Genomic DNA, 62,095 nt, shown 5'->3' on the forward strand with positions numbered 1-62,095 from the left:
ACAGGGAATGGTAGAATTGGGAGTAAATGGTTGAAGCAATCATGATGCGACATAGTGAAGCTCTCCATTCTCCAAGGGCACAAAAACGCTACATTCAAGGAAATTGACAAGACATAGGATCTCAACGAAGTGAGAGAGTGGGTTAAAGACAACGATGAAGTTGGTGAAACACAGAATCCTGATGTTGTTGCGTTGCAAACAACGATGTGATCGCGGGAGAGGATGGAAACAGTGGTTGAGAGTGTGAGAGACGATAGTTAAGCCAAGATGGGTGTTCCAAAACTAATGTTGCTGAAAGGGTAGTGCTGCTGAAAGGATTTCTCGCTGTAGTAAGATATGTCTCGCTGTAGCAAGGAAGACCATCCAGAATTTAGGCTCTCGAGAGCCTTCTTGCTAAAATGAGGGAGTCTCGCTATAGTGAAAAGTAGATAAGATTAATCCAGCTAATACTTTCGTTGGAGCGAGAATGTCGCAAATGGAGGGATATTTAAAGTACTTCAACGTTAAAACTTTTATTATTTCTCTTCAAAACAATTTTCTCTCTCATTCTCTATGTTCTCTTATCTTCTCTTCTCAGAGAAACCTCTTCTGAACCCCAAATCTCTTCCAGATTCGAACTCAAACCTCTATTCCATTCTGATCCAAGGAACCTTAACCTTTAAGGCAATATCTTCTTTCAGAACGTTGTGCCTCTCCCTCAAATCTATAGGAAAACTCGGCTTGAAAGACCCATATTCAGATAAGGGAAGTTGATCCCAAACCTTAACTCCTATTTATAAGTTTTTGAATTAAAATTCAGATTCTCTTGCTTAGAATGATAGATCCCTAATGTTTTTTTAACAATTACAGTGTATAAATAAATTTTTGAGTATGGGAAACCTATAATATGTTTTAAGAATGAATTTTTAAGAAGATTTTTATAAAGGTGTTATTCAATATATATATATATATATATATATATATATATATATATATATATATAAAGACCGAGAGAGTGTGATCTCCGACAATGTATTTCTAAGCTGTACAATTGGGTTGAGTCTAAAGGTGTTCGATCTTCGGCACATTGTATTGATTTGTATGATGTAAAATTAATTGATGATTTAACTATACATGAATGACATAGTGTGGTAAATTTTTATTGTGAAGAGAAAGAAAAAGAGTGAAAATTGTGCTATCATGAGAAAAACGATAAAAATAAATAGATATGAGTATTTGAGAAGTGCTGAGGAAATATGTGTCATAAAAAACTGACTAAAATATGTATAGATAGTTACAGAGATACACTGGAAATATAAAATATGGAGACGATTTGGAAAATTTAGGGGAAACATAGGGTGGTAAATGACATTCGCTTATGTATACACAATCTATTGATTGATAATGCATCACATGGTCTCACACTCATTTCCTAACTAAACTCCTGACTATACTTTTGCTAAGAGGTCATTTATTGTATATGTTGTATCTGTGTGAGATGTGTGATTATAATAAGTGAGTCATAATGGATTGATTAATATGATTACAATACAAGTATTGTATTACATCGACGGGTGTAATTATAATGCATGTATCGTAATTCATTGAGTAATATGGTTATAACTCACTTATTATGACATGTTGATCTATGAATAAAGTGGTATAGAGTTAAGGATGGAATGATTGAGTTTGGTTATGTGTGAAATGTTATGTATTGAGGTGATTGTTATGATGCTTTATCTGATGTAGGTTGAGTTTGGTTATGTGTGAAATATTGTGTATTGAGGTGATTATTATAATGCTTGATTTGCTGTAGGTTTATTAATATAGTATATGAGCTAGAACTATTTTGACATGTATTCTGTATTAAATAATATTCTATGTATTACTTGATTCATTTATAAGATAAAGGATTTAGTGGGGCAAAGGATATTCTCCCTTATGAATTATTTTCCAGGAAATGAAATTGAAGAATAAATGAAGGTTGATCCATTTTAGGATCATATCCTTGATGGAATTATAGGGAAGACTGCTCTGCTAGGACTTAGATAAATTTTGAAAATTGTAACAATTCTAATTCAGTTTTCATTCAAAGTTGACAAGGATATGTAACCATTTACATATTATTTATTCTGAATTTATTTGTAATTTTGATAAGTTTTGTGGAAACAATACTTTGAAGTGTATTTGTAATTTGATAAGTTAGCTATTTTTAATTTGTAGTTTTCATCCAATTTTAGATAATTTTTACTCTGTTGAAGGATAGTGTTGATCATTTTTAACTTATATGCATGTAATACGAATTAAGAAAAATGTTAGGCTGTAAATTTTAGTTTTTACTCTATTTATAAATTTAAAATTTTGAAAACTATCTCTTGTAATATTTTGAATTCCTTTAAGTTTTTATAAACTGAATAAAAGAAATGTAAGTTCCACTTTTTCTTTAATTCTTTAAGCTATAAATATAAAGAAATTCACTTCATTTCCCTTCTTCATTATAAATTATTATTTATATGGAATAAGAAATTAAGGATGTTATGTAACACCTTAATTTTAATTTCAAAATAAATAAATTTCACAAAAATGAGAATAATAAAATTTTCATTTAAAAAGATTCCCACTACATAGTTCGATAAGGTATTTCAAAATAAGAATAAATTACAAGTTTATATCAAATGACTGCTACAGGACCAATTCAAATAATCATAATTTCAAAATAAATATTCTAAGTCTTATAACAGTATCATCCATCCCTTCACTAAGCTCGATGTTGATCGTCTTAGTCACCTGAAAAATAAATGTAAGAGTGAGTACTCTACACTATCAAATACACAAGCATAGAGACTCTGTGCATGCTTCCATACATTTCTAACCTATTCCAAATCACTTATCAATAAACACAAAACAATAGTTTCATTCTCATTTGTACAAAGGTGCGCTCACTGCACCATCAAGCAATTCATACACACACGTACGCTCACTGCACGTTAGTCACACTCATTGTGGCACTGTGATCACAGTTTCTTGATGCTCTCAACCTCAGGGACTTACTTAGTTTCACACCATGGATGATCGCCGGACAGCTCTCGCTTTATGGATATAACGTGTGTAGTATTTAGCCCCCAAACAAAGGTGGTAGTTAGAGGCTGAGTCAAGAGAAAAGTATGTGGTTTGTAGTAGACGCACACTCACTGTTAGTGTCACCACCACCTTTTTTTTTCCAAGGTATTTCTACCGCCCCCATCTTCTACACCCTAAGTGTATTGCTGAACCATTCATAGTTTTTCATCATTCCAAACATCATCACAATCACACTAAACATGTCATTCACACACATTTCCAATCATTCACATTATTCAGCATCAATCAATGGCCTGTCTAAGCATTTCAACCACATACTCAATCACATCACTATATTCAATTTCACATATGGTACGTATGCCTACATTCAATCACATCACACTTAAACATCAAATCCTCATCACAATCAATTTACTACATCACATGCATTCACTCACATTCTCAATCGAGGCATGTCAACCCATGTTCAACCACATTAGATCCAACCACCCAACTTCTACCCTAATTTTACCACAATCAAGTCAGCTTATCATGCATCATACATAACAGCTATCATATTTACATTCCACACAAGGTTCCTATTACAACCCAATCTCAATCAAACCATTCCATCACATACACATCACCCAATAACTACCATATTATACTTAAACATCAATCACACTACCTTTCACACGGAATTTCTATCACAATACAATTACAATCAAGCCATTCTCATTAGATATACATCTTCCTACATTCTACCTTAACCACATTGCATTATATATCAATATAGATGAATTCAAGACACCAAGAGATAGGGTAGAGTCCCCCTTTACCTCAAATTGAAGACCCAACACAATATAATGGTAGAAAATGGTCCCCATACGGATTTCGTCCTTAAAACACATGAAAAACTCCATGAGAACCTAAGAGATCAAGAAGAGGAACGAAAAACTGAAACTCTAACCATCAAAACTTACTTTCAAATGCCCCAAACTCGTTTTTAACCTTCAATCTTACTTCCAAATAGCTTTGGAGGAAATTTAATCCGTAAGAATAGGTTTTGAGTTAAGAGAATCGAAAGGAAAATGAAGAAAGTAAGAGTGGGAATGCGTTTCCCGAACCCTAGACCCTTCAAATATCCCTCTGGTCGTGACACTCTCGCTACAGCGAAATATTCTTGCTGCAGAGAGGCATCTCTCGCTGCAGCGACGCCCCTTGTCGCTACAGCAAAAATCTCAGAGAAAATTGCATCCTGGTTTCTGCATAATCTCGCTCCAGCGAAACTGCACCCAGAAATATACCCTCCACTGTCGCCCTCTCGCTGCAACGAGAACGCGACAATTTCACTCCTTCTCTCCTAGTGCCTTCTCGCTACAGTGAGAATCCACTCGCTACAGCGAGAATACCCTGCAACATACACTTAACCTTTTTTTTCAATCTAGTCTAGTCATATTCAACAATTTCAGTTTAACCACAAATCAATACATATGCTTATACTCGTATTCACACATTCATACAAGTCCACATCAACACACACACACACACACACACACACATATATATATATCAAACACATGGAAATCAACATATACATTTATATTAATTGGTGTGTAAAAATTGATCACTGGGCAAGTGTACCCATTGTCAGAGTAATATTGTGAAAAATAGAGTACCAAGTGTCGTATCCACAAGGACTGTTTTTAAGAATTACTTCCTTAATTACCCAATTGTTAATAAATATGAGAGAGAAATTATGTTGATAAAATTGTTGAAATAAGAGAATAATAAATTAAACGAAACAAATTTCTTATGATAATAAAATATAGAAAAGTATGACTAAGTGTATTCAAGAGAAATAAGCGAGTATCTAGATTGTAAATCCTCCTAAGTATCCAAATAACTGAAATTCTCCTTTAACTACTTAGTTCTAATCCCTTATCGCTGCAGGAAATTCTGAATTAAACCAATACCTTTCTCAAGGATAATGATTCCTAACTCTCGATTGATCAATCGGAATCTCTTCCTTAATTAATATCCCTAGGTTGCATTAAGTTTATTATGAATTTCATAATTAGGGTTATTCCTAATACAGAAAACTTACGTCTTTCTCTCTCTAGAAATACATTCAAGTCCCTTTAATTGAGTAATGTTAATTTCATGCAGGAATTTTACTCAAATTCAAACAAGAAAACAAGATGGAAGACAATTGATACTATTTAATTAAACCCAAGAGAAGAAAACATGAAATAGTATTAAGAAGAGTTCCAAAAGGTTTGGTCACATAGGATTCATTACGTCTAGATACTCAAAGGAAAATTAGAATCTAAACATGTAGAAACTATAATTACAAAAGAGAGAAATTAAAGAGTTTAATTCCATTCTCTAGTCATTACTGACTTCTTCTTTCCCTAGAACTGCCTCCTCTAGGTTTCTGTGTCAAGTGTTCCCTTTTATATGAATCGTCCTAAGGCTCATCTTCTCGCAAAAGTTTAAATTCTGACGCACGTGAAAGTACACGCTCAAGTACACGGCCATGTACTTTGGCCGTGTACATCTCTGATTTCTAGCAATTACCCTTCAAAGCTTTTTTGAAAAGTACGTGCCCATGTACACAATCATGTACTTTGACCGTGTACATTTTTGGTTTAGATGATGCCTTTCAATTAACGCGACTAGTGATATATGCGTTCATATATACAAGTGTGTACTTGCTCGTGTATATCTCTGGTTCTTTTCTTGTTCCAATTCCCAACATTTTTTAAGCTTTCACTTCTTGATCCTTTTTCCTGAAATATGAATAAAATGAACTTAATAATAGTAAATTCTCTCAATGAATAGCTAAAAAGTATCACTTATCATTCATGAATTATAATGTAGGACCAAGTATAGAAAGCATCTATCATTAATATATCAAAATATTATTACAAAAATATGGGGCGTTACATGTTACAAAAGATCTATATTGATGAAGAAGTGTTTCGTGAACTATGCCAGCCATGAGAGGATGCCTTAATAATTAAGTTGCTAGAGAAAATCATGGAATTTAATGTAATGAAGGACTATTTGGAGTGGTTGTGGAAGCTTATTGAGGACACTTACATCATAGATGTGGCCAATAGATTTTATATGGTCAAATTCAACCATTACGCTGATAAAGAGATAATGATCAATGAAGGGTCTTGGATAACTTTTTATCACTACCTCATTGTCATGAATTAGTTTCCATAGTTTATTTTCATGTTCGCCAAAGTCCCTCGTACGTTGGCATTGAATCTTTTTTTAGGTCTAAATTTGATTTTTTATGATGAAAGCTTTCTCTTGACAATGACTTTTGTGGTAGGCACACCTGTTCGTGTTGACAAGAATATGTTGAATATGGAACCCCAAAAGTTTGTTAAGATTTGTGTGGAGTTGGATTTAATTCAACTAGTGATGGACAAGGTTTGGTTAAAATGTCACTGATATCAGGTAGAATATGAGGGGCTCCACGTGATCTATTTTCAATGCGAGTGTTATGGCCACCATATAAGTAATTGCACTGACTCCATTACCCCACTAAAGATAGTGAATTAAATGGTTAATAGAACGGTACAACCAGGGGAAAACATGGAAACTGGAATGATTGCAAATAATGAAGATAATAATGATAATGAGAAAATCATAAAGAGGGACAATCATGCTATTATAATGGTTGCAAAAAATAAGGATGATAATGAGGTACATGGAGAGTGTTTTGTGGCTACCAAGCAGGAAAAAAAAACTAACCTGAAAATAGTTGGACCGAAGAAAGGTGGAATAAGTCACAAAGAGCTTGCAAAGGAAAAAAAGGAAAAAGAAAGGCTATTTTGGGGCTTCTAATGTTAGTCTCTCAAAAGAATGATGACCTACAAGTCAAAATTTTCAAATCTAGTAATAATAATAATACTAATAGAAAAAATAAAAACAAAGTAGTGATTTTTGTACCATTGGCTGTGGGAAAAAGAGGATGAAGGGGCAACAAGTACTAGGCCCTCAACAAGCCAAATTTGTAGGTCCACATTCCAAGAGTGTGATAGGATCACATGCAAAGGGCATTTGCATGCCCATGCAAAAACGACTAACCCCAACTTACTGAGTCAACTTAGTAACGGTTTAGCACTTGATGGAGGTCAAGCCATGAACATAGAACTTGACCAAAAAATTGTTTCAAATTTTTAGAGACATAATTGACAAACACCATAATTCTAAGATAGATTATAAGAAATAAAGAGGAGCTTATGATGGAAGTGGTGAGGGATACACCTCTTAATGCTTAAATCCCATTTTCTCACGACTCATCTTGTCATGATGTTAGAATTTAAAGAACTTTCAATCCTTTTCTGAAATATTGGAGGAGCTGGTAACAGGATGGAACAAATGTATGTCAAGGATCTTATTATTAGATACCAACCCTCAATACTTTTTCTTTGTGAGACTCACATTAAATTCACTAAAACTTATCAATTTTAGAGGAAAGTAAGTTATTTATCAATCTCAATAGTTGAGGCCTAAGACACTTAAGTAGTTTATGGATTCTTCCTCAAGAAAATAACCAGTTTAGCCTTATGGTCACTCATATTGACCTCATTTTATTACCATTAAAATAGGAGTAATGGACAAAGAATAACACTGTTGTGTTTATGCTAGCTTGTGGCCACCAAAAAAGAAGAGAGGTGGATAACCTTAAGGAGTGTTCATGCTAATTTTTCTACCCCATGGGTGTTGATTAGAAACTTCAATAAGGTACAATTCCCTTTTGAGCAAAAAGGTGAGATTTATTCATACAACAAGGCTCTAGCATTTAATATCAGACTTGATGAGTGTGACTTAACCAATATTCCTTCATCAGGTTGTATATTTATTTAGTATAGAAATCATAATGGTCAATGCATTCTTTCAAAAAAATTAGACAGATGTGTGACAAATCTACCTTGGTTAAGAAGTTCTTTTTAAGGAGATTCAAAAGCGGTTAAGATTGGTTGACTAAGCTTAGCTCACTCATCTCAAAAGGCAACTACAATATGAGTATAACAAAGTTCTTTTTTAGAAGGAACTCCTATGATACCCAAAGTCCAAAGAGAATTGGATTAAGCTTGGGGATTGTAACACCTTATTTTTTTCATGCCTAAACTATGATTGAAAGAAGAAAAAATATAATTCATGGTCTCATTCTTCCTAATAACATATGGTGTTTTGATAATTTTATTTTACAGGAAGAAACTTAGTTCTTTATGAATCCTTTTTGCAGTCACTCTTATGTAAAAATGCAACATTTCATCTAGATAATATCTCAACAATCACACATGAGGATGCTTTCAATTTGAAGCAGTCTATAACAACAGAAGTCTCCCTAACTTTCCATGTTATGCACCCCTACAAGGCTCCTAGGCCTGATGAGTTTCAAACAATCTTCTACAAACAATACTGACATGAAATAAGTAGTGATATAAGCAAACTAGTTAATGATCCTTTTGAGAATGACACTTTTGATAGCAAGCTCTCAAAGACTTTTATCTCTCTCATCCTAAAAGTGGATCATCCTAGTAATTTCAAGGAATTACGACCTATTAACCTTTGCAATGTCCTTTACAAAATCATTACAAAGGTACTTATTAATAGGTTGAGACATATTCTTAATGACTTTATTAGGCCTCTTCATAGTAATGTCTTCCCAAGCTGGGGCACTATGGATAATACAATTATTTTATAGGAAATCATTTATGTTATGCATAAGTTAAAGAGGAGAAAGGAGATGTTTCCTTTAAATTAGACCTAGAAAAGGCTTACGATCACATTGATTAGGGATTCTTAAGGCGTACCATCCTAAACTTTGAGTTTTCAAATAACATAGTGGCTCTTCTTATGCACTATGTTACTACCCCATCCATGAATATTTTATGGAATGGGAATAAGCTTCCTTCATTTTCTCCAAATTGTGGACTCTAAGGTGATTCACTCCCTCCATATCTCTTCCTTTTGTGTATAGAGAGATGTTAGCTCTTGCTATAAAAGATTGTGAGAAATAATTAGTGGCAACGAGTTAGGGTTAGCAAAAATGGCCTAGTTATATCCCATCTACTTTTTGCTAATGATGTCATTTTATTTACCAAAGCCAAAAGCTGTCAAATCAGAATTATAAAGAAAATTCTTGATAGGTTTAGTGTTGGGTCTAGTCTGAAAGTTAACTTGATAAAATCTTGAGCTTATGGTTAGACTAGTATCAATGGTCAGAAACAAGCCAAGTTCATCTCTATCTAAGGTATTCATTTTACTTCTTTTCTTGATATATCTAGGGCTTTCCAATGATATCAAGTAGAGTGAAAAGAAAACACTTTGACTTTATTGCGGAGAAAATTCAACATAAACTTACTAATTGAAAGTATATTTTCTTTAGTAAAATGAGACATTTACCTCTAGATAAGTTAGTTATTACGGCAATCACAACATATCACCTACAATTGTATTGACTCCCTTAGTTTGTTCACCATTCAATTGATAAGTGTATGAGTAATTTCCTTTGTATATTAGTTATAGTTTGATTAAAAGGTTATAATTGAATAATAAATTTTAAGAACATTAAAAATTAATAGAACTTTGTTGATCATAATAGTCTCACTTGAATAAGATTGTCTTCAATAAAGAATAACTATGGTCTAGACAATAATTATGTGATAAATATGTATTAATTTATAAAATAAAATAAAATTATGCATGATAAATATGCACATTTAAAATATGTTTCATATACCTATCTAAATATATGTCATGTATTTGAGAAATTATAATGGCATAATGTAATTTAATTTTTAAATATTGTACATAAATGTTAACCATTCTCGTTAAACTAACATTTTTTTATTTAAAATAAAACTTGTTTTTAATGTATAGTTATATTATAAAAAATTATATATAATTTTTATTAAAAATAATAAAATATTACAAATTAAATATATTAATATTAAACTATATATTTTTAATAAAAATATTAAAGACAAGTAATAGAAGTTAAAAGAAAGAAATAAACACACTCAAAATAGAAAGTCAAACAAGATAATTAAGAAATGAAATAATTGAGACAATATAAATTATTAGTTTTAATACTTACATTGCACATGAATTACTTGCAAGATTATTTTTTTTTAGATTTATTTCTCTTTTTTTTTGTCCTAAAATAAGGAGAATACCTTAACAAAGGTGAAAGAAAAAAGAGAAAATTAACAATAAAACTGTGTAGAAAGAAAAATTGATTAGGATCTAAGCTTTGATACCAAATGATGTAAAATTGATGGATCTATCCTTGAGTTAGTTGAATTAAGGTAAGAAACAAATTTGTGTTATAAAAAAGGTATATCTCACCCTAAAAAATTTGACATTAACAAAATGAGGTGAAAGATGACGTTTTAAAATACAATTGTGAGATAATTAGAATGAAAAATAGGATTTGAATGCAACAAATAAGAAAAATTTAAAAAGATAGAAATATGATAAGCTCAATGTAGAATTGTCACAAGAGTGTGAGAAACCTTTGATAAGATTCAAGTTGTGGTTCTTTCCAAGAACCCTAAGAGGCACAAAAGTTCTCTCAAAGAGATAACCCTCAATTCTTATTCTTATTCAAAACTAAAGTTCTCTCCTAATGAGTTTTAAATGAATATATATAATAAAAAGTGAAAACCTAAAAGGCTTTTTTAAAGAGACTTAATTAATAATGTGGCCCAATCCATTAACCTAAAACATAATAAACTATTTAATTAAAACATAAAATTTTGACTCAAAATAATACTAAAAATAAAGATTGAACTAAGCCCAATCTTCATAATTAATCTTCAATTAGAACACAAGAATTCAGCCTTTGTTTCTTCTCTTTCACAATATTAGATGCCTTGAACATAGTTGTTACCATATAATATAGGGTTTCTTTGACTTTCTTTATTTTTGTTTTTGTTTTAGGACTTTCAAATCCTTGTAAGAGATCCTTCTCTTTGTTTACTCCCTTCTTCATCTTTCTTCCTTATTAGTTCTCATCATTAGCTAAGTTTAAAGTCATGCTACATGGTTTATATATTGCTTTACTTATTCCTAAATATTTTTGGACTAACATTTCTATAGATTTTGTGCAAGATTTCTCAGTCCAAAAAAAAAAAAACTTTACTTTTATAATTATAGACAAGTTTTATACGATGACACATTTCATAATCTGCAGAAAGTGAATGATGCATACTTCATGATTGACTTTATAATCAATTTTTTTCTTTCTCCACTTTTTTATAATAGTATTTGTAGCTTTAGTTTCTTTGCTTTATATAATGTCGTTCATAAAAAAATTGGGTTCAGTAAAAGTGTAAATTTTCAATATAATTATTTTTTTATTCTGTTTGCAAATGTACTAATTTGGTATGGTTAGTCTGCTAATTTCTCAAAAGAAATATAATTCAAAAAAAAAATTAATAGAAACTTTCGAATAAATTTTTTGCAATAGAAAAAGTCCAGACAACAAAAAATTGAAATATTTTGTTAAATAATTGTAATAATTAATAATTCCTAAAAGTTCAATTTAAAGAAACGCCGGATGGTGACAATCGGAAAAGGTAATAATTTTACGGAATGAAATAGTTTAAACTCATTCTTTTTTAAGTTTGATCGCATATTATATTACTAAATTGCAGTTTTTGGTTCCAAATTCTCATCGATAAATAAATATCATCTTTTTTCTTTTGCCTAAAATTATACTTATGTGCACGTTACCTTAGTTATCCGATTAATTTGACTTGAGTTAAGAATTACTACTTCAGAATGTACTCTTGTTTTATTTTAATTTAATTGGGCAGCAAAATTCTCACACAGCTGTATTAATGGTTAAGTTAAAGATACAATTTAAGTGCAAATTTTTACTTGTTTTTATTTTTTTTTAATTAAAATTGGAGTTATATTTCATTTTTTTATTGTAATAAAAATTAATTTAAATTTAAAAAGTTTGAAAAACACATAAAAGGTGTACTTATACTTTGTCTTTAAATTAAAGAATCCTTACAAGCAGTGTTTTAAATGCACTGATTAAAAATATAATTAATATATTTTTATTTAAAATTATGTTGAAAATACATTAAAATTATAAATACTCTTGACAAAAAAAATGACTTTAATTACATAATAAATACTCATAAAGCATTAGTTACTTTTTTCAGAGTTAAATAGCTCCTATTTACTAATTTACGAGCTGGATGGTAATCTTGTGTAAAATAATTTTCAATGCACCCAACCTAACAACTATTCAGTGCATCATTATTCAAAGCCAAAATCCAACAAACGATAGTGAATTGAAATCATTGTCAAAGCTCCATTTAATTTTCTCTTTTCACACATTTTAATCATGTTAATTTGCAATTAGAGAGCTTACTTTTCATCTTGATTTGGTCACAGCATGGGCACATATACGGATATGGACAGAGGACAGTAACTATTGTAACATTTAAATGCCATACCAAAGAGGATGAAGTAAACACAAGGCAATTTAATGAGATTGAACCTTCAAGGGAAAAACTAGACTACAAGGCTATAATAGCAGGAATTCTACAAGTCCTTTTCAAGCAGGGAATCCAAAGGTGGCATCCACAAACCATTATTAATGTTTTTGTACCAACATGATATATAATGTCGTATAGGGAAATAATACAAAGTTCACGCATTGAAATTTTGTTTCTATGGAACCAAAAGACAATCAATTCCTGCAAAAATAGGGTGTTATTCCATGATGGTTAAGGCTTAGTTTGAGAATATTGTTGTCACACTCTGAATGTGCTTCCCTTGACTACCCTTGTTTGTAGGCATAATCTATTATTTCCCTATTGTTGGTATGGACCATCAGGGGTTTCTAGCAAACTGCTATAACAACATGTGTTACATATATTTATGTATGCGTGACAATTTGACAGTTGTTCCAATGTTTATTTTCCTAGTTTAATTAATGTTGTCTTTTCTCCTTCAAAATATATCTGTGGGGTTTAAGTGTTACTCATGTGACTCATGGGACAGGCTTTATTCTATTCTTCGGGAAAACATTTTTCTATTCCTTACTAATAATTATAGTAAATTTTCTCCATTTAAAAGCCTAAGCATCCATCAGTCTTCTCACTTTGTCAATTGGATTGAAATTGACTTTTGGTTTGCACAAATTGTCACATAGTAAGCTCAAGCAGTTTTCTTTTTTCTTTTTCCTTTTCTTGCTTTCTTGTCACTGAATTTATTATCCAAGATAAACTATATGATTATTTTTAATAAGATCTCGCAGCACTTCACGAGAATTATATATTATTGAGTTCTTGTTAACCAGTATTTGAGGGGTTTAGTTAAAAAATAGACAATAATTTTTTATTAGAAAATACATTAAAAATAAAAACATTTTACTTTTAATTCTTTCGTCATTATTCTCAAGACATTAACTAACATTTATCTTATAAATTCTCGACTATCCTTGCGGGAAGGGATCCTGTGCAGGCATGCTCATGTTGAGCCTTGCATTATTTGGTGATAAAGATACAAATTGAAATAAGACTTATTAGAATTAGTCAATAATTATTGAGGGTCATAAATATACCCCACGCTCCCGAGAAATATTTGCATGTGAATATGTGAGTTCCTATTTATAATTGGAGCGAGAACATGTGGTGTGTACACATCAAGTGTAAAATCTTACTTAGCAAGTGCTATTCACGAGCCTCAATTCACCCTCTTCCATTATTGAATTATAAGTACAACTAAGACCCTTATCTGAGCTTCATAAAATAGCCCAAAATTCTTGGTGCGTTTTCTATCAGTGTCAGGAGCCTAGTTTTATGCCATCCATCCCCCTTCATTATTATCTCTTCTTCTCTCACTCTCACCCTCACTGTAAGAACAATTCACAAACACCCTTCAACACTTTTTATAGCTAATTAGTTGAACAGCCACAAAAACATACAGATGGGTGGCACTGTTGGCAAGAGTGAGAGGAAGTGTGCTGAAAAATGTGTAAGGAATTTGAAGGAGAAAGTGAGAGTTTTGCAAGAGGAAATAAAGGAGATGATGTGCGAGAGGGAGAAGGAGAGTAGGAGCTATGAGAGAGACATAATGGTGTTTACTTTTAAGGAGGCAGATTGGAAGCAAGAGGGGAAGAGGCTGAGAGAGGAAGTGAAGCAGTTGAGGAAAATGGTGGAAGAGAAGGATGAGAAGATCAGAGAGATGGAAGTTGGAATGATGGAGAAGAATTGTGAGAAAGAGTGGGAATTGATGGGAACTAAACTCTTGGTTGAGCAAATGAAGGAGGAAAGAGCAAGGAGAGATGAAGCTGTTGAGAAGTGGAAGCAACTTTATCTTGCAATTAAGGCTGAGCTTGATGACCTCATTCAGAGGACATATGATGGTCTCTCTCTCTCTCTCTCTCTCTCTCTACTTTTTGTACTCATGAATAAAATCATAATTTGTAGAACAAGTATTATTGGTGTCTTGCCTTGTGCTATTTATGATCATTGAAAAGTAGTTTGTGGCTGGTGGGGTTCAATTCCTTGCCTTTCTCTAAATAAATAATCCAATTAAGATGTTAAATGGTTTGGTTATTATGTATTCCTTGTTCTTCAGAAATATTGATGATACTCGTTAATATATTCTGACAACATAAGGTTGAGTTTGAAGCAAATGTGTTTGTTGTTTTGATTTGGTTGGGCTTATTTGTTTTTGGCTATGTGTTTCACAGGGGATGGTCTGTATTGGAAAGCAGAGGAGAATGACATTCAAATGGAAAATCTGAAGAGGGAAGTTCAAGAAAAGGAAGAAACCATCAAGGTCTTAAAAGCTCAATTAGTTTCAATGGAGAAAGAAAAGTACAAAAAGGAGAGGGAGTTTGACTTGTTAAGGCAAAGCTTGAGAATCATGAATGGCAAGAAGAATTCAATTCAAACAAAAGAGAAGCTCTTGAAAACCAAATTGGGAAAATGACATGCAAATATGGTGCATAAACACTTGGTTTCACAACCAAAATTGAACAATGTGGTTGAGTATGTATTATTTATACTGGGTTGGCTTGTATCTTGCAACAGCACCTATTTATTTTCCTTTTTATTTTCCCCACTCCTCCTTTGCCTGCATAAAAATAATCAAGTCAAAAAGAAAAGAAAAAGAAAACATGAAAACATGGAGAGGAAGATTAGCAATTTTTCCTTGTGGACAAAGCTTAGTTACTGAATATGCCAGGTCTTAGGACTAGTGAAGGAAAGATAGAAAGAAATGGTTTTTATTTTTCCTTTCATTATGTAGATTCAAACAAAGTTCATTTCTAAAAGAAGTTTCTGTTCTATTCATTGTATTTGGCTTATCTCTCTCTTCAAAGGCAAAATGGTGGGGTGGCCACCTACCCAGTGAATCGTCACATTCCCTAAGTTGGTTCCCCTTTGACTCTATGCACCCTCTATCACTCGCCATGCAATGTAATTTCATTCTACCAAAAGCCTAAAACAAGTTTCAAAATAACCAGATTAAGTAAATAAACAAAATCGCAGATACAAACCAGTAGTGAATTAGCAAAATGAAAAAGAATATTCAATAATATGTACGATGAAATATTTGATTCAATTATAATGTCCATTTTCAATGAAAAAAAATATAGAAAAAATAAAACCTGATTCAAACTTAAAAAAGCTTTTAATAAATAAAAGTTAAATTTTGTTAGTATTTAATTTCTAATAGAGGTTATTTTTTTAACTCTTTTAAAAAAGTAAATATTAATTTAAAAAATAGTAACAGAGATCAAAATCTTATTTTAGCCTAAAATGAATTTCATTATTGAATTCTTAGGACAATTGTATTCTAAATGTCCTTAATATCAATTTTGGGTAATATATGATTTTTAGTTTCTATAAATACGATTAAATTTAATTTTAATTTTTACTTTTTTAATTTTAATCTTCATAAATTTTAAGATATTTAAATTATTTTATATTACTACTCATTGATAAAATAATTATATATATATATATATATATATTATCATACATATATCTTAAAATAATAGCTAATATCGTATAACTAAATACACATATCGTGTCATCGTCAAATAGTAATAAGAATTATATAAAAATTTATGAAAAATATATTATATTGTATTATATTATATAAATTTAAAATATACTTTTCACTTTTTTTTATAAACTTTTATGTAATTTATGTTTAAAAGGATAACACGGAGGGAATAAAACCTACAAAAACGAATATAAATTATAGTTATCTTCATCTCAGGTAACTTTTTCATAATTAATATAATTATATCTATTGAAAAAGGTTTTTTCATTCATCTTCATAAATATTAATTCCAGTTTATAGAAGGCATAATAACTAATAAGGAAAAAGATAGAAAGAGAGAAAGGGTAATCACAGAAAGTGTGTTTTGATTAAGATCTTAACATGTTCATGGTAACAAGCTGCTATCCCATCATTTCCTTTTCATTGTGGGGGCATAAACTCTTGTATCACAAAACAACAAACTTCCCTTGCATTCAGGTCCCATACGGGGAATCTAAACCATTATTGCAGTTACTTTATGTCAATATAAAGCAATTTTAATGCAAAAGTTGAATTTTTTCCCCCTTCTGTTCGGGTTTCAACATTTTCTATCTATCGGCTTGTTGTGACCGTTTTCTGCTAACATCCAATTAAAAAGTAAAGAAAGAATGAAAAAAGTGAAGAAAAAGTTGTATGCTTAATGATGCATCAGTGCAGTGCAAGACACTGTTTCAGATTCAATTTTTCACCCATAAAACGAAATAATACGTAGTTCATAAGTGAAATATTTAGGGGTTACATGAATGGAAGGAAAGAGATATAGAAAGCAAACAAAACAAAGTGAAAAGTAATAAGTGACTGTAAAACAAGATCACCAAACCAACAAATTAATTAGTTAGCCTTGAAGTGACCAAACAAAACTCGACTCTGCACTCATATTACTTTGGGTCTTTCCCTTGTCATTTAGCTTCTTGTTACGGAAAGGTAGACACATGATGACGTGTTAGAACAGTAAAATGGGAAATATAATTTGTAGAAAACTACTTTTTAAAAGAAAACAAAATATACTCTATCTCTAATCTTGCTGTTTCAATTTTACTCTTGATTCTTTAGATTTATCTTCAATCATAGAATTTTAGCGCTATTTCACTGCAAGAAAATCAAATATTAAAGAGTAGTTCTGCATTGTTTTAAAAAATAATTTAAATAATTTTAATAAGTATTTTTATTTAAAATTTTTAAATATCGCTTAAAATATTAAATAAGTTAAAATTAATATATAATCATTTTTTAAAATATTTAAAAAGCAGTTGCATACTAATTACTATTTAAAGTCACTTTTAAATTATTTACATATTAATCTCTCTAAAGTATTTTTAAAAACAAATATATTGTTTTGCTCTACAAATAATCATTTCAAAATATACAAAATGACATAGTGTTTGTATAATGCTCTTTCTCATTTAAATATTTTTTTTGTTATATATATATATATAAATTTCAATAAAATTTAATTAAAATGACTAAATAATATGGATAATTTAGAAAATTTTACATTTATATAAATCTAAAACTAATAGAAGTTAATAAAATTTTGAAACTTCGCACATGTCTTATCATATTAGAAATGAAGGTTGATCTTCACAATATAAATTTTTATCAAATTAAAAATTTAAATAACATTTTAAACATTTATCTGGTATATATATATATATATATTAATATTCAAAGTTTCAATGCTAATGAAATCTATATTTGAAATATAAATAGACTTTCTGAATATAATGTCATCTCTAAATTACAACACATGTCTATTGTACCCATGAGATACTTCACTAATTATAATTATAATGAAGAAACCATTGTCCATATTCTTATTGTTGGTTAGCTCAATGATTAGTGGAATAACTATCTCACTGAAACTAATAGAGAAAATATTCTCTCTACAGTTAAAATTGATAATAAAGGAAATGTCATTGTTAATAATGATGAGCAACTTCATGATGCGGTGTATACACTCCTATACACCATATCCTAACATTTTTTAAGAGATCCATCTTTATAGAGAGATAGATCAGCTGAATTATTATCCAACCTTAAGTGTAGAACCCTAGATGACTATAAGTTGTATAAAGACACCTTTATGTCTAGAGTTTATACTAGAGAAGACAGCCAACAACCATTTTGGAAAGAAAAATTCTTAGGTCGTCTTCCCAAATCTTTCAGAGATGTAGTTAGAAGGAAGCTCCAAAATCATTCTACAAATGGAGAAATTCCTTATGATATCATTACTCAATTAGCTCTGAAAACTTGTCAAGAAGAGAAACTTCAGAGACAACTAGCCAAGGAAAGAGCTATAAATAAAAAAGATTTAGGATCTTTTTGTGAACAATTTGACCTACCTTCTTGCTCAACCAAAAAGAAAAAACAAGTTCCTAAGAAAGATGTTGTAGAACCCAATAGGAAACTTTACAAAAGAAAGTACAATAGAAAATCCTATAAGAAAACTGGGGAAGATGTCATTCCCAAACATATCCTAAGAAACCCAGAATAGGTGTAACCTATTACAATTGCAGTAAACCTGGCTATATCAGTAAATATTGTAGACTCAAGAAGAAAATCAGTAACCTTAACCTTGATCCTTCCATAGAAGATCAAATTAATAACCTTCTTATTAAATCTTCTGATGATTATGTTAAAGAGTCAAGTGAGGATATCAATCAAATTCAACAAGATGATCAAGTATCTTCTTCTGATAGTGATGAAACTCCAGAAATCAATGTTTTAACAAAAGAGCAAGATCTTCTTTTCGAAGCCATTAATTCTATTCCTGATAATCAAGAAAGAAAAGACTTTCTTAGTAAGTTTAAAGATGTTTTAGAAATAAGGCAAAAACCAAAAGAACTTTTTACCACAAACAAGTTTGATATAACCAGTATTTTCAAAATATCATAAAATAATTCTAACATAAAACCAACCACTATGCAAGATCTTTATATTGAAATTAACAATCTCAAGAAGGAGACTCGCGAGATCAAAGAACAACAACAAATTCATCAAATTATTCTTTCGCAACTTGAGGAAAATAATGAATCTGAAGTTGCAGAAGATCAATTTGTTGAGAAAATTGATTTTCCAGTTTTTACTACTATGACTATTAACTGGATTAACAATTAAAATATAATCTTTTCCAGTTTTTAATGGAAGCTTAATTAAAATTATTACAATACTTAAAATAATTTAAATCTTAATAGAGTATCTCTTCCTTACAACGTAATTGAGAATATGATTCTAGGACGTATTAGTCTTGTTTTATTTTTTTTATTTCTTCATTTTTAAATAATGCAGAAAATATTATCTAATACAGTATATACTAAAACAAGATAATTCATTTATAAATTTTCATCCAATAGTAACAAAGACATAAAATTTCACACACAGCCAAATCCAATTATACAATTCTTGAATTCATGTCAATTTGATTATTTCAATTTTGATGGATCCATCATTTATCAGTACTTGCAGTACTCACGGACCCTAAATTGTTGTTAACATATTTTTCCTAGTCATAAAGGACGTACACCAGTATCAATAGTCGTCGGTTAACTACCACATACAGATACAACATGTGCGTTATATGGCCCTGTAGTAAAAGTATAGTTAGGAGTTTAGTCAGAAAATGAATGTGAGGTATGTGATGCTTTCGCTTTCATTAATTTATGTGCTAACAACATTTACTACCTTTATTTCTCCCAAATTTCCCAAATCATCTCCAAACTTTATACCCTCAATGTATTTCTATAATTATTTATACAAAAACTTAACAATGACAATTTGTGAGAGAGGATCTCACTTAGGCGAGAGTGTGACTCGCCCAGGCGAGAAGGGGTCTTGCCTAAGCAACCTCGTAGTAAAATCTTAGAACTCTTTAGAACCATTCTCGCTCAAGCAAGAATACCTCTTGCCTAGGCAAGAATATCAAAAAGAGGCTGGAAAATCATTATCTAGTTTTTTCACTGAAGCAAGAAGGAGATCACTCAGGCTAGAATGATCTCGCTCAAGCGAGAGTTCGTTTGCTCAAGCGAAAGTCCGTTTGCTCAAACGAGAATGCACGAGTTTGAAGGGTATTTAAGGGAGTTCACATTGAGAAATTTTATTTTTCTCCAAAATCATTTCTCACTCTCAATTCTCTTCGTTCTCTCCTTCTCCCTTCTTAGGGAAAGCCTCCTATAACTCAAAATCTCTCTCAAATTTGAGCTTCAAGTCTTTTTCACTCGAATCCAAGTAAGTCTTAGGAGCTTAGTTCTTGAATCTCATTTCTATTTCTCTGTTTCCTCTCTTTATAATAGTACTCTATCATGCAATTTAAGAAGAACTCTAGTTTTTGGGTAGTATTTCCAGTAAAAACATGAAAATTCTCTCCAGAGCTCACGAAGAACCTAGCCTTAGGGATCTATTTCTAAGTAAGGAGAGCTGACGTTAAACCTTAAGTTCTAACTGTATATTCAGCATGAGAAATTTGAAATATCTATTTTGAAAAGTAAATCTAAAGTTTTTTTCCTAAAAGTATAATATAAAACGAAATGGATTTATGGATAAACCTATATGTATTTTTATCTCAGTAAAGATTTATAGTAAGAATTGTAAAGAAAATCCATTTTTGAGAAGTTCCATAATTTATTCAATGATGATTATGAATGAACAGTTTCATGGTGTGAATTGGTGTTGAATATAATAAGTTTGCCAGGAAAAGATTAAATCTCAGGTTAGACAATTTTTATTAAGATCAAAAGAGTGTGATCTCCAGTAAAATACTAATGAAATGCGCAATTGGTTTGAGTTTGGAGGTATCCGACCTTCGACGTACGTATTATCCTTGTGATAATATGCTTTCTTATTTTATCATTGTATGTTTGATTAGGAAGTTGAGTGTCGGGTGAAATTGGTTGGCTATCTTTAAATGATAAAACATATTGTATTATATATATATGAACTAGATGAAGTAGGAAGGCATGTACTTTGGATATGAGGTAATGAAATGAATAAGGTAAAAGAGATAAAGGAAACTTGATGGATAATGAAAGCTATTAATGAAATCTATGTGAACATATGTAAATTGCTAAGAAAGTGTAAAGTAAAAGAAATTGAGGAAAAATGTGTTATTAGTGGAAATTGATGAAATATGATGAAAGGTGTGATATGTGAAAAATGTTGAGAAAGTGTAAGAAAAGAGAAAAAGGAACTAATTGATATATATGCCACAAAGACACTGATTGATGCAATTATAGTATATGTGTTGTAATACATCAACGAGTTAGATTATAATACATATGTTGTAATACATTGATTAGTGTAACTGTAACACATGTATTGAAATAGTATGATTGTGATATGTCATATTTGAGTTACCGCGTGGATAGTTCAGAGATACACTAGGGGTATAGAGTCCAGAGGCAATTTGGAAAAATATGGAGCATTCATAGGCCTCATACTCATTTGTTGACTGATTCTCTTGACTATAGCTTTGTTATGAATGCCTAATAAAGCACACGTTTTATCCGTGTGCGGCGGTAAACGTCGACTATCCATGCTAGCGTAAGTCCATCATAACTAGGAAGAGTATATTGGCAGCAATGTAGAGGCCCATGAGTACTTAGAGGACTCTTGTTTGATGAATACATCAGAGTTGAAATAATTAAAGTAACTTGAGTTGAGAAATTGAATGATCATATTGATTGAGGAGAAATAGATTTTATTTAAGTAAGTAATGAATAATATGTGTGAATATTCCCCGTTTGATTAGAATAATTTTGTAAATAAATTCATATTTGACGCATAATGTATTAAAAAATATTTTTTGTATTACTAAAATTTTATTATTAAAATAAGAATTTATTGGGCAAGAAAGTTCACCCCTTACAAGTTACGAACACTTTCAAATCACAATTTTTTTTTAAAGAAGATGGATCCGTTCTAGCATTATACTCACACGGGACTATAAGGAAAAGAACTACTCTGTTAGGATTAGTTATTTTAAGAAATGTAATTAAATTAATTTAGTTTTTATTTAAAACTTATTACATTTCAATGAATCTTATTGTAACGATGGTTCAAGTTTTATATATAATATTTATTGATTAAATGTTTGAATTTTTATTTTATATTCAATTTTAGTCAGAAATTTGTTTTATTGAAAAATACTTTGTTTGTACTGTAAATTCAAAATATGTATATCAAAATATAATGTGAAATTTTAGTTTAATTTTATCAATAAAATTGAGTTACGAAACATATTTTTACTTTGTTATAAATTAAATTTTACGGATAAAGTTTCTTTTAAAATTTTGCTGATATTATTAGCCTATAGTTATATATTTATATAATGTTCTAACTCTCCAAGTCTTTAACAAGTTCCATTAAATTTCCTTCAAAATAATATAAATAAAGATAAACTATGAAAATTTTATTAAGGATGTCGCAAGTGGTATTTATATTTATATTTTTTATATTTAGATATTATCAAAAAGTAATTTTATTATTGTCTTTTTATTATTTTTAAGTATTTCTTTTTATTTGTTTAAATTTTTAAATCCAAATAATTATTTATTTTAATATTTCTAAAAGAAAAAAATCACAAATAATAAAAAAAATATCACTACATTCATTATTTTAGAAAATAATTAACTGGTAATATTTTGAAAAAAATTAATAAATTCATTAAATCTTATTTTTTATAATCAAATATTTTTAAATGAAAGTAAAATTGAAAAATTATTATCTTAATTTAAAGATGATAATTAATTTTAAATAAACTAAAATTAAAAATTTATATTTAAGAATATAATACTAAATTTAAAATTTTAATATCTTTAACAATGATGACTTTATTTGTTATTTTATATTTGTCAGTTTTACTAATTATTACCTTTTAATTTTAAACTAACTTATATGATAATTTTGTTAAACATGTTTTTAAGACATTATTATTATGGGTTTTGTTAATCTGTCCTTAGGACTGAGTTTAAGTATCCACAAATAAAAATATTTTATAAAAAAAATATATAATTATTGTATTAAAGTTATAAAAATATAATAAATGTTTTTTTTAATAAAATTTTATTATTATTAGCTGCTTATCATCAGTCTTAAGGACTGATGTTAACAAAACTCTTATTTTTTTTATAGGCAAAACATATATTATTATAAAGAGTTTAAGGAGAATTCAAAACCCATATACAAAGAGAAAAAATTAATACTTACTCAAGAAAATAAAAAAGAAAAACATACTTAACAAAACCTTTATTATTATGATGGAAGAAAAAATATATTTCAAATAAAAATAATAGAGACATGTTTCAAATAAAAGCTCAAACGAATAAAAATCACAGTAAATCTGACTCTTCATGATCAGAAATCAATACCCACCATCTCGTAAAAGAGAGAATTCAATACCAAAATATAGGTCAAATAATATATTATTATCAACTATGTAGCAATAATAATAATAGAAAATATTTAAAGAGAATTATACTTAAAAGATAAAAGCTGTTTGTTATTTTCTCAAAAACATATAATTTTTTTTGTGAGTAAAAAATATATAAGCTAAAATAATAGAAAATATATTATTTTTCCAATTTTATACATACTAAATATTTGTCTGTATCGATTTGATATGAAAGAGTAATAATCAAGAATATATTACATATTTCATATACTAATGTTTTATTGATTATATAAGATTTGGACTTGAGTGAAAGGCAACTAGTTTAGTAGGTCCTCTAATGCACAAATATTTTACTTTAAAGTGTATATATATATATATATATATATATATATAATTTAATAATTAAACGACAAAATTAAATAAACATAAAATATTAAACTAAATTCTAAAATTAGAAAGCATATTCTAAAAATAACTTATAGCTACACGTTCATTTTGTTTTTTATTTTTATAACAAGAATTATTTTAGGTCACGTAGCAAGATTTTTTTAATTTTAACTTTTAGTGAAGGGGAGGGGAGCAAGGGTTGAAAAAGGGGATAGAATTGAGATTTTTGCATGTAACAAAGTTTGAACTTGCTCCTTATATTCCATGTCTCCATTAAAATTGGGAAGCCACTAATGGTCTAAGAACGGCCCAATAATGCAGCACATACTCACATTTCTACGTTAAAAGGTCCATTTATTAAAAAGCAAAGTTTTTATTAGCTAAAATAGAATAAATAAACAAAAGGAAGAGACAAAGTTTAGAATGATTGCCAATGACAACGTCGACAATGGAAAGGTCCTTTTATTCAAATTACTTTTTATTTATACATTTGTACTCTTGTTTTGAGATCAAAAAGTTTTATTTTTGCTGAGATGGACTTGTTAGCATGTTATGATGGGTATGGATAGTGTGTATGTATTTCAATAAATGCTTTGCCAAATAAACATTATGTGTAGGACAGATTCATATACGTAGAAGTTAAACTAAATATGCGCATTGAAATTGAAGAGAAAAAAATAATTACTTGGTTTTGTGTATAGTTAGGTGCTGTTCGTTTCCCCTTTTTAAATATAATTTTCAATTTTTAAAATTTAAAATTAAATTTTTTTTTGTTAATTTAAGTTTTAAAAACTATTTCTAAAATTAATTTTTTATTTTTAGTTTTAAAGCTAAAATCTAAAATAACTCTTAAGGTGTTTTTATTTTTAATTTTTATGTCTTTCCCCAAAACTTTGAAGATGTGGAGAATTTCGTTTTCATTAAATTAAATAAAAAAGGCAAATAAATGTTGGGAGGGCACAACACCATCAAATTATCTACAATTTTACAACTCCGTTAACACTCTCACAGCTCTTAAACTATCAACACGACTCTTAAATCATCGACACTCTCCTAATACCATCAAATATGTCATAAAAATGGTAAAAGAAGAACAAAGTCATTAATTTGATAAGCACTCAAATCTATTCTTTTACTTATCTTAAATTTCTTTTTCACCATTGTTGATTTAAATTTAGATTAAGATTCTTACTTACAAACATGTACTCAATTTTTTTTGTCTTATTTTTATTAATTCTTAATATTTATTTTTCTAATATGAAGTGACAAATATCTTGTATGAGCTTAGTTTATATATCTCTAGTGAAATTTTATGTCTAACTAAAAATAAATTATAGATAATATCAAGCAACACAATACTATTTATTGTGTTATTTGAGTATGGTTTACGTAAGATTGTGAATACCAAATTTTTATCTTGTTTTTAGTTATTGTTCTAATCTTGTCTTACAAAGCTAAGAACAAGTTTTCTTTTAGAAAATGGCATAGGCTGGTCTTAACAAATAAAGGGGACCTAATCTAACTTTTGAAATAGAAATTAAAGATAACAAAAATTTTAAATCAGCAACAAGTAAGAATTTAAGTACAAATTTAAATCTATATCCAAATCACAATGGTGAAAAAGAAATCTAAGATAGAAAAGTAAAAAAAAAAAAAACCTTGAGTATTTATCAAATTTATTTCATGATTTGTCTTTCTTTTACCATTCTCATGAGATACTTGATAATGTAAGGATATCAATAATTTAAGAGTAATGAGGATGTCAACAGTTTTCTAATGATGTCAATAGTTTAAGAGTCACAGGGATGTTGATGTTGTGAGCCCTAACCCAATATTTATTTTCCTTTTTTACTTAATTTACAGAAGTACCATTAATGAAAATTAAATTTTTTGCATTTTCAAACTTTTAAAGAGAGAAATCAGAAATTAAAAATAAAAACACCTTAGAGTTATTCTAGATTTTAGTTATAAAAATTAAAATTAAAATTACTTTTAAAAATAATTTTTAAAACTTGAATTAACAAACAAATTTTTAAGTTTTTTAATTTTAAAAACTGAAAACTGTATTTAAAAAGGAGAAACAAATAGCCATTAGTAATATTTTTTTTTCTTACACGTCATATCAGTTAATGCCCTAATTTCATATAATTAAATAATGCACATTTTCTTCATACCTCCATTCTTACAATTTTGTTAATATTAGACTTTAATTTTGATATATTTTTAGCGTAAAATTTTTTATATTATTAATTAATTAAAATATAGGATACGTAAGATTTTTAAAATGATTATTTTATAATAGCTTTTATTAATATAACAATTGAGGTATTATAATTTTGAATTTTATCAATATATGACAGGTAGGATATGTAATTTTTTTCTAAGACACGAATTTAGGTATTAATTTAAAATCAAGCCTGATAGTAACAATAATAATAAAACTTGGAGATGCGTGATTGTCTCAAGGTAGAGGCTCACATATATTCAATGAGAACCCAATTCAGAAGCAGAAATATGCGCCCATCGTTAATGGAGTGATCCTATTTCGAAGCATCTCTCACATTTGGGAGCATACCAAAACACTATATATATACCCTATGAACAAGATCAATAAGACCCACCAATTAACACCAATTGTACTTGTAACTCATCTTTTCAAATCCTACCAACATGTCTAGTGCCCAACAAAACTTCAATGCAGGCCAAACTCAGGTGATGAAGAACACATTTACACTTTCTATGATCTTCCAAAATTGAAGAAATATATGTTAATCAATAATCTTATATTATGATTGATTAGGCCAACGCAGAAAATATGATGCAATCTGCAAAGGATTCAGCCGCGGCAGCAGCAGACAAGGCTCATGCAGCTGCTAACACGACAGGACAAACAGCTCAACAAAACAAGGATGAAGCTGCTGGTTTTCTCCAACAGGTTGCTAATTCATTTCTCAATATTATATCACTATTTTGGGACAATTTTTTCTTTACAAAATTTTGACTGAATGAAAAGTTCTAAACAGTTACTTGATTATATAAACAAATGTAACATTTAATGGTGATTTTGTAGACTGGGGAGCAAGTGAAGAACATGGCTCAAGGTGCTGTGGAGAGTGTGAAGCACACACTTGGAATGGACAAGAAAAACTAGAGATCATGATCATGGTTCATGGTTCATTTGTCAACGTGTCTAGCTACTCCTCCAATTCCAATGGAAGGAAAGAATAAATATATATTCTTCTTTGTTTTTATTTTTAGAGGCTCTTCCTTAATCTTCTTTTCAGTGCTTTGTTTAAGAAAAGCCCAATTTCAGATGTAATAAAACAACTTCTTTCTGTTTTTAATTTCTTGCTTTTCATTTGTTTTTCTAAAGCATCCATTCAATTTTTCGGATTCCTTAATTGATTCGAAAGTCCTTCCAAGGACTGACAAAATAATAATAATAAAATAATTTTGACGCCCGTGTAAATTTACGTTCACAATTAAATCACAGTCATCATCTTAAGTATGATTATTAAAATAATCCTCATAAAATTAATAATTATTAATCACATGATAATTTATGATTAGATAATTGTAAACAAATTTATACAACGTGATACGCATTCTTATTAAATTCATAAAAGAAATAAGAGTCGCAATAATTAAATTTTTGCAATGTGATACGTATTTTCTTATACAATTTAGTTCAGTTTTTTAACATTAAAAAAAAACTCAATTAAACCAAAATTGCAAACATATTATAGTTATATTATTTTCTATTTATCTCTTTGTATTATTTTTAAAATGCATTTGTATTTAAAAAAAATAAAAAATTGACTTGTGAAATGTAATTTAAATAAGGTATGATTTATTATAAAATTTAATATTTTTAATAATTTTTATAACATGTATTTGAATTTTTATTTAATTAGTGCTACTTTTTAAATAAAACATAACTATACCAACAAAGTTTGAGATTCTAGCTGTAACATCATAACTTCATAATGAAAATATTCCATATTTATTCAAGATTTAAACAAATATTTAAAATTATAAGTACATTTTTTTTATATTAATAACTCTACCTATAAAACTCTACTAAGGATCAATGATCACTCTTTACAACCATGATCGACTCATAATTTTGTCATATGACATTCACTTACATCTATAATTCTTGTACATATCTTAGAGGAGTATTGTTTCTTTGCTGTTAGAGGGTCTTGTTTTTTCCTAGTTGGTATGCAAATCAAGCGTGTATTAATTTTGGTGCTTGGTTTAAGAAAAGCCAATTTCCGTTGTAATAAAACATAGCTTCTTTTTGTTTTCTTGCTTTAGGGCTAAGCTTTCTGCACAATTTTATTTGCTCTTTTGTCTTGAGCTACTAAAATCACACACACATATGATAAATAGCACCCTTCACCGACAAGTTAGAATAAACTTGTGCTAAGAAATTAATAAATAATACTTTTTATTAAAAAATTTAACATAATATTATTACTATATTAAATTAAAAAAAAAACGAGAATCGGATTAATTTCTTATATATAAGATTTGAAAAACATATAAGCCAAAATATAGTTTTTCAAATGAATTATGAAAATATGGGATTCAAAATTCGTCAAATGGCAATTTTTTAAAAAATGAAAAAGAATTAAGTACAAAAAAAATGCTACTTGCAATTTTTAAAAAATTCTTATAAATTTTTAAATTTTAATAAGAAATCAACGTAAATTTATGTTGACAATCAATTAAAAATAATCTTGGTAATAATATTTAAAGTAGTTATTATAAAAATTAATAATTTGTAATAATAACTATAATTTACGATTGAATGATAAGATAAAATATTAAACCATTGTATAGTAAGATTTTTAATTATTTTTAGATGAAGCTTCCTGAAACTAAAGTTGTATTAGATGCTCATTCCATTGTTTAAATAGAGAATTGATAAATGTAACACTCTGAATTTTATAATATTATATATATATATATATATATATATATATATATATATATATATATATATATGAATGTATGTTGGAATGTGCACTTGAGTGCGTGATGAGTTGATGTGAATGTGATAGTGATGAATAATGAATGGTGATGTATATGTGTGTGTATGATACATGTGAATGCTGATTGTAGATCAAGATTTATCATATTGGACTGTTTGAAATATGGTATAGGGTGTTTTCGCTGTAGCGAGAGGTCCCTCGCTGCAGCGAGAAAGCGGCAGTGAGGGGTGCATTTCTGGATGCAGTCTCGCTGTAGCGAGAGGATCTCGCTGTAGCAAGATTATGCAGAAACCAGAGTGCAATTTTCTCTGAGATTTTCACTGTAGCAAGAGAGGGTGTCGTTGCAGCGAGGTGCGACCAGAGGGGTACTTGAGGGGTTAGGGTTTGAAAGAATGAATTATTTTACATCTCTCCTTCCCTCCCTTCACGATTCTCTCAATCTCAAATCCTATTTCACCGATTAAATTGTCTCCATAGCCATTTGAGAGTAAGATTGATGGTTGGATTCACGTTTGGGGCGTTTAGAGGTAAGTTTTCCTGGCTAGGCTTTTGGTTTTTTGACCCCATTCTCTATTTTCTCGGTTTTCCTTGGTTCTCATGGGATTCTTCCATGTAATTAGGATGAAGTTCGAGTGAGGAGTCTTTTCCATTGTTAATTCATGTGTGGGTCTTCTATTTGAGGTAAGGGGACTCTACCCTATCTCTCATGTCTTTAAATCCGTTGTTTGGCTATGTATTGTAATGTGGATGATTTTGAATGCGAGTGTTTAATGGAACTGATTGATTGTAGTGAGATTGTAGTGGAAAGATTGAATAGAATATAGTGTAATGAATGTTGAATAATGTGTATAATGAAATAAATTGATGAATGTGGCTTATGTTGAAAATGTTGTGTGTATGGGATTGCTGTGCGTTAAATGTAACGCGAATAAATGTGGGTATTTATACCGTGTAATGTGAATGAATGTGGGACTATATGTGGTTGAAATGTGTGTGAAAAGGCATGTTAAAGGTAGTTGTAAATGTGCTATGAATGGTTCAGCGATACACTAGAGGTGTGGAAGATGGAGACAATAGAAATACCTTGGGAAAGAGAGAGTGGTTGTGACACCAACAGTGAGCGTGAGTGCACCACAGGCCGCACACTCTCCTCCTGACTAGACCTTTGACCAACACTTTTACCGAGCAACTTGTGACTGCACATGTTGTATCTGTGAGGTAGGGGTAACCGATGACCATCCATGGTGTGAAACTGTGAATACAGTGCCACATTGAGTGTGGCTACGTGCAGTGAGCGCACGTGTGTGAAATGTTGTTGGTGCAGTGAACATATCGGTTGTAATTTGAAATGGAATGTATGATGAGTGTTGTTTGTGATACTTGAGTAGAATATGTTAGAATACATGTGCATGTGCAATAAGAGTCTCTATGTTTGTATGTGTGTTGGATAGAGTAGAGTACTCCTTCTTACGTTTATTTTTTAGGTGACTAAGACGATCAGCATCAGGCTCAGTGAAGGATAGATGAAACTGTTATAGGACTAGAAATTTATTTGAACTCTGATGTAATTGAATTAGTCCTATAACAATGATTTGATGCAAGTTGAAATCCATCTTTATTTTGAAATATTTTAATGAATTATGCATGGAAAACCATTTTGAATGAAATTTTATTTCTCCCATTTTGTGAAATTTGTTATTTGAAATTAAATTTAAAATGTTACAATAATTTTTTTTTCCTATTATCTCATATAATATTTTTACCTATGATAATATACAAGATATTTCAAAAATTATCTTCACTTGCAAATTAATTTGTTGTCTTATGATAAATCTTTTTTTCATGTGCAATTTGGTTGTCTAGGAGAGTCTAAAATAGCTAACAAAGTACTACTTGAAATTAGAGAAAGTATTAAATATGTGAAATAATCAGTATGGTTAAATTTCAAGATTACTGCAAGATACTGGAATAAATATAACAATTAAGTTGATATTAGATGTAACATCCTTATTAATTTATAAAGTTAAGAAAATAATTTTGCATAGAAAAGAGAAAGTTAAATTAAAGTTCGCTTGTATTCATAATGCAAGGTGCCAAAAATGTAAAACTTTCATTTAAATTACTCAACTTGTAAAATTTCCAGTAATAAAGCAATGGGAAGTAAATGAATTTTAGTAAAGAACTAAAATAACATAAATATATACTAGTCTCATTAATATATAAGAGTTGAATATTTATAAAATATCATTTCAAAATGCATTAGGACTCATCGATACCATTTACAAAATACAAAATACAATAAGTTTTAATGAGCAGTATATGCACCCAAAAGATTGAAGACGATCTTAGTCATCTTTCCCAAACCATCCCTTTATTTCTGCTAAATCCTCAGGGGATAAGTCTTTGTCTTCACCGAGATCATCCGCATCAGCTACCACTTCAGTACTGTGATCCGTTCTACAGTAAAGTGGCTTGGTCTTCCATATTGATCATGACCTAGAAAGGTATAAACATAATTCCACGCATTTGGCGGTCTGACCAAACCTCTGTCTATATATAAGCACAATGTATGGTGGATTCTACCACTGCTAGGGTAATCAAAAGGTACACCATATCCTATCGTCATTTCTAAGGTAAATATAATACTTGAGCCATCATTACTATTTACAATAAAGCTACAATGGCATAACCGTTGTCATTCCCTACATACATGGTCTAGTCTACTACTAATAAGCAGCTTTGACAGCCTAACAAATCTTTGGAGATCTGTCATCTTTGTTCCTTGAAAGGTTTTGTAAGGATGAGCCTCTCTTTTCATTACCAAACATGAATTCACAATAATATCAAGCAACACAAACAAGAATAATACATTAATCAATCAGACAGTACCATTCATGTTCATATGATACAATAATTATCAAATATTCAACTTTATCATATTTCCTTTTAAGGTCTCCTAAGTATAGATAGTTGCTAGATAGCTACAGCTACACGAATACAACGTATTCTGACTTGACCCCTTTTAATAAAAGCATGATCAGGAGTTTAGGTCAAGAAATAAGTATGAGGTCTGTGGTTGTAACACTTTTATTTTGTTATTTATTATTATGGCAATTTATGTTAGTTGTTTGTGCATGTTGTTTAAAATCAGGAGTGTTTAATTAATGTAAATTACAAGATATCTCACTATAGCGAGATAAGTCATCTAGAATCATGCTCTCTAGAAGCCTCTAGAGCCCTCTCACTATAGCAAGAAGTGGATAAGGATGACCCAACAACATTCTCGTTGTAGCTAAGATTCTTGCTGTAGTGAGGGAAATTCTCTCACTGTAGCTAGAATGACAAACAGCAAAGGAAAAATACTGTCTAGTTTTTTCGCTATAGCGAGAAAGTCGGGAGTTTGAGGGCTATTTAAAGAACTTTCGTCCTAAATATTCATTTTTAACTAAATCATCTTTCTCTCTACATTTTCTTTGTTCTCTTCCTCTCCTTTTCTAGAAAAAGCCTCCAATAACTTTGAATCTCTCTCAAATCTGAGCTTAAACGTCTATTCCACTTGAATCTAAGTAAGTTTCCGGATCTTAACCCTTGAATCTCGTTCCTATTTCTCTGTTCTCTCTTATCATAATATTAATCCTTGTGATATTAGGAAGAACTCTAGTCCTTGAGTAGTGTTTATGGTCAAGACGTGGAGTTTATCTCTAAAGCCCACAAAGAACTTAGTTGTAAAAATTAGAGACAAGATCCTTTGATGTATGGATCCAATATTACCTTTGACTATGTCAATTACTGTAATTACCAATCAATGGTCCCTTACCTCCAAAATGATATTCCATCCATTGTGTCTATCAAGCTGGACAGAGACAACTATCCACTATAGAAATATTTGATGCTCTCTATTGTCAAAGGTTGCAGGCTCGATGGGTACTTGTTAGGGACAAAAGAGTGTCCTGAAGAGTTCACAACCTTTGCAGAATTAGGCAAAAAGCCCAATCCTGCTTTTGACGATTGGTGTGCCCATGACTCATAACTCCTTGGTTAGTTGATGAATTCAATGACTGTTGAAATAGCAACACAATTACTGCACTGTTAAACCTCAAAACAACTTTGGGATGAAGCTCAAAGTCTATCCGGTGTACACATAAGGTCTCGAATCACTTACCTTAAATTGGAGTTTCATAGCACCAGAAAAAAGAGAGATGAAGATGGAAGAGTATTTGGTCAAGATGAAGAATCTCGCTGACATACTTAAACTTGTAGGCAGTCTTATTTCCAACTCAGATCTGATTATTCAAACTCTAAATGGTTTAGATTCTAAATACAACCCTATGGTGGTCAAGCTATCTAATTAAACTACTCTCAGCTGGGTTGATCTGCAGGCCTAATTCCTTACCTTTGAGAGTAGACTCGACCAACTAAATAACCTCACCAACCTAACTCTTAATGCATCAACAAATATTGCTCACAAAACTGATTACAATGGCAACAAGTTCAACACGAACAACAACTGGAGAGGTTCTAGTAACAACTAGAGAGACTTTAACTCCAGAGGTTGAAGAGGAGGCAAAGGAAGAGGAAGAATGTCTAAGATAACATGTCAAGTTTGCAACAAGGTTGGGCATGTAACATCCTCGTTTTTGCTAAACAATTAATTTATTAATATAAGTCTAAGTTAATATATAGTACTTGATTTTTTGAGAAAAATTGGGATAATATTAGCATGAGATGCTTTAGACAAAATTGTTAGGTATATTTTTAAGAAATTTTTGATAATTTTTAATTTTAAAATTTTTAAGTTTCAAAAAGTGTCAATTTGTGTTGGTTAAAATTGTTGTATAAAGTTAAAAATAATATTTTATTTTAAAAATAATAATAATAATAGTAAAAATTATTAAAAAAATTATATTTTATTTATAAATATTATTTAGAATATAAAAATAATTTGTTTTGTAATTAATGAGCATTTGTGGATTTTCTGGTTAATTTTACGTAAATTAGTTATATGCTCAAGTAGAAATTGCGTGTAAAAATTTTAGACACCAACTAAAGGATCAATAGTGTTAAAAATTATTTTATAATTATGTTTGATATATTTCATGATTATTTTTAAATTTTGGGATTTTTATCTAATTATTTCAATTAATTACTAAAGAATTAGTGAAAATTCTAATATTATATTATTATTTTTACTATTTAAGATAAGGATTAGTCTCTAAAGCTTCCCATTTCTTCCTTTCACTTCCGTAAGCCCCATTTTCTTTCTTCCAAGGAGCTTTGATCATCTTTGGTCTTAATCTCTTAAATTTTCAAGTAAGTTCATTAAATTTTTTTAATATTCCATCTATTTTCATCATTTTGAACACTTTTAACCGATTAATTTTTTTATTTTCTCCCTCTTTTTGGGTGCTGGAACAGTGGCATGAGGGTGAGATTTTGTCCAAAAATTTTGTTTCTAAATTATGTTTTAATTAGCTTAATCTTTCTATATTTTATAATAAATAATTTTGGTGCTTTTTGTTTTGTTAAAAATACATTTGGGGGTTTAAAACCCTTGGTCTAGAGGTGTTGTCCCAAGAGTGTTATGAAGGGAAAATAATTATTTTTAATCACCTTTAGGCTTATAGTATTCTATTTACATCATAGAAAACAATTGTAAGGCCCGTAAGTCATTTTTGCGAAGATTAGAAAATGATAGTTTCAACTCACTAGTAGTGGGTTGGGTAATTAATGCCTCTTAACATTGATCATGATTATGTGTGATTATTTGGTTAGGATCGTGGTTTGAGAAGTGGTGGAAAGAAATCGTTGGTGAGGAAAAAAATCGGTATACACTTCAAGGTAAGGGGGGACATATCTATTTTCACGGGTATAGTAGAAAAACGTTGAGAAATAGGTGTTTTATTCTTTGCTATGTATATATGAATTATTTGAAGGAATTTATAATTATTTCCATACTTAGTGTACAATTGTTTGATATTCCTTTTTGAAATTGATTTTATATGTGATGATGTTTCTATGATAATTGTTTGTTGAATTCAGTATAAATAATTGATTACCTAAAATACTTGAGGAATGAACTATCATTCATGTGGAGTGAGCATATAGAAGGTCTGTTGAAAGTTGAAAAGAATTGGAGAATTGCGAAATAAAGATATTAAAAAAAATCTTCTTTAATTTCAAGTGGTTTGATCAAAATTTATTTAATAGTTTTTATATATTTAAAATATACCTATATACATATTTAAATAATTTAAAGGATTTTAATTCATTTTAAAGTATTATTTTAAATAAGTATTTTGAAATGTGGTGATAATTGGAAAAAGGTATTTAAGAGCCATTGAAATGAAAGAAAAGTTGTGAAATGTGGTGGTGGTGAGACTCTGTTTAAAATTAGAAGTATATTGGAATTTTCTGGCTGTTTTGCAGAGAGAAGAAAATTTGGAATTATCTAAATTATAGAGAAAACTCTGCCAGATTGTCGGTGAAATTTTGAAACATATGTTGTTATTGATTGAAAAGAAATGTTTAGTACCTAATTAAAAGACTGAAATTAGGTCCATGCATCATAAACATGTAATGATGGTGGCGTTGGATGGGAAGTATACGAAATCTAGGGGAGACTCCAGGTTAGTCTTGAGGATAGTCAGGTGTGATTGAGCTTGGCAAAGGCAGGGCTCGCAACCCTGTGCTGTCGGTTCTCACTGCAAAACTGGATTATCCTGACAGAACCCGATGGATTCTCAGAATCAGTTGAGCTATATCTTTGAAACTATCTAATGAGATGGTTATGACCAAGAATGATTGGTGACAGTGAACTCCTGATCCTTCCCAGAAAGAAAGAAAGAGAAAAAGAAAAAGAAAATGGTTTGGGCCCATATGCATGTGTCAGTATAGCAATTAACTAGGTGATGCACAAAATCATACATGGCATGTACATTGTGTGTTGAGTTGTTGCTAATTGCTATAATGATTGTAAATATCTTGACGTGTTTTCTACTGTACTTTGGTTGAAATGGGTTTGTCTCACCCTTTTAGTTGCTATATGTGTTGTGTGAATATGTTTAGTAGGTGAGGACACAAATGGCCCGACCACCATACCAGTTCAGCGTCATGGTCAGATATGATCCTGAAGGAAGATGGACGTATGATTGGGAACGACAACAGTTCACCCATACTGGCACTATTACCTTTTTGTTAGATAGAAATGGGCCAGGCCCACAGGCATACCCCATCCCCATCAGGGTACCCATGAGACTCACTTTTCCATTTACTCTTAGAGTATTGTTAACTTTTGGAGGAAATGGTATTTTTGATAATCATGGGTCTAGGGGGAAAGCTTGTGAGGTCATTTTTGTTGTTGTTGTCTCTGATATCGTGACCCCACTTTATTTTGTATGTAAATCAGCTATGTGTATATGTTTATATGACTGGATGACTGTATATTTTGACAGATGATTGCTATATACGTATTTGGATAACTGATGCAGATGGTGTATTTAGTTTCTATTAATGTGAACAAATGTAAACTCATACATGTGGCTTTCTTACTGCTTGGATTATTTTAATATTATATTTATATTGATGGCATAATAAGTAGTAAGGGTGTCACAGGGCACATAGCAGTAAATTGCTACTACAGGTTTGATAAGTCCTACTCAAGCTCAAAGGATTCTACAGACAGTGATTGACAAGGAACCCATAATGCCTTCCTAGCTTCACAAAACTCCATTCAAGATTATGATTGGTACTTTGACAGTGGTGCAAGCAATCATGTGACACACCAAACTGAAAAATTCTAAGATCTGATAGAACATCATGGTAAGAAGTCCTTAATAGTTAGAAGTGGTGAGAAATTAAAGATTGTTGCCTCAGGTTCCTCAAAACTAAACTCACTTGATTTACATAATGTCTTATATGTGCCCAAAATTACCAAAAATCTATTGTGTCAAAAGTGACTGCTGATAATAACATTCTTGTTGAATTTGATGCAAATTGCTGCCTTGTGAAGGACAAGTTGACAGGGAAGGCAATCCTAAAAAGAATCCATCTGCTTATGTATTTGTCATGGAAAGTTGGCATAGAAGACTTGGTCATCCAAATAATAAAGTCCTAGATAGAGTCTTGAAAAGTTGTAATGTGAAAGTGTCACCTAGCGATCATTTTAACTTTTGTGAGGCCTGTCAATATAGTAAAATGCATTTTTTTACCTTTTAAAATCTCTTCCTTTCATGCTTAGGAAACTCTTGAATTAATTCATACTGATGCCTGGGGCCCTGCACTAGTAACATCCCCTTCTAGTTTCAAATATTATGCTCACTTCATTGATGACTTTAGTCGATTCACTTGGATTTACCGTCTAAAACAGAAATCATATATTGCATGTGCCTTTGTTTAGCTTAAAAGCATGGGAGAAAATGAGTTCAACAGGAAAATTAAGACAATCCAATGTGATGGTGGTGATGAATATAAGGCTATGTAATAACATGCAATAGAAGCAAGGATAAAATTTAGAATGTCATGCCCTTACACATCACAACAAAATGGTAGGGCTGAGAGAAAACACATGTATATAGTTGAATTTGGCCTGACATTACTAGCCCAAGCAAAAATGCTTTCAAATTATTGGTGGGAAGCATTCTCCACAGCAGTATATCTTATAAACAGACTACCCTCTATAGCCACCCAAAATGAAAGCCCTTATTCCTTACTCTTTAGAAAGGAACCTGACTACAGCTTTTTAAAACCTTTTGGGTGTGCTTGCTATCCCTATCTCAAGCCTTATAATCAGCATAAACTGCAATTTCACACAACCAGATGTGTGTTCTTGGGCTATAGCATCTCCTGTAACACCCTCAATTTTATTACTCTTAGATAGGAAAAATAGGAAATTTGGATAAAGGATATCTCGCCCAAGCGAGATAGATATCGCTCAAGCAACGTAGGATTTCCTAAAAGAAAACGTTCTGGAACCTCTCGCTCAAGCTAGAATTAGATAAAGTTGGTCCAATTGTCCTCTCGCCTAGGCGAGAAAGGGATGTCGCTTAGGCTGGGAGCAGCTCGCCTAAGCGAGATAGAGCTCGCTCAGGCAAGGAGTTGCAGGGAAGATAGGTGCTCTCTGGACTCAATCTCACTCAAGCGAGAATATAAAAAAAAATGAGTAGTATCACTGTCTGGTTGTCTCGCTCAGGCAAGAATGGAAGCTCGCTTAAGCGAGAATTGTATTGCTCAAGCTAGATCGTGCCAGTTTAGAAGGATATTTAAGGGATTTCAACCTAAAAAAAGTTCATTTCTCACCAAACAACCTTCTCTCTAGATTTTCTCTATTTTCTCTCCTTCATCTCTCTAGAAAGAACTCTTCGAACTTTGAATCTCTTCTAGATCCAAGCTCAAACATCGATTCCATTCAAATCTAAGTAAGTTTCTCAGAGCTCATATCTCTATTTTGTTCCTTTTCTTCGGTTCTCTTCTCCTATTAAGACATCTATCTTGAAATACTTAGGAAACCTCATCTTTCAGAATATATCTCCATGGAATCTCTCTATAGATCACTCAGAGAACTTGTTTAGAGGAACCGTTACCAGGTAAGGGGAGTATTTTCAAGCTTTAAGTTTTATAAATAGTGATCTCAAGAGAATCTAAATAACCTATTTTAGTAAAAGTCTATAATTTTAATGAAATCATATGGTAAAAATGTATTTTGGGTATAAAGAAAGGGTTTGGGTTTACTTGAAACTAATGAAATTAGATTTATAGAAAAAGATATAAGCCAGAATAACTCTAAGAAGTTTTAAAACTAAGTTTCTTAGAAAGTATGTGAGTTAAGTAATAAAGGATACAAAATAATGAACTTTAGGTTAGGAGACCATATTGAGATTGTACGAGTTGGACTGAGCCCGAAGATGTCCCCAATCTTCGGCATATTGTTTGATTGTATGTTGTGAGATTTGTGGTAATTTCTGTGTTAGATTGATATATTGTACTGATTATATAGTGTAATATTGTATGATAACTTTCTATGTTAGATTAACATGATACAACAAGTGTAGATATGATTTGATAGCTGAAGTGTATTCAAATTGAGTAAATTCATATGAATGATTGAAGTATTGATTGATATTGAAAGTATATGATGTATGATAGAGAAAGAATGAGATACATGATTATGATGCGTGGGTTAAAATAACTTGAAGAGGGTAATTACGATACATATTATAGAACATTGAAGAATGTGTTATAATATCTACTGTGATCCATGAATTTATATAAAATTATAACCCACGTATTATGACATGCTAATTGATAGAAAGAGTATAAAAATGAGAAATGTTGAGAAATAGAAGGAAAATAAGTATAAATAGTATAACGATACACTAGGGGTATAGAGTCCAAAGAAGATTTAGGAAATATTGGACAAATGAGGATAGTGAATGCTAACGATAAAACAGTGCACAATAATTTATTGAAAAATAGACATTCATAGGCCACACCCTCATTTCCTGACGAAGCTCCTGACTATCCTTTGCTAAAAAGGGTCGGGGCGGCACACGTGTATCTGTGATGTTGCAATCAACCAATAGCTATCTATGCTAAGAAGTCCTCAAGGGATTCGAGGGGTAATTGTTATGAAAATGTTATAGATGTGTAATGGTATAGAATCTGTATGGTTATAATATATGTATCGTAACAGATTGATTTATGTTATTATGATATGGGTGTTGTAGTACATCGATGGGTGTGATTGAACACATGTATTATGACATATAAATTGATACTATATGATATATATATATATATATATATATATATATATATAATAACATACATGTCAATATAGAAATATGTGTGTAATGAGTAAATTGTAGGATATGCTTTGATTGATGGTTGTCTTATTGTATGTGCTTGGATGTAATGATTATATATTTGGATCGTACACCATTGATAATGAATTAGAATAGAATATTAAATAATAACTTTAGTTTCTTTTAAATAATTCATAATAAAAGAGATTTAGTGGGGCGAAAAATACTCACCCTTACTGATATGATTAAGGTAATTGAAAGAAAAGAAATGGAGATGGATGATCCGTTCTAGGGTCATATTCGTCAAGGATTGTGGGAGAAAGAACTGCTCAGATATAATAAATTTTAATGTAATAGATGTATAATTCCATTTATGTATTTTTATTCCTTAAAAGTGAAAAGTTTTATTGAGAGATTTTGTAAATTTGTCAAATTTTATTAATTGGTATTCTCATGTTGTATCATTTATTTAAACTTGTATAATTTCTTACAAAAATTTCTTATTTATATTTTTAATAATGTAAATATTTAAAGAAAATTATTTAAAGAAGAGAAGGATGTTACATCTCTCACAAAGGATACAAATGTCTAAATTTTCATGGAAGAATCTTCATTTCAAGACATGTTGTCTTTAATGAGGAGCTTTTTCCATTCCATGATGCTTTTCTCAATATAAAAAGCCCCTTAAAAACACTAACTGAAGGTCCATTTGTCTCTTTTCCTTTTGTCTGCTACAAGTACCACACATAATGAAGAAGCAGTGCTTCCAGATGATAATCATATTGATGAAGAACCAGAACCAACAAATCCACTTGAGATTGATGAAGAACAAGAACGAGCAAATCCATTTGAGAGGGTTGATGGCCCCAGCAGAGATCAAATTGCAAATGATTCAACAAGAAATAGTCCAACCTCTGATGACACTGATCCCACCAAAACAATTGTTGGGGCTCATTAGGACTTTGCTGAACCAAGCACAAACATCAACAACCACTAGAGTAGGAGCAAGGCTAGAATTCACAAGCCAAAGAAGCCATATATTGGATTAGTTGAAACTTGCACAGATGAGAAGGAACTAGAAAATGCCAAAGAAGCACTCACAAGACCACAGTGAAAAGAAGCTATGGACAATGAATATAAGGCCCTCGTGTCAAATCAAACCTGGCTCTTGGTACCATATCGAGGCCAAGAGAACATCATTAACTCTAAATGGGTCTTCAAGACCAAGTACAAAGTAGATGCCATAATTGAAAGGAGAAAGGCAAGATTAGTTGCAAAAGGTTTCAACAAACAACTGGATTAGACTATGAAGAAACCTTCAGTCCAGTTGTCAAGGCCAGTACATTTCGAATAATGCTCACAATTGCAGTACATCATAACTGGGAGGTTAAACAGGTGGACAAAAAAATGCATTTCTTAATGGATACCTCAAAGAAACTGTGTTTATGCATCAACTAGAGGGTTTTGTAGACTCAACTAAACCTGATCATGTCTGCAAGTTATCTAAGGCAATCTATGGGTTAAAATAAGCTCCAAGAGCCTGGTTTGATAGCCTTAAAAATGCCTTACTCAGCTAGGGTTTCAAGAACACGAAAAGTAATTCCTCGCTCTTCACTCTAAGAGGTTGATAAATGTATAAAATGAGTAATTTTAGGTGATGATTTGAACACTTTTCATGTTAAGTGTTAGAATTTTTGGTTAAATTTCTCTTAAACTTAGTACTTTTGCAATTACTTGTATATTTTAAGAAAGAATGCAAATATAAGTGTTTTGATTCCTTTTTATATATTTTGTAGTTGATATCAAAAGAGAGACATCACTCAAAGTTGAAGAAATTTGAAAAAAGAAAAAGGGTATATAAAGCATGAAGTTGCAGAAAAGCCAGCTTTTGAAGGTTTGTCGTTGTAGCAAGATACCCTCACTGCAGCGAGAATGCTTAAATTTATGAAAACAATTATGTGTTTCTCTCGCTGTAGCGAGAATGCATCACTGTAGCAAAATATTTTTGTATCGCTGTAGCGAGACATATATCACTGCAGCGAGAGACAGATAGAATGACCTAATTTTTATTTCCATGTCTCGCTACAGTGATGAGGTATCGCTGTAGCGAGAGAAGCTTCGTCCAGACTAGTATAAAAAATGAATTTTGTGTTTCTAAAGAGAGGCTGTTCCATTTCATTGTTTTAGAGAGAGAGAGAGAGAGAGAGCGATGAAGGGTAAACAAAAAGAGTAGGAATACTCAAGTTTTGGTATTCTACACCGTTTGTATCTTATTTCTTGTTACTATGGTTGCAATGAGCTGCTAAAATTTGTATGGGATTGAATGTAAATCTTCAAACTTGATGTATTCTCAATAGTATATAAATATAGTTGTTTCTTCTTTATTTCTATTGATTTGGTGATTTCAATCCATGTGTAATCCTTGAATCTTTCTAACTGATAGCTTCTTGAACCTATATCTGAGTTGCATCTGGAAAAATATTACTTAGATAACTTAGATCTAGATCTGATTGAGATTATTCAATAACTAATTACTCTAGGAATAGATTTCAAGTTATTGATTGTTTTAAAGCCTAATTATAATGTTGGATAATTTGTTAACTGCTTGAGGGATCAACATTTAAGAAATCATCGGAGAAATATATTTTCATGGAATTGAGATATATGGTTCTTGTATTTTGCATCAAATTCATTGGGAATGAATGCTATGTTTATCACTGGATTGCTGAAATACAGAGAGGGAAATAAATGAAATTCAATCTAGTTTCATTAATTTAAATTTTACTACATTTTACATTATCGTTTTACACTAATTATTACTCAAAATCTTATGAAAATCATCAATCAATTCTCTTGTATATAAGCTCAATTAACTTTTATCTTAACAATTAATACATTTTGAATTGCTCTCTGAAGGCAATATTTTGGTACTCTACTAGTCATTACTTGCAACAGACCCAGTACACTTGTCTTGTTTGAAGGAAAAATTTCAATAAGTTTTTGGCGCCATTGGCGGGGAGCAATGTGTAATTTGTATTAGTTTTTAAGTATAGTTAATTAAGTAATTGTAATTAGTTTTATTCAGTTTTCATTTATCTGATTACTCTTTATTGCTAATTTTTGTTTCAAGTTCCTTGTTTATGATATTTTAAGGAAAAGCCTCTGCAGATAAGTTGCTATTTGATATAGAGATTGAAAGGACATCTAGGAGAAATAATAGCGCAACAAGGAAGAAAAAGAAGCTAGCACAACAAGGAGCATCTTAAACTTCACAATCACTGGAAATTCACTCAGACTCTGAAAAAGAAGAAATGGCAGATACTGGAGAAGATAATCAAGGTGGCAATGGGAATGGTGGAAACTATGAAGGAAATGCAGGACCAAGAGCAAATCCACCACCAGGGAGAACTCTCAGTGATTATGCCATGCATCAAGGTCCAAGGCATTATTCAAGTATAATAGTACCACCTACTACAAGGGCTATGGAAATTAAGCTTGCTTTCCTGAATTTGATTAGTTCACACCAGTTCTCAATAAAGGACCATGAAGATCCTTATGCCTATCTCGATACTTTTTATGAATTGGTGTCTACTATAGGTTTTGATGATGATGAGGAAGAGGCAGCATATCTTAAGCTATTTCCATTTTTTCTGATTGGGGAAGCAAAGGAGTGATTGAAGTCACATCCAAATCAGAGCCTGACAAGTTGAAGTGACGTGGAAAGAAAATTTCTCACTAGATTCTTTCCATCTTACAAATATATTAGTGCAAAATTAGATATCTCCACTTTTAGACAAGGTCAGGATGAAGCATTCTATGAAGCCTGGAAACATTTTTAGTCCTTGCTTAGGAAATGTCCTAACCATGGATTTGAAGATGTAGATCAGTTGAACATTTTTTGTAATGGTCTTCGGCCTAACACTAAAATGATTTTAGATGTTGTTTGGTGGTGAAACAATGATGGCAGTAGATGTGGAGCAAGCCACAAGAATAATTAATGCTCTTTCATCCACTAATAGGCAAAGTCAGCATAATAGAAGGGCAGTTCAGAGAATTGGAGTCTTAGATTTGAGCATATCAGATGCTATTCTTGCTCAAAATAAAATCTTGACTCAAAAGATTGAAGCCCTCACTAAACAAATGACCAAATTGCCACAACGGCTTCATTCAGTCCACTCCACAACTAACCAAGTGCTTAAATGTGATTTCTATGGAGGATTACCCAACTCACAATTCAGAAAATGAGGAAGTGAATTATATAAGTAACCCACCTCGGGGAAGTAACTTTTCTAACCCTAACACTAATTATTATTCTAACAATTTTTCATAGGGTTAGAGGCAGAACCAAAACCAAGGATATGGGTGAAGACAAGAAGCAGGACCATCCAACAGACCACCCCCTTTTCATCACTAACCTTCATACCAACAACAACAACAACAACCACACTTTCCTCTACTTCATAAGAGACAGTCCAAACTGGAGGGTCAATGACCAACCAGAAAAACACTGAGGCGTCCATCAGAAATTTAGAGATACAAGTGGGGCAGTTGGCAAAACAGCTTTCAGAGCAGCAAACATCAGGACACTTCTCTGCCAAAACACAAACCAACCCAAAGGAGCAATGCAAATTAATTACCACAAGAAGTGGTAAGAAGATTGGAAGAGGGATTGGTGACCATTTAGTAAATGAAGAGGAGGTGATGGAGAGAGAAAAGAATGTGAAAAAGAAAAGAGTGGAAGTGAGGAAGAAGTTGAAAGAAATAATGAGAAAATTGTATATAGTGAGAAAAAGAAAGAAAAAGAAGAAAAAGTAAAAAATGAGAGTGATAAAAGGAAGGATAAGGGTGAGCTTCCACAATTGAAAGACTTACCATACCCTAAGATTCCTTCCAAGAAAAGCAAGGAGAGACAATTTGCCAGATTCATATACATTTTTAAAAGATTACAAATTAATATTCCCTTCATGGAGACTATGGAGTAGATGCCAACCTATGCTAGATTCATGAAAGAATTGCTCACAAAGAAAAGAATATTCTCAAATGAGACAGTTGAATTAGAGGCAGGTTGTAGTGCAGTAATTTAGAAATTATTGCCTTAGAAAACAAAGGATCTAGGCAGTTTCACAATTCCAATGACCATAGGTGTATTTTCTATGGGAAAGGCATTGTTCGATCTAGGAGCAAGCATCAATCTAATGCCACATCCATGTTTAAAAGGATTGGGGAGCTGAAGATCAAACCTACAAGAATGACTTTGCAGCTAGCAGATAGGTTTATGAAATTTCCTTATAGTGTAGCAGAGGATGTCTTGGTGAAAGTGGATAAATTTATATTTCCTGTTGATTTTATAAACATAGATATGGAAGAAGATGTAGAAGTCCCTCTGATTTTAGGAAGGCCTTTCATGAAGACTGCCAAGGTGATTATTGATATGGATGATGATAAACTTAAGGTGAGAGTTTATGATGAAGAGGTCAATTTTAATGTTTTTGAAGCTATGCACCATCCTAAAGACAAACAACAATGTTTTAGGATGGATGTCATTAATGAGTTATGCATGATGGAGAAGACACAATTGCAGAAGGTCCAGTCCATTGGAAAAAGCTTTAATTGAAGCTTATCAAGATTTAAATGAAGAGGAGGGAAAGGAGATTGAAGATTGTTTGAAGAATTTAGAATCCTAACGAACTTTCTCCACATGAAGCCCCTATGAAAATTTATCTCAGGAAGAGAAGATAGAAAAGCAGAAATTAGAGTTGAAAATGTTACCTTCATATCTTAAATATGTGTTCCTAGAGGATGAAGGAAAGAAGTCAGTAGTGATTAGCAGTGCATTGTCAAAAGGAGATGAAGAAAAATTGATTTTAATGTTGAAGGCAAATGAAAGGGCTATAGGTTGGACTTTATCAGATCTTAAAGGTAGTAGTCCTTCTTATTGCATGCACAAGATTCACATGGAAGTAGATTATAAGCCAGCAGCTCAACCTTAAAGGTGTCTAAACTTACCATGAAAGAGGTGGTGAAGAAGAAAGTGATGAAATTGCTGGATGCAAGATTGATTTATCCCATTTTAGATAGCATCTGGGTAAGTCCAGTTCAGGTGGTTCAAAAGAAAGGCAAAATGATAGTAGTCCACAATGAAAAGAATGAATTAATCCCCACCCGAACAGTTATTGGTTGAAGAATGTGCATAGATTACAAGAAACTCAATCAGGCTACTAGGAAGGATCATTTTCCGTTATCATTCATGGATCAGATGCTGGAAAGATTTACGGGTCAAGCTTTTTACTGTTTTCAGGATGGATACTCCGGTTATAATCATATCATTGTAGATCCAGAAGATTATGAGAAAATTGCCTTCACATGTCCTTTCGATACTTTTGCTTATAGAAAAATGTCATTTGGATTATGTAATGCACCAGCTACTTTCCAAAGGTGTATGTTAGCTATTTTCTCCGATTTGTTGGAAAAATGCATGGAAGTGTTCATGGATGATTTCTTGATCTGTGGATCATCATTTGAAGATTTTCTAGAAAATTTAGACACCGTATTAAAGCAGTGTATTGAAACAAATTTGGTGCTTAATTAGAAAAAATGTCATTTTATGGTAACTAAAGTTGTGGTGCTGGGCCACAAGATCTTCTCTAAGGACATTGAAATTGATAACGCAAAAATGTAGGTGATTGAGAAGCTACCACCACCAACAAATGTAAAAGGAATCAGAAGCTTCCTTAGCCATGTTGGGTTTTACAGGCGATTTATCAAAAAGACTTTTCAAAGATTGCAAAGCCACTCAGTAATTTACTCAATAAGGATACCCATTTTAATTTTGATGCTAAATGCTTATATACCTTTGAATTACTTAAACAAAAACTAATTTTAGCTTCTATCATTGTCGCCCCTGATTGGAATTTAGATTTTGAATTAATGTGTGATGCAAGTGATTATGCTATAGGGGATGTACTAGGACAGGGAAAGTCTAAAATTTTCCATGCCATTCAATACGCTAGTAAGCTTTTAAATGAAGCACAAGTGAATTATGCTACCACCAAAAAAGAATTACTAGCAATAGTGTATGCATTGGAAAAATTTAGATCGTATTTGATTGGTTCCAAAGTTGTGATATATACTGATCATGCTGCAATTAAATATTTGTTAACTAAATCTAATTCAAAACCAAGATTAATTCAGTGGATTTTGTTATTGCAGGAATTTGATTTAGTTATCAAGGACAAAAAGGCTAGTAAAAATTTTGTTGCTGATCATCTATCAAGATTAGTGAATCAAGAGGTGACCAGCAAAGAAATAGAAGTGATCGAGGAGTTTCCTGATGAAAAACTTCTCTTAGTGTAAGAAAGGGTTTGCAGATACAGCTAATTACAAAGCAGCTGGTATTGTAACTGAAGATTTTAACTAGCACCAGAAGAAGAAATTCTTGAGGGTGCTTGGTACTATGTATGGGATGATCCTCATCTTTTTAAGCTGGGAGCTAATGGACTATTAAGAAGATGCGTTGTATCATATGAGGTTCAAAGCATTTTGTGGCATTGTCGTAGTTCTCCATATGGTGGACATTTCAATGGAGAGAGGACAGTAACCAAGGTCCTTCAATCTGGATTTTATTGGCCCACCTTGTTTAAAGATGCCTATAATTATGTCCAGCAATGCGACAACTGTTAAAGATCAGGTGGAATATCAAGAAGGCATGAAATGCCTCTTTCAAGCATTCTGGAAGTAAAGGTCTTTGACTGTTGGAGAACAGGTTTTGTAAGACCACTTCTAGCTTCATATTGGTTGAGGCTATTGCATCTCAGAAGGCGGATGCCAAAACTATGATAAAATTTCTGAAGAAAAACATCTTCTGCAGATTTTCCACACCAAGGGTATTAATCAGTGATAAAGGGTCTCATTTTTGCAATTCTCAAATGCAGAAAGTCCTAGAGCACTATAGGGTAAGGCACAAGGTAGCGCCACCCTATCATCCACAAACAAATGGTCAAGCTGAGGTCTCTAACAAGGAAATTAAGAGGATCTTGGAGAAGACTGTTACAGCTTTGAGAAAGGATTGGTCTCTTAAGCTGGATGATGCACTATAGGCTTATAGGACTGCATATAAAGCCCCTACAGGTCTCTTCCCATTTCAGCTTGTTTATGGGAAGGCATGTCACCTGCATGTGGAACTTGAGCACAAAGCATTTTAGGCTTTGAAGTTCTTGAATTTTGATCCAAAAGCTTCAAGTGAAAAAGGAAGCTCTAACTACAAGAATTAGAAGAAATAAGGCTCACTGTATATGAGTCTTGCTTTACAAGCAAAAGATGAAAGGGTATCATGACAAAAAGATCCTCAAGAGAGCATTTAGGCCTGGCCAATCTGTACTTTTATTCAATTTCAAGTTGAAGTTGTTTCCTGGAAAATTGAAATCAAATGGTCAAAACTATTTCTTGTGAAGAAGATGAAGCACTCAAAGAAGTTGGGTGGTTAATGGGCAGAGGCTCAAGCCATACCTGGGTAGTGAAGTTAAGAGACTCACTACTATAATTGCACTGCATGATCCTTAAAGAAATAGACGTCAAGCAATGAGACATTAAACAAGCGCTTCCTGGGAGGCAATCCAGTGTTTGTTTGTGAAATTCTATCCTTTACCTTGTTTATTTTCAGTATTTATTAGTTGTTTTAGGAAGTACATATGGTATTTTGTAACACTGTGTATAATTCCAATTATTTATTCCTATTTTATTGTGAATTTGAGTGCTGAGCGTTAATTGCATGAATTTTGAATGATAGAGTGATTAAGGGTTGAAAAAGAATGGAAAGTATTAAGGTTAAAAGGAATTGACAATAAGTTTGGGAAGCATTCTGTGTACTTCTCGCTACAGTGAGAGTTTTCTCGCTGTAGCGAGAGATCAGCAAATTAAGGGGTTGAAACTGTTTAAGTCATCATTGTAGCGAGAAGCACCTCGCTATAGCGAGACTCCTCTCGCTACAACTAAAAAACTAGATAAAATTGCACAAAAGTTTGTGTTATTTTTGCTACAGCGAGAACCTTCTTGCTGTCTGTAGTGAGAGAGCCCTTTGAAAAAGTATTGAAATTGTCCTCTTCACACTACAGCGAGAAGGTTTTCGTTGTAATGAGAAGACCCTGAGGAAAAAGGGGGCATTCTGTCGCCCTCTTGCAACTGCGAGAAATCGTCACTGTAGCGAGAGTTACGCGACCTAGGTTTTAAATTGCAGAGAAGAAGACCATTTTGAATTATAAAACGCGCCCTCTTCCTCCATTGCTTTCAAATCCTCCTCCCCACCAAAAATCACTCATGTTTCACGCTCACTCACTCAAGAATCTGCACAATGAGTCAAGGGTAAGTCTTTCTTTTCCCTTTTTTTTTTTCTGTTTATTTGGTTTCTCTCGCTTTTATTCTTTCCCAATTCATGAACCCTAGGTTTTTCAGTCCTATATATCCAATGTTAGGATTTGTACTTTAAGATTTGGATTATAGAATGTATAGTGCTCCCTTGTGTGATGGATTCCTTGGAATTCTCTTTGAACCCTAGGACCCTAAACATGATATCTGGATAGGAAGGGTTATAATGTTGAATATGATATTGAAATTAAAGGGGAATTGATGGTTTTAGTATTTTGGAATATAAAAGCATCACTTCTTCATGAGCCCTAGGTTTCTAATTAGGATATTTTGAGAATTAGAGTTTGAAATGCAGAGATAGGGTCATTTAGAAGGAATATTGTTAGAGCTTTGTTGATAATTAAGAGAAGCAATTCTTTATGTATGATTTTCCCTAATTTTCTTGATTTTGTGAACCTTAAAAATATAAATTGTTGCTTGAAAAGGGACAGATCTTGAATTAAAAGGAATTTTAGCAATGAGAGTACATATAATCTAGTTCTTAATTTTCAAATTAGAGTTTTTTGATTTACCATGAATTTTGGAAATTAGAACCTGAATTGTATGTTCATGTTGCAATGAAAGTGGTCATGATATTGTGGATCAAGTCTATAAGTTTATTGGAATTTCTTGTCTATTGTGTAGCTGAATTTGTAAAAATTATTGTAAATTGAGATGCTTTATTTGAAGCATGTTGTTTTGATTTTGGAATTGGATTGAATTGAATAAATTTGTTGACAATAGAACTATCATCCACATGTATTTGACTATGTTGTGATAATTGTATTGAGTTTTGTGGATGTCGTCTTGATGTTTCAGGAGAATTAAGGTTAGAGCTCATAAGGACTCAGCTCCTACACCAAAGAAACATAAGGGTGTTTCCTCTTCACAGCCACCACCATCTGATCCAAGGAAATTTAGGGACAAGGACAGAGAGGATAGATTTAAGAAGATTCAAGATTGGTTGATCATAGAGGAAAGGAGAATTGACTTGAAGGAAGGGGAATTTGATGAGTTTAATAACGAGATTGAAAGGCATAGATGGAGAAAATTGGCAGAACTAAGAGGGTACTGTGATCCAAGAATAATTAAGGAATTTTATGGTAATGCCAAATCGGATTTTAATTCAAGAAGGCTTGATACAAGATCTAAGGTGAGAGGAGTATGGGTTGACTACTCCAGGGATGCAATTAACAATTATTTGGGGAATCCATTGCAACTAAAGGATAATAAGAGGAACTACTTTCACACCAAGCTCAATTCATGCATTCAGCCTTTTAGTGATTTTGCCACTGCTCAAGCCCTATGCATTGCAAACAGGAGTTTCACCACAAATCCTGAAGGGAAGGCTTTGAGAATTTACTAGAAAAACATGACTACATCGGCTCAGGTGTGAACTACTTTCATTTGCCACAATATTGTCCCCAGAGGCCACACTTCCTCAATGACCATGCGCTACTGCTACTGATAGACGATGCCAAGTTGCTATCAAAACAACTAAGTTTTCTAAAGGTTTTGTAGTATAGAGTGAAACCTAGGTCGATTCATGGAAACACATTTTCAGTCAAATTCAATTTAAGATTTTGTTTTAAAGAATACAAATAAGGTTTTTTGGGTTTTGAAAATTGCAAATTAATTAAATTAAATTACGGATAGAATTAAAGTGAGTAAAAATGAATTAAGAAACATCAATCCACAGAATACCAATTGCGTGTAACTTCAACTATCAAAGCATCTAAAGATTTAAGTCTGCGTTTGAACAATCACCCAATTCAATTATTAATTCAATTGAATATCCTAATTGAATAGAGTTACGAATTAAATCAAATAATCATTTAACCTAATCTGCATTAATTATCAAATTAAAGCATCAATTGAGTCCTAATTTGAATTCTAACATGGCTAGAATGGAAATCAATCATCATACTTCAAATTGACAAATGAACATATCAAATCAAGTGAATGAACCATAAGATATAGAATCCTCACATAATATACTCTCGATCACTCAAGTGTATAAGCTAAAATGTGTCACTCAAAATGCACAACATGAAGCACGATCATCCATAAGCTTGCCCATTGCCTACTTCTCCGCTAGAATTCACACATACACACAAAAATCAAGAGGACTTTTCTAGGTTATAAAGGGGCATAGTGAAGGTGGAAAAATTACAAAGGTAATCAAGTTAAAACCAAAGAGGATATAAGAACAATGGGGAATGAATCCAAAGAAAGTAAGCATGAAAGTAAATCCACTAAAAAAAATATAATGTAATACAATCTAAAAAAATCCTCTTTTACTTTTGCTAGTCATCCAATGCTCCTTTTTCTTTCTATTGCTTACTTTTTCTTTTCCTTTTTCTTTGTTTCTCCCTGTTTTTTTAAGGAGCTGATTTTTCTTTTCTCTTGCATTTTCTAGGGTAATCTCCCCACACTTATTTCTATGATCATTCTCAAAACAATTCCAAAGTTCTTGTATCCCCTAAGGTTGGATCATTTTATTGTTTTACACCTTTGGCTTGAAATAAGCTAAGATCACAAGAAATAGGACAATTAGGCTCAAGGGGGCTTCAACAATGGAAATAATGCAAGGTTGGCTTTTTATTAGTAGTTTGCAAGAAAGAAATGATGTCTCTATCATGTTAATGCAAGCATATGGAAATACAGTCTCAAAAAGGCTCAAAGTAAGTTCTGGTGTCATACAACCATGAGTGTAATCACACAATGAAGGAAAGTAAAATGACACGATATTGTCATCTATATGGCTCAAAATCTCATAAGGTATATATTCTATCACACACAAGATATCAAAGTCCACCTATCAAACCGAAAAATGATTCAATCAATCCATCAAAGCCATGAAATAATCACTTAATTAGACTAAGTACACACCAAAAACATAGTACTCCTCCCACTTGAAATTAACATTGTCCTCAATGGAAAACACAATAAGCATAAGGACAATTCAAGCAATCCAATAAGTGAGAGAGAGGTAAGAAAACTCCCTATAAATTGGGATAGGTGGCCAATTCAAAAATGGCCTCCTTTTGTTCATGTTTCTCCAAGCCCTTATGAAAAACCTTGAGTCGATGCCTATTAACCTTAAAGCTCCTTTGCAATCCAATATCCTGAAGTTCAACAACACCATAAGGAAAAACATTAATAACAAGAAAGGGACCATCCCACCTAGATCTCAATTTATTGGGCATCAACTTAAGTCTAGAATTATATAAAAGGACTTTGTCACCAATGTGAAACTCTTTACACCCTATTAGCTTATCATGAAAAGCCTTGGTGTGCTCTTTGTAGATGTTGGAGTTCTCATATGCTTCTCTACGAATCTCCTCCAACTCTTGTAATTGAAGCTTCCTATGTAAGCCAACTGCCTCTATATCTAGGTTACATTCCTTGATCGCCCAGAATGCCTTATGCTCCACTTCTACTAGTAGATGACATGTCTTGCCAAAAATAACCCGATAAGAAGACATTCCTATAGGTGTTTTGTAGGTGGTTCTCTAAGCCCACTGATGAATCCATATTTTGTTAAATTTTTACTTGTCTTTTTAGTGTTAGTTAATAGAAAAAGTGAACTTAGAAAGTGTAAATGACATAAAAACATCATTTTGGTCAAATATCATAGGTTTCTTAATTTTCTGTTAATTTACTTTGATTTACATAGATATAGTTTTCAATTTTGATCACTTGAATAATTGTACAGGAATTTCTAAACTTATTCCATGGATTTTTAGCATTTGAGAAAGTTTGAGATGGCAGTGATCACTTTGGATCCCATAGTGAACACTATAGCAAGCTAGATCCAGAAGGACAGACCAAAGTGATCACTATGAACCAATAATAGACACTACAGAGACTCCAGTTTGAAGAAGTGTTGCGCTTGTTTACTATGAAACCATAGTAAACAGTCTAGGCAGACCAAAGTAATCACTCTGATACCAAAGTGAACACTCCAGAGAAGGTCAAAATCACAAGACTTGCGCGTAGCTACTATGAAGCGATAGTAACTACTATGGAGCACTGCGTGTTATCACTATGAAATGAAAGTAGTTACTATAGATTTTCTGCACTATAAATATAATTTTAGAAATTAGGGTACGAGATCTTTTTACACATTTTTAGATTCTTTTCCATTTGAGGGAGCACTTGCAGAGCTTAGGACCCTTAGGTGACAGCCAAGGCCAATCTTAGGGTTTGATTTACAATTTCTCTTCATTTTCCTTTGATTTTTGCATTAATGACATTGAATTTCCTTTGTTCTCATCTCAAATATGTAAGACCCATCCTTATGGAGGGCTAAACTTCCTTGTAATCCTTAGTGAGTTCATGGATTCTTGAATTCCTGGGTATGAATGTTAATATAATTCTTTCTCCTTCATGAATTTCTATTTCCCAACTCTTTGAGTTGAATTAATGGTTGGATGAGGGGGGGACATTGCTTAATTAACCCTAATTCGTTTTAATGAAATTCTTAACTTGTTTTGCTTAATTCAAAGTTAATTTCTAAGGTTGCGTAATCTTGGGAAAAAGAGTTAAACTGTATGCATCTATCAATACTCTAGACAAGCTATCCAAACATGCATCAAACGAAGACCCATAAATAGTAAAGTCGTCCATCAATACTTCAAGTGAGGTCTCTAAGAAGTCCACAAAAATGCTTATCATACACCTCTGAAAAGTGTCAGGTATATTACATAGTCCGAATAGCATCCGTCTGTAAGTAAAGGTACCAAAAGGACAAGTGAAGGTAGTCTTATACTAATCTTCTGGGGCTATGTATATTTGAAAGTAACCAGAAAATCTGTCTAGAAAGCAGTAATGGGATTTCTCTACTATCCACTCCAAGACCTGATCAATAAAAGGTAAGGGAAGGTGATCCTTGCGAGTGGCTTGATTCAACTTCCTATAATCAATATAGACTCACCACCCATTCTGAATTCTGGTCAAATCAGCTCATCAAATTGGTTCTTTGTGACTGTTATGTCGGTCTTCTTGGGTACAACATAGATCGGACTCACCCACTTGCTATCAGAGATCAGGTATATCATGCTAGCAGCTAACAGTTTGCCAACTTGTTTCTTCACCACCTCCAGGAGAGTGGGATTCAGCTTTCTTTGGGACTGTCTCACAGGTTTTGCATCCTCATTCAGTAGAATTCTGCGCATACAAGTGGATGGGATAATTTCTGAAATGTCTGCCAAAGTTCAGCCAATTGCTTGCTTATAAGTTGCTAAAGTTTAGAACAACTTCTCCTCTTGTGCAGCATCCAAATCTGCTAAATGATAACTGGCAGCTTGTTATCAACCTCTTAAAATGCATACTTCAAGTGCTTAGGCAGAGGCTTTAGTTCAACTATAGGTGGCTACATAATAGAGGGAAGTGTCCTGGTGGAGAAGTCTAATTCTGCAGCATGTATCTGAGCACGTTCAGAGGTATGTGTACGTGTTGTAATCAAACTAGAACTTCCCAAACCTGCTGCTGCATCACATGAATATGCATCTATTTCAGCACAAACTTTACATAAATCTCCTATAGCGCATGTACAACTAGAAATATCAGAAAAATCAATACAAAACTCCTTAGTTAAAACATCAATAATATCTATATGAAATGCACTATGCAGCGCTGATGGATGCTTCATGGGCTCAAAGATGTTGAACTGCACAACATCGTTTCCAAACTCCGTGAATAGAATTCTTGAGTGCACATTAATCTTTGTCCTTGCTGTTTTCAGGAAAGGTCTACCAAGGATCAGTGTAGGCATGCTGGACTCTTTTGCCATGTCCAGAATGTAGAAATATACAGGGAATATCAGCTTATCCACTCTCACTAGCACGTCTTCTACTACTCTAGCAGGGAATGCAGTGGTCCTATTTGCCAATTGAATGACTACACTAGTTTGCTTCAGAAGGTCGAGGCTCAAAGACCTGTAGATTGATGTAGGCATCACGTTTATGGAAGCACCAAGATCAAGTAATGAATTGCTGAAGGTGGAATTTCCAATAGTGCAAGGGACAGTAAAAGTGTCAGGATCCTTACACTTTTGCGGCATATTGGGCTATATGAAGGCTGACACGTTCCTCCTCATACCGACTCTTTCACCCCTTTTTCAGTCTCCTCTTGTTAGTGCACAACTCTTTAAGGAACTTTGCATATTTTAGAATTTATTTTATTGCAACCAGCAGTGGAATATTCACTTCTACTCTTTTGAATGTCTCAAAAAGCTCCTTGTCAAAGTCTGTTGGTGGCCTTGACTTGGCCACTCTGTTCGAAAAGGGAAGGGGTGGTTTCTGCACAATTTTTGAACTGCTAGGGGCAGTTTGTTGCTCCGTGTTTTGCTGCTTCTCTGCCTTCACATCATCTTGTACCTCTTTATCTTTCTAGTTGCCTAACAACTCTTTCCCATTCCTCAATATTATGGCACTCACGTTTCTGGGATTAAACTCTAGTTGAGAAAGGAGTTGTCCAGAATCTTGGAACTTGAATTGGTTTAAAGTGGTAGCAATTTGGCCAATCTGTGTCTACTGGTCTTGAATGGAGGCATTGACATTCTGTTGGAATTACATATTGCTCTTGGCCATTTCTTTGACCAAATCCTCTAACGAAAGCTCAAAATTTTGTTGTGTTTGTTGTTGCCTCATAGAGGGTTGTCTATAGCCATTACTTGCTTGGCTAGTCTGTTGTTGTTGTAACACCTTAATTTTATTTTCCAAAATAAATGAATTTCGTAAATACAGAAACAATAAAAATTTTCATTCAGATAGTTTTCAAAACATAATTCGACAAAGTATTTCAAAATAAGAGTGAATTACAATTTGAATCAATAACTACTACAGGACTTAATTAATACATCACTTTTCAGAATAAATTCCTAAGTCCTACAGCAGTTTCATCCACCCCTTCATAAGCCCAGTGTTGATCGTCTTAGTCACATGTAAAATAAATGTAAAGGTGAGTACTCTACACTATCCAATACACACAAGCATAAAGACTCACCTCAATCACCCTTCACATAGTTTATAACATATTTCATATAAGTATAATCAATCACAAACAACACTCTTAAGTGTGTCATTTCAATTCATAACTGATGCACTTATGACACCAAAACATTTTACACACATGTGCGCTCACTGCACGTAGCCATTCAACTATAGCACTGTGATCACATATTCACACCATGGATGGTCACTGATTACCCCCACCTCATGGATACAACGTGGACGGTTACGAGTCGCTCGACAAAGGTCAGAATAGAGAAAATATGAAATATAAAGTAAAGATAATAAGTATTTATAAAAACTCTAATTTAATGCAAGAAATGCAAAAATATGTTAAATGAAAAAAATAAAGAAGGAAAATGTATTTTGGAAGATATAATAAGACTATAAATGTGAGTACAAAATATGAGTTATCAATGATCAGATAGGAAGACTAGACACTTTCACCCAAAATCAGATCACTGGCACAGAGGTTGTCGCTGATACCAGAGACCTTTATGATGAGAACCTAACTCTGGAAAAGTTAGAAGAAATAAAAGGTTGGTTTGACAATGATGACTATGATCATACCTTTAGTATTTTTGGTGTGGCTCCATACTACTCATTAGGGGACTTAGATTTTGTAATTATGTAATTTCAAATCCTAATGTATTTTAGGTAATGACTTGTACATATCAAAGTCTTATTTTTAATTGATATCTAATGTACATGTTTTTTAATATTAAAGTGTAACTTCATTTGACTCTATATATATATATATATATATATATATATATATATATATATATAGTCAATGTTTATTTGTATCATACGATTATTGTTTTGTACCACGTTAAAGTAAATTGTAAAATTTTTGTATGAAGATTAAATTGAAATTTTCTCTATTTTTCTTTATCTCGACATAAATTATTATATTTTAAGAAAAAAAAGAAAATAAGAATGTTACAAAGTCATTTTTTTTATGAAGAAGAAGAAAGAGAAAAAAAGTGAAAAAGAAAAAATGAAAAAAGTTTGTAAAAAGAAGAAAGAGAAAGAAAGAAAAAAGAATGAAAACAAAAGAAATAAATAAAAAAAAGAGAAAAAAAATATTTTCATTAGCATGTATGTAATTATGAATATTTATTTTATTTTTTAAATTGATAATTTTAAAAAATTTAATATACTTCAAAACTACTTTAGAAGTCTTATATACTATTTGTATAATAATCAATAAAAAACAATGATAAAATTCAACTCCTAATATTATATTAGTATTTATGCATAAAGGACAATTATCCACTATCTCCAATCTCAACTCCCAATATTACTGTATGCATTTATTTATTCAAAGATAAAGATTAACATAAAGTTAATATCTTGGTGCTTGAACAACTTTTTTAATATAACTTGTCATATTAACTATTTATTGAGAATAAAAAAATGGAATAAGAAAATGAAAAGAGAATAAAAAAGTAATAAACTTTAAATTTTTTCACAAATAATGTTTGTTGCATAGAATAGTGTTCTATACTCATAAAGTAAGAAAAAGACAAAACAAAGAGTAATTTATACTAGCTAGCAAAAGTAACTTTCCTTAGTGTATACAATGATTAGGTGTTAGAAATTATGGTTGCCTTAGCAACAGTTTTTAGAAGAGAATGACACTTTCAAGAGTTAATGAAATAACGAAGTTAAAATATAATACCGTTAATTTTGATAGTAAGTTTGATTAATACTTGAAAGAGTTGTAAAACATATCTCTTCATTAATTCAATGGAAGTAGGAATATAAGAAGGCATAGTTAGGTAGATGTTTTAAGGTAAATCACACTTTCAAATTATTTAAAATAACATAATACAACAAGTAAAGAAATGTGAAGTCATGAAAAATATAATAAAAAATTACGTATTTAGAAGAAAACAAAAAATAAGACAGATAAAGTGAAAAGTAAGAGTAGGTTAAGTGAAACTTATTTATTTAGAAGGTGTATCTAATTAACATTTATTAAAGAGGGAAAATTCAAGTATTTTGGTCCATATGAAACTCATATAAAGTGCAAAGTAAGTATAGAAAGATATCTATAGTGAAGTTCTTATAAGATACACATGTTACAATGAGTCTACAATAAACATAATTACATAATTTGTGACTATTAATTCATATTTATTATGCATTTATGATTTCTATAAGACATGATATGATTAAGATGAATGTTGATTATGATGAATTTTACAGCGTTATATTTGAATGAAGTTGAAAAAAAAAACTCATAAATATGCAAATTACTTGACTAAGTGAATTTAAGTGTGTTGTTATGATATATTGGATTACCGTTAGACTCATGATACCTTATTGCCTTTTTGCTTAATATATATTTTTTGGATTAATTAGTCGCTCTTATTGTTCGAAATTTTTGCCTTATTGATTGGTTATTTTGTTAATAAGATTGATTTTTTATTACATGATTGAAAACATGATGATATTTCATGTTAATGTTGAATGAAATTTATTACTATTATAAAAGGAGCCATGCTATTACATGATTTACTTACATAGACCAATTGATCAAGTAATCAATAAATACAGAAGTTAAAAAAGGTAAAGTTATGGAAACTGAAATTTAATATTTTTTAACAAATAATTGTATAAAAGTAATAGAAAGTGAAGTTTAGTCTTTCCTAACAAGTAAGAGTGTAAAAATCGAAGTAGAAAGTAACATTTTTTACATCTTCTCTACTTTTCGTCTTCTATCAACCATATTTTATCTTCTCTTGTGGTTACAGATGAAAATCAATGTACAAAGAATTATTCATAATGATTCTAATGGTTAATAACTAGAGATAGAACAAGAATGATGCTAGGGTATGATACAAAGTAGCATTTCTTCTCCAATTTTTGTCTTCTCTGAATGATATTTCATCTTCTTTGACGATGCATAATTAATAACACATGATGAATAATGTGGGTTGTTAATCTTCTAGAGTGCCATAATCAATAATTTTTTTTACATGCTTTTGTAATGTTCTTGATACTCTATACTTACAATATAATATTAACAATGTTGTAACTCCTATGTATGTAAGGAACCACTAACCATGAAACCAAGAACTCATATTACTCAGACTCAACGGTACAAATATATAAAGAGAACAATTTACTTTTGTACCTTTTATTACTAACAACAAACATAAGTTATTTATCTGGTTTTTTTCTTTTTCTATTTCAATCCTATCTATCAATTTAATACAAAATATAATCAATAATCTTTATTGATTTACAATCTTCTTATTCAATAATTTTACTTTTATAATTCTATTACTTTTGGTAGCAAAAGGAAGGACAATAGAATCACCCTTATTTCACTCTTTTAAGATTAGCTTACACATAAATTTACTTTATTCTACTCTTACATTTTCACTTTGACATTAAAGTTTGAAATAAATAGGATTTATAACTTACTTGACTAAATTTTACATGACCTCGTCATTTTTTAAGCTAAACATTTCTTAACAATACTTAAAAGGTTACAAAAGTAAAAAAAATGTCATTGTCATACCTATAAAAATTTGCAAGAATTTAAACTTATTTTTTAACTAACCTTTTGACTAAGAGACTTATATATATAACAAATTACAAAAAATTAGATGGAGAAAAGATTAAAAAAAAATATTTTTAAATATCTATTTTAAATAAAGTTCATTCTTCCCCTTTTCAATCCTTCCATCATATTTTTATGACTAAAAAATTACAAGCACTACACTTAAAAAAAAAAAGAGATTTCTTAAATTATAAACGTAAAAGCTCTTCTTAATTGATCACCCCAAAATAATTTATTTTAATTACTATATTTATTCTCTTGGAACTACAAAATTTTAGTCTTTAATTTCTCACAAATATTTATTTTTATTATTATAATTAATTTGATTTACTAAAATGTTGCAAAATATATTAATTTTTAGTTGAATCATATCAGCTAAAAAATATTAAATAATAATTTGTTAAAATATTAAAATTTATTTGAAAGGACCAAATAAAAAATTTATAAAACACAGGACTAGAATGTATAAATTTTAAAACGACATCGTTTTCTCTAAAGTTGATATAAAACCCTAATTTGACGGTGGAATTGGAGAAGAGAAAGGATCATGAGACCAATGGACTTGTTCGGAGAGATTGATGAGCAGGTTTCGTCCATGGCTATGGACGTCGACGACGTCGACTCACTGGAGATCTTCTCGGAGGGCGTCATCACCACCGATAACAAACTCGCCGATGCGGATTTCTTCAACACCTTCCAAGATGATTTCGATGATTCTGATATCAACTAACGCCATTTCTTAATCATCTGCCTCTGTTTTCTTTTCCTTTATGGATTAGGGTATCGTTATCTGTTATTTTCCTCTTCATGATGGGGAAGGAACAACAAAAGAAAAGAAAAAAGTTGTACTTTGTTTCTGGGTTTTTCGTGTTAATATGATGATAAATCGCCCTATTTTCTACAATTTCTTTTATGGGTTATTTTAATTTGTGTGATTTGTTATGCGAAGTTTTTTTTTTTTTTTGTCTCTGATGATGCTACTGTTAGCTACTTGTGCAAGTCTTGTACACGTGATTCTTATGTTTTAATGGCAAAGAATTATCTAGCTGGGAAATAGTTCTTTGATTGGCTTTAAAGTGAGTAAGTAAAGATTGAACGTTTATGTTAAATCAAATAAAGATACACTTTTACGTGAATGATTCATGTTTGAGCTGAGTTACTGTTAAACATGGAGCCAGTGAAGGATGCTTGTTCTAGCTGTATAATTGAACTTCTATTTGTTTAATGGGATGGGTAGTTTTCTTTTTTGAACATTAACCTTGGTTCATGAAGTAAGCATCTATAGCTGCAATTACTGGGTATGTTGCTGATTATTTTTTAGCATAGTTACAATTTGATGTCCCAAGAAAGCATTCTAGCAGATGAGAAGTTTCAATTACTAATGGAATTGGCTTGTGTCATTTCAAATGGAACTTTCATTACATACAAAGTTAGAGGGACTATTTGTTTCAAATCACAGGTTATGTGACATCACGTTTTGATTTTGCTTCACTGGGTATCTATTGTTTTGACTGGGTGAAAATGCATGTGAGTGAAGGTGTAGTGAGGTCAAGGTTTTTGATATCTTGAATTTTATGTACTGGAATTTCAGGTGATTTCTTTTTCGTGTATTTGATTAGACATTGTGTGTTGATACATTTTGTCATGACTGTCTGATGGTTAATAAGTAAGGTGAAATGTGACATACTCTTTAAGAACTGAAATTTATTAAAAATTATAAAATTTATTTTAGTTTTACTCTTACTTTGATGTATTTTACCCTTTTTTGAGTTTATTATAAATTTTAATTAATAATTGAAAGACTATTAAAATAAATGTGTTAGATAGTTTTTTTTAATCCTCTTGGAAAATAAATGAGTGATGAGATGTAGGGACAATAATTTTGCATAACAGTGTTTGACTGCTTTGTAGCTAGGTTGAATTCAAAAGTTTATTTTATTAAATGAAAAGCTATTATCATTTTTTTAACGCTACTACTAGTATTTTTTTAGTTATTAGTTAAAATAATTTTGTCATTTTTATCCTTATTATTTTTAAGTAATTTTGTCATTTTTATCCTTATGATTTTTAAATTATTCCTTCTAACTATTCAATTTTTAAAACTTTAAACTTCTTATTTGTCTTTTTTTTTAAAGGAAAATATGGTACAACTGATTAAATAAATAAATATTACAATATTTATTATTTTTAAAAGTAATGAATGTTAATGTCTTAAAAAAATTAACAAAGTCGTTAAATTTTAGTTTTTATAATAAAATCTGGTGAATTTTAAGGTGCCTTGCACGTTTGTGGTGAATTCTAATTTGCCGTGAACATTTTACCATCAGTACAAAAATAAATGTCAAGACTAAAAAACAAGAAAAAGACAAAAATAAATGTGT

General features: G+C 31.3%; 4 protein-coding genes and 1 non-coding gene across 5 annotated transcripts; 3 read left to right on the forward strand and 2 right to left on the reverse strand.

Annotated features, from left to right (window-relative positions):
- The first annotated feature begins 13,856 nt into the window (after nucleotides 1-13,856).
- LOC113873103 (probable DNA double-strand break repair Rad50 ATPase) lies at nucleotides 13,857-15,226 on the forward strand. Its single transcript, XM_027511082.1, has 2 exons — nucleotides 13,857-14,461; nucleotides 14,792-15,226. The coding sequence occupies exons 1-2, from the start codon at nucleotides 14,023-14,025 to the stop codon at nucleotides 15,031-15,033; spliced, it is 681 nt and encodes a 226-aa protein (XP_027366883.1). The 5' UTR covers nucleotides 13,857-14,022; the 3' UTR covers nucleotides 15,034-15,226.
- An 11,297-nt stretch (nucleotides 15,227-26,523) lies between these two features.
- LOC113871531 (late embryogenesis abundant protein 1) lies at nucleotides 26,524-27,074 on the forward strand. The gene is made up of 3 exons (XM_027508622.1): nucleotides 26,524-26,635; nucleotides 26,724-26,858; nucleotides 26,994-27,074. Exons 1-3 carry the CDS (start codon nucleotides 26,594-26,596, stop codon nucleotides 27,072-27,074), a joined length of 258 nt encoding a protein of 85 aa, XP_027364423.1. The 5' UTR covers nucleotides 26,524-26,593.
- A 16,412-nt stretch (nucleotides 27,075-43,486) lies between these two features.
- Nucleotides 43,487-43,593, reverse strand: LOC113873957. Its single transcript, XR_003506022.1, has one exon. It is a non-coding gene; the product is annotated as a small nucleolar RNA R71 (small nucleolar RNA).
- An 8,533-nt stretch (nucleotides 43,594-52,126) lies between these two features.
- LOC113871532 lies at nucleotides 52,127-52,609 on the reverse strand. Its single transcript, XM_027508624.1, has one exon. The coding sequence runs from the start codon at nucleotides 52,607-52,609 to the stop codon at nucleotides 52,127-52,129; it is 483 nt and encodes a 160-aa protein (XP_027364425.1).
- Nucleotides 52,610-60,250: 7,641 nt separating this feature from the next.
- Nucleotides 60,251-60,566, forward strand: LOC113873538 (small acidic protein 1). Its single transcript, XM_027511692.1, has one exon. It carries the CDS (start codon nucleotides 60,262-60,264, stop codon nucleotides 60,442-60,444), a length of 183 nt encoding a protein of 60 aa, XP_027367493.1. The 5' UTR covers nucleotides 60,251-60,261; the 3' UTR covers nucleotides 60,445-60,566.
- The last annotated feature ends 1,529 nt before the right edge of the window (nucleotides 60,567-62,095 follow it).

Source organism: Abrus precatorius, unplaced genomic scaffold (genome assembly GCF_003935025.1).
Source record: "Abrus precatorius isolate BTA unplaced genomic scaffold, Abrus_2018 Scaffold7, whole genome shotgun sequence".
Classification (NCBI taxonomy): Eukaryota; Viridiplantae; Streptophyta; class Magnoliopsida; order Fabales; family Fabaceae; genus Abrus; species Abrus precatorius.

Coding starts and splice junctions, on each gene's coding strand:
- LOC113873103 (XM_027511082.1), top strand. CDS start 14,023: ATGGGTGGCACTGTTGGCAAGAGTGAGAGGAAGTGTGCTGAAAAATGT. Junction 14,462..14,791: donor CATTCAGAGGACATATGATG/GTCTCTCTCTCT, acceptor TGTGTTTCACAG/GGGATGGTCTGTATTGGAAA.
- LOC113871531 (XM_027508622.1), top strand. CDS start 26,594: ATGTCTAGTGCCCAACAAAACTTCAATGCAGGCCAAACTCAG. Junction 26,636..26,723: donor TCAATGCAGGCCAAACTCAG/GTGATGAAGAAC, acceptor ATGATTGATTAG/GCCAACGCAGAAAATATGAT. Junction 26,859..26,993: donor CTGCTGGTTTTCTCCAACAG/GTTGCTAATTCA, acceptor GTGATTTTGTAG/ACTGGGGAGCAAGTGAAGAA.
- LOC113871532 (XM_027508624.1), bottom strand. CDS start 52,609: ATGTCTTCTTATCGGGTTATTTTTGGCAAGACATGTCATCTACTAGTA.
- LOC113873538 (XM_027511692.1), top strand. CDS start 60,262: ATGAGACCAATGGACTTGTTCGGAGAGATTGATGAGCAGGTTTCGTCC.